Genomic DNA, 65,155 nt, shown 5'->3' on the forward strand with positions numbered 1-65,155 from the left:
CTCACTGGGCGTATTGCCACAGTTCTCACAAAATAATGAAGGTGGTGATATAGAAAAGGAGGAAGAGGAAAATACAATCATGAACAAGGCACAAAGAGAAGATGGGAACAAATCAATGAGGGAGTACTACAAGTAAAGAATTGGAATTTGATGAATTTTTCATGAAAATAATGCAACGGATGCAAAGGTTCCAGGGTTGAGAGAATGTTGACAGTTATGCGTCTTTGACATCTTCGGAGAGGGTAAGAGAGTTTAAGATATCGTTTGTAATTGCTTTCTTAAATGCAGAAGGAATTGCGATGGAGCGGACATCAGGCGGCAGGCAGTTCCAGTACACACTACCAATGAACTGAACAGTGGATCGACCGGAAGGACCCGGCAAAAACGTGACACGAACCAGACGTGAAGCCTGACCACGCGTGGCACGACCATTGACTAAATCAAAGAAAGTGCCGAAAAGACTACTGATCATTTCAGCACCAAGACATATGTGAACAAAAATAATAATTTCTGCTGATATATCTGAGTAAGAGTAAGAAGATCAAGTCGACAGAGAAGACCCACCCACACACTTCACGTACAAACTAGCACCCGGGGAGTCCCAAATCATGATAATAATAATAATAATAATAATGTGGAAGAGAAAAGGACATATGGATACGAGTTAAGAGTAACTCTCCATCACTGTAACATGATACTATATACAGTCAGAAAGTGCAATAACTAGGCACAAAACTGACAGAGTACTGAAACATTCGACGTCCTGACACCTAGCTTCAACACATCGTACGTCGTGTGAAACAACTTGTTTTGTAGTCAACTAGTCCATCACAATGTCATGCATGAGGAGTACTGTAGGAGTTTGGCTTTCGGCTTGTACAATTCGTTTTCGCAAAGCTTCCCTTTCTTTACTTATCTTTGATATTTATGACCCACCCAAGTTGGGTGGTGTGCTGCTTTGCTGCTTCGAATTGTAGTTAGACCGCTTTGTCAAATATCGTACTGGTCTCGTCATCGTCCAGTAACAATCGACATTCTTTGTTCCGTTGGGACTGTAGCTTTTGCTCGTTTTCGTTGCGCTTGCCTTCCCCTCTTTGGTCTTTTCCATAACCTTGAACCTTCCAAGTTGGAAGGCTGTCGGTTAGCGCTACGGAGATGTGTTGAAGCTAGGTGTCAGGACGTCGAATGTTTCAGTACTCTGTCAGTTTTGTGCCTAGTTATTGCACTTTCTGACTGTATATAGTATCATGTTACAGTGATGGAGAGTTACTCTTAACTCGTATCCATATGTCCTTTTCTCTTCCACATTTATTTATGGCTCAACATCCGAGTTTCAAATAATAATAATAATACTAATATTAACTGGTTTTGAGGGAAAGAGACAAACGGGAAAAGTCTGAAGAAAAAATTGACCGTCACCACCAGGACTCGAACCAGGGACCCTCGCTTGTAGCCAGCGATGCTCTAACCACTGAGCTATGGTGTAGTCGTCATCCAAGCAGAGACCGTTCAACGTTTTCTTCAGACTTCGTAACTCACACTTCCTGTGAATCCACACAGGCGGGTGGGACGCAGCCCTCACTGTACCCACACACTTCACGTACAAACTAGCACGCGGGGAGCCCCAAGTCATAAAATATTAACTGGTTTTGAGGGAAAGAGACAAACGGGAAAAGTCTGAAGAAAAATAATAATAATAATAATAATAATAATAATAATTTAACCCTTTGTGGACGGACTGTACGAGTTTCGATCTAATAAGATCGAAACTTCGTAACTTCGTAACTCCATCGTTTCTTGAGCAAATTTCACAATCGAAGGGTCTACGTGGTAGCGGGAACTCCAAGCTGTCCAATGCAACAATCGCCGAAGAGTTACAATGTCGGACGCCAGAGATATCGCACGCCGTATTCTTACCTCGGCAAATTCAAATTTTTGATCGATCATTTCGCCATTTTGGGGGAAAATCCCTTTTCGTGTGCTCTTTGAGCAACTGAGCACATGATAATGACGTAGCCGGCTGAAGTTTGAATCGTCTCAAACAAATTTGAGCGTTCTGCGATAAAGGAGAGTGGAATGGCGTTGATGGGACGAATTTGCTTGCATATCAGGCTTGGAGACGACTTTGTTGTGTTACCGCGCCTGATTTGTGGCGGCCGGATAATGGAGATTGGTACCCTGACGTAGCTCTCGCCAAGAGCTTTCCAATGAGCCCTTGATTGTGAAAATCAAGTGAAGGACACCAAAGTTATGACATGGAAAAGTTGAAAATTGTACTGACATTTTGTAATTCTGGTGGATACTGTGCTAGTAATCCGTCCATAAAGGGTTAAACAGTCGACGAGGAGACAATAGTCGTAAAATGGCAATAAATAAGATAAATTGTGCACTCATAACAACAGCAAAAATGAAGAAAGTCAAGTTCCATAACGTTTTCTTGTGACTGTCATCAGTGGAACGCCGTCACATAAAAATGTAATAACTAAAACACACACTTATATACATGTAGCTAATATGGTTTCAGGTAGAAATACAGCAGCTAACAAGTACAAAAAGCGAAGTTTGCACCTTTGCAATGTGTGAATATAGTGTATGTGAGAAAGGTAGTGGCAGATGAATGTGATACTGTGTGAATGCATGTAATGGTGCGTGTGTATTACTTGAAGAGTGTGAGTGATACAACGTTTTCTTTCTGTTTGCATAGCACAGGGTCACGAGTACGAATATACACAGCTTCCAACACCTGCAATTGCTTGAAGAAACGTGCGCACACATTGCAAAGGTGCAAACTTCGCTTTTTGTACTTGTTAGCTGCTGTATTTCTACCTGAAACCATATTAGCTACATGTATATAAGTGTGTGTTTTAGTTATTACATTTTTATGTGACGGCGTTCCACTGATGACAGTCACAAGAAAACGTTATGGAACTTGACTTTCTTCATTTTTGCTGTTGTTATGAGTGCACAATTTATCTTATTTATTGCCAATAATAATAATAATAATAATAATAATAATAATAATAATAATAATAATAATAATAATAATAATAATAATAATAATAATAATAATAATAATAATAATAATAATAATAATAATAATAATAATCTACGTGGAGATAAAAGTTTAATAATAGCAATGAAAAGTATGAATGCCGCAGACATCACCACGCAACATGACAATTTGTTCAAGGTTTGGTTTTGTGTGTTTCCAAAATCGATTTTCACGTTGCGATCATCAGTGGAAATACGCAACTAAAGAGATCAAGGGAAAACAAAGGTTAAAAATCCAAAGAAGTGTGACACATGACGGGTAACTTGTGGTAAGTATTACAAAAAGTGAGAACTAAAATAAAGAGTAAGTGTGACAAACGGGCATGAACAGTGCAGAAACAACTCATGAACACGGGGTGCAAACTCACGAAAATAACCTAAGTGCTAAAACATGTTCTTTTTGCTTACACAAATCGGGCTTATGCGTACGAATACAAACAGCTTCAAGGACCTTCAACCGCTGGACATAACGGGCACGACACTGTGGCCGGAGTTTTACGTTCGTTTTGTCGACGACTCGTTCACATATTTTGATTCAGTACAACAGTGTGACGCCTTCTTGGACCGATTGAATAACTTACATCCCTCTCTGAAATTCACGGTTGAGCATGAACAGAACAACACCTTGTCCTTTCTAGATGTGCGTGTGGAGAAGTCAAACGATGAAATTGTAACGTCAATATACAGGAAACCAACATTTACCGGACAATATATCGTGTTTGACTCGTATTGTTCGTACCTGTATAAGGTCAACCTGGTGAAGAATCTGGTGGATAGAGCGCGGCGAATCTGTTCCCCCTCTCGACTCAAGGATGAGCTAGGTTTTCTGAAATCTGTGTTTCTCAAAAATGGTTACCCGGAGGAACTGCTAAACAAGCTACTAAAATCAGCATCAAAACCAAAGGTCGTCATCATTGGTCCAAGTCGTTGCCCAGTCTACCTTTCCTTACCTTGGAAAGGAGAGGCATCACAGACATTGTGCCGCACAATCAAAACGCTAGTTACACAAACATACTTTGCGGCGCACTTCATCCCTGTGTTCACTACGATACGTGCGTTCACGGTGAGGAAGGATGTCCTACCATCCCACCTATTGAGCCACTTGGTCTACCAATTTGAGTGCCGGAATTGTGATAGCCGGTACGTTGGTAGGACCCTTCAACACCTGAGCGCACGTATCAAGCAGCATGTACCACTTCACATGCTGCAGGACGCAGCAAAAGCGAAGCGCCCGAAGCGGGGAAGACCACGCAAGAACCCGCTCCCTCTACCACCGACACAACCAGAGCAAGTCGAACACACGGTGCAGAGGAAGAGTGGTGGATCACTAAGCCAACCGAATGTGCCTTCTCCACCGTTGCCCTTGCCGCCACCGGAGCCACCACCAGTGCCGTTGGTGGCTGGGGTTGGGGAGGAGTCGGCAACAACAACAGTACCGCCAATCACAGAAATTGAGCCCATTTCTTTGACACAGTATCCGGTTGTGCGGACACCGCAGCACCCTCCGGCGATTGATCCGTGGGTCCAGAGACCACGGAGGTCGACCGCCAATTATTCAACCGAAATATATGCTAGGAATGGCCAAGGCCCACGCGGAGCATCGAAGGAGACCGGAAGCCGGGGGCAAAACGGAACACAATCTCGGGACGTAGATGAGGTAAGGACAGTGACACGGGACAGACGTAGGAAGGAGAACATGGATGGTATCAGACGACTGACTGGTGGTGAATATGAGTTGGGTGATGATGCGGCGGATGACGAGAATACAGATGACGACGAGGCGGATGACGGCGAGGATACAGATGACGACGAGGCGGGTGATGACGAGGCGGCGGATGAAGACGAGGCGGATGACGGAGAGACGGCTGGTGGTGATGGTGATAAAACGGACAAGGAGGAGTCAGGTGGCAGGGAAGGTGATGGAGCTGATGAGGGTGAAATTCGTAAGAAGTCAGCTGTGTATTTGCATTTGTTATCTCGTCCCGATTGTTTGAGTGTGTATGATGATTCCCACTTCTCTGTACTGTGTCGTGCCCGTTATGTCCAGCGGTTGAAGGTCCTTGAAGCTGTTTGTATTCGTACGCATAAGCCCGATTTGTGTAAGCAAAAAGAACATGTTTTAGCACTTAGGTTATTTTCGTGAGTTTGCACCCCGTGTTCATGAGTTGTTTCTGCACTGTTCATGCCCGTTTGTCACACTTACTCTTTATTTTAGTTCTCACTTTTTGTAATACTTACCACAAGTTACCCGTCATGTGTCACACTTCTTTGGATTTTTAACCTTTGTTTTCCCTTGATCTCTTTAGTTGCGTATTTCCACTGATGATCGCAACGTGAAAATCGATTTTGGAAACACACAAAACCAAACCTTGAACAAATTGTCATGTTGCGTGGTGATGTCTGCGGCATTCATACTTTTCATTGCTATTAATAATAATAATAATAATAATAATAATAATAATAATAATAATAATAATAATAATAATAATAATAATAATAATAATAATAAAAATAATAATAATAATAATAATAATAATAATAATAATAATAATAATAATAATAATAATAATAATAATAATAATAATAATAATAATAATAATAATAATAATAATAATAATAATAATAATAATACTGACTGGTTTGAGGGAAAGAGACAAACGGGAAAAGTCTGAAGAAAAAATTGACTGTCACCACCAGGACTCGAACCAGGGACCCTCGCTTGTAGCCAGCGATGATAATATATAATAATAATAATAATAATAATAATAATAATAATAATAATAATAATAATAATAATAATACAAAAAAAAGTATTGTCTACGCATGCATCTACGTAAGAGTCACCACCAGCCAATTAGGACATGTGTCAAAGTATTGAACGTTTTCGTTCCCTTCTTGTCAAAATACTACAGGGAATGATGGAAATAAGCTAAAAGACTACAACTATAAGGAAAGAAGTTCAGAAATATATCACTCCAATTATGTGTAGAAGTGACACGAAAAAAATAGATGTGAAGAATCAAGAAAACCGCATGCAAATCCAATAAGTGACAAAAACGTAGTGACAAGAAAAAGAGAGAAACATCAAGAGATCTATTTCGCACCTTCACGACGAACGGTACGAAATAGTACCGGAAATAGTACCGGAAACGGTACCTCGGCAATCAAGTGTCACCTGTCGGGCAGTGCTAGTTGTCGTGAGTGGTACTCCGATGATGTATTCTCTGTTTTGTCGCGTGGTAGGCCTTTGTTACATCTTGCCGTGTTGGAAGCTTTGTACATACGTAAGTTAGACCCTGAGCTTTGTGTTCAGAAGGAGAATGTGTTGTCTTTACAGTTGTTTGGCACTGTTCGTCGTGAAGGTGCGAAATAGATCTCTTGATGTTTCTCTCTTTTTCTTGTCACTACGTTTTTGTCACTTATTGGATTTGCATGCGGTTTTCTTGATTCTTCACATCTATTTTTTTCGTGTCACTTCTACACATAATTGGAGTGATATATTTCTGAACTTCTTTCCTTATAGTTGTAGTCTTTTAGCTTATTTCCATCATTCCCTGTAGTATTTTGACAAGAAGGGAACGAAAACGTTCAATACTTTGACACATGTCCTAATTGGCTGGTGGTGACTCTTACGTAGATGCATGCGTAGACAATACTTTTTTTGTAATATTTTCTGCCTCCGTCCTACTTTCAAATAATAATAATAATAATAATAATAATAATAATAATAATAATAATACCAGTCAATATTTTATGACTTGGGGCTCCCCGCGTGCTAGTTTGTACGTGAAGTGTGTGGGTTACAGTGAGGGCTGCGTCCCACCCGCCTGTGTGGATTCACAGGAAGTGCCCTCAGTATCACTACTTATCTGACTTGCTGAACAGCTATGCTCTGCATCACGGTGTCAACAAGTCTACGCGATTTAGCTCAACAGGACAAGACAGCACCCTCGATTTGATACTGAACAATTTTGATCCTTCCACTACAGCGAAGATCATCCCGGTCGCTTTCAGTGACCATGCTGCCGTGGCCAGTGACTTTCACCTCATTGTGCCTCGTGGATCTGACACCACACGTTTATATCGCAACTATCACCGGATAAACCACGATCACTTCCGGCGTGACTTAACCCAGAAGAACTTGTGTAGTATTACCGGCAACCCAAGCGCCATGTGGACCGAGTGGTCTAGCCGGTTTATTGAGGTTTTGGATGTCCATGCCCCACTTCAAAGTAATCACAGAACGAAGAAGCCTTCAGTGCCATGGATTGACCGGCAATTGTTGTACTTACTACACAAGCGGAATAGGTTGCACCGAAAGTGGCTCTCTGCTAAGACACAGGAGACTTATGATGAATTTAGTACAGCCAGACGTGCGGCAACTAGCTACAACAGGACCCGGAAACAGGAATTCTACAACTCCAAATTTCAGCAATGTACTGGAAATGCCAGAGAGACTTGGAAAATAATCAAGGAGTTGACAGGCAAACAGTCGACGTACAGGGATCCACAGTGCACGGTGGATGCGATTCGAGACACTTTTTCGAAAGTTGTGGAAGATCCAGCTCGCCCTGCACAGCTACGCCTACCCCTTGGGCCTCCACCTGCGGTGCACTTCTCGGAATTCTTGCCAGTCTCCATTGCAACTACTCGGAAAATGTTGGAACAGTTGGACACCAGAAAAGCCACTGGGAGTGATGATATTCCAGCAAGTCTCCTCCAGATGCATGCTGACATCCTGGCACCGTCACTCACGCTACTATTTAATAAGTCATTGAGAGAAGGACAGTTTCCTGCGGCAATGAAGGTGGGTAAGATACGGCCTCTGTTCAAGGCTGGAGACCCCAGCCAACCCAAGAATTACCGACCAGTCTCCCTATTGCCGATAGTGTCGAAAGTGCTTGAGCGTATTGTTCATAAGCAGCTTCTGCAGTACCTCAACACGAACAATTTCTTGCCTACTAGTCAGTTTGGTTACAGACACCAGCATTCCACAGCAGATGCCTTAGCGCTAGCTGTAGAGAACATCAATGAAGCACAAGCCGCTGGGCAGCACACAGGAGTAGCATTTGTCGACATGTCTAAAGCCTTCGACAAGGTAAAGCATAGCATTCTGGTTGAGGACCTCTTTGAACTGGGTCTCACTAGCACTGCTTTGCAATGGTTTTCAGACTACTTGATGTATCGCCGGCAATACGTGGAGACAGGAAAAACCAGAAGTACAACTTATGACAGCCAGTCAGGGGTTCCTCAAGGGTCAGTTCTCGGACCTTTGCTCTTCGTTCTGTATGTGAGGGATATTGCCGGCGACCTTGCCCCTCATGACGTCACCACTATTCAGTTTGCTGATGACATCTCGCTGCGTGCGAGCAGTCCACAGCCAGAAGTTGTCTCCCAGCGCCTCACTGCAGCAGTTCAGTACCTGGCCACTTGGTTGAAGAAACGTGGACTGATCCTTAACGAGACCAAGACGCAGATACTCGCCATACCACACCATAGAGCTGCAGCCCTCGACATCAATGTTGTATGCAATTCACAAGTCCTCCCAGTAGTCACATCTGCCAAATACCTTGGCCTGCATTTTGACTCGGACATGAGTTGGACCACAATGGTGGACCATGTTGCTCGTCGTGTTGCCGGCAAAATTGCTGTCCTGCTGCGACATGCTTCCTCGCTGCCGTATCCATGCCGACTCACCTACTTCAGATCTATCGTTTTGCCTGAATTTTTGTATGCTTCTATTAGTTACTACCCGTATTTGACAGTTGCCCAGGAACAACGGCTACATAGGCTGTTCAAACGTGCCGCTCGGGCAGTCTGCAAGTCGCCACCGTGGACCAGTACTGCTCCCCTGCTAAATCGAATGCGTGTATGTGATCTACAGGTTTCTGTGCACTTGAATATGTTTTGTTTCATCTGGCGATGTTTGCATGATGCATGTAGCACCCTGTTTGAGTCCTTTTTTGCTGTCGTGCCCTCAACTCGCACTCGGGGAGGCCAAAGCAACTTGCTTGTGGTCCCACCTGCTAGCACTGCTCGTTCTGCTAAGCGCCTAACGCACGCTGGAGCCATTATGTGGAATAGATTGCCACCAGCAGCAAAATGTTCAAATAGGTATTTGGATTTTAAATCTCAAGCCTTGCAGTATATATTATCAGCGACATAGGTTTTCCAATGCTTACTGGATTCATCTGTTCGTTGCAACCAACCTTCCGTCATTTTTCCTTTCTCTTTTTCTCTTGTATCTACTTTTTTTTTCCACAATATCCTTTAACATGTTATTCACAGTGGGTCCAATGTTATTAGGCATTTTGCCTGTTTTGATTTCCACTATAAATAAAGTATACAACAACAACAACAAGTGTGAGTTACGAAGTCTGAAGAAAATGTTGAACGGCCTCTGCTGGGATGACGACTACACCATAGCTCAGTGGTTAGAGCATCGCTGGCTACAAGCGAGGGTCCCTGGTTCGAGTCCTGGTGGTGACAGTCAATTTTTTCTCCAGACTTTTCCCGTTTGTCTCTTTCCCTCAAACCAGTCAATAATAATAATAATAATAATAATAATAATAATAATAATACGAAGTAGTGGTTGCGACTTCGGCGATGATTTTGTAAGAAAGGTTTGCTCCCCACACCGGAGCTCGCGCTATTCCGCCGACTTTACTTGACACTTGACTGACTCACGACTGCCATCCAGAGCACACGAGAAGTCCATCGAACCTTCGACTCGGCAAATAATAATAATAATAATAATAATTAACTGGTTTGAGGGAAAGAGACAAACGGGAAAAGTCTGAAGAAAAAATTGACTGTCACCACCAGGACTCGAACCAGGGACCCTCGCTTGTAGCCAGCGATGCTCTAACCACTGAGCTATGGTGTAGTCGTCATCCCAGCAGAGGCCCTTCAACATTTTCTTCATAATAATAATAATAATAATAATGGCTACAAGCGAGGGTCCCTGGTTCGAGTCCTGGTGGTGACAGTCAATTTTTTCTTCAGACTTTTCCCGTTTGTCTCTTTCCCTCAAACCAGTTAAAATAATAATAGTAATAATAATTTCCCCTAAACATCATTGTGTGAGCTATGTTCCATGACCATGGTCTTGAGGAACAAATCAAGTGCATGAACCCAGTACTGGAAGTATGACAGGGTTCCTTACCTTCAATTGGACAACACTCAGTCTCAGCACACGTCAATATCTAAAAGCGACAAAGTCCACTCGCCGTCTGCCAAACCTCCTATGGTATAAACGGAAGTGTCCACTCGCTGTCCGCTTCTTCCGCCTAGTACAACAGGCAGCAGCATTTGTTCCGCATCCACTAGGCTGTCGACTACAACTATTGTTCTTCCGTGTCTGTTCTACAACTATTGTTCTTCCGTGTCTGTTCAAGTCAATACTCTGAGTCGTCTTTCGACTTCAAATTCTAATACATTTGCCTTGGGACAGTTTCCAGTCGGCTGGAAGCTTGTCGCAGAATATGAGTTTGCGACATGCAAGATGCGCAATGCCGATATATACGGAAGGACTTGGGTCCCTACAACTGTAGTATCTACGAGACCACGGAGGTCTACGGTGTAACACCTGAAAACGAGCAGAACTCTGCTTCAAGAGATGCTTGGTATAAAGGTACAATCATGAGGATATGGCTGTTGCATGCACTTGCACGCTAACAGGCTATGAGCACAACAGGTGGCGATCTTTGCCACTACGTCTACGGTACGAGCCTCGTACGACTCGTGCCATGCTGCAAGTGTGTTCGTCGTCTACGAAGCTACAAAAGCAAGAGGACATTTCTGTCACATATGGCAGCAAATCCTAGCAGTTCATCGGGTGTGTGACCGTGTACAAGAGTTACAGAATGGCTCAGACCACGCAGTGGTCGCCAGCTATTCTGGATTATATGAAGAATGTGATGTCGAACATATCAACGTGTTTGGCCTAATTCTCTAACTTGACAGCTAGTTTGTAGTGTATTTTACATGTTTTATGTGAATTTTGTGTTTTATTTTGTGCGCATGCCCTTTGGCATCTTGGAAAGCGCACATTTTTTTGTTGTCGAAACTGTCCGTTCCACACTTGCTCTTCGGCCTTTGATAGCGAGCCTCTAACAAGTGCATTATCCCAATATCAACGTAGACGGGTGGGAGGGAAGGGACGTTGATATGTTCGACATCACATTCTTCATATAATCCAGAATAGCTGGCGACCACTGCGTGGTCTGAGCCATTCTGTAATTATATTTCAGAATGCTCTGTCTCCATATCAACGTGATTTTGTAGCTTGTCAGTGGTCGACAGCTTGGTAGACAGGACAGCCTTCCCGAAGGTGTTGTTCTTCTGAGGCTTGTAGTAGAACTTTTGGAAGATACTCTCACTGCTCCAATCTGCTGCAGAGAGGATATCGGTCGTTGTGACCCCAGCGTCTGCTGCAGCTGAAGTTGCAGCACTTCGCACCGAGTGCGCTTTGAAGATATCCGTATCGATTCCGGCCTTCGCCAGAACTGTTTTAATCCATCTGGCTACGGTCGATGATGACACCGCTTTGTAGGGTTGTATTGTAGCAATCAGGAGTTGAGCTTGCTTTTCATCATCAGCTCGATTCGCCAAGGTCCTACTTTCGTAGTCCTTCAATGTTTGCACAGGACACAGTAGTGCATTGTCCTTAAATGCTGGGAAGAAGAACTCTGTAATCTTCTTGTTCTGCCTGGACTGCTTTGCCAGTTTTGTCGGGTGAAATGTTACGCCCTCCGGGCTAAACTGCCTGAACCTTATATCAAGGTTCACAAGATCCACCGATCTCGATGGCCTAGTGAGGGCCAACAGCATCGTGATTTTGAACGTTATATCCTGGAGGGACATTTGCTCGTTCTGACCTAGTGAGACCAGGTATGTTGTGACCTTTGATACGTCCCACGTTGAGGAGTACCTAGGTTGGGGTGGTCTTTCATGGAAGACGCCCTTCAGTAGTCTGCTTACCATTGGGTGTGATCCCACTTCGTATCCATCAACTTTGTCGTGGATAGATGATATTGCAGATCGATAATTACACAAGGACCTATACTGGTACTTATTCTGATAAAGAGAAGCCAAGAAGTTAACCACGCCGGCTATATCTCCCGAAATGGGATCAATGTCCCTTTCGACACACCAGCATGCCCATTTCTTAAAGAGGGAATCATAAGTTTTTGCAGACTTCTGTCTCCAAGATGCGAGGAGAAGTTTTGAAGCCTCTCCCGAAAGGTTCTCTGCTGAGTATCTTGACCTGAGATATTCCACACGGCTAGGGGTGGGTTTATCTCCGGTTCGTTGACTGGGTGAGTTGGTTGGATCGGGCTTCTGGAGCTCGTTATGAGGCAAGGCTCTTGGATCAGCATGTCCAATAGCATTGGGTACCACACTTGGCCCGGCCATACCGGTGCCACAAGCACAATCTCTGCATTCTGTTGTTGGACTTGTTGCAGGACTTTGCCTATCAAGTTCCAAGGTGGGTTGGCATAGCCGTTCGAAACTTTCCAGTTCATTGTGAAGGCATCTGTGGCTATTGCTACTGGGTCGGGTCTCCAACTCACATACTGTGGGAGTTGATGGGACAGTCGAGAGGCAAAGAGGTCCACATCCAGTGGGCCGAATCTCGAGTTTATCCTTTGAAAGATTTTCGGGCATAGCATCCAGTCCGATCTGTCTTTCATCACTCGGGATTCCTCGTCGGCAATCACATTCAACGAACCCGCGAGATGAGAGGCTTTGAGAGTGATATTCCTCTGAAAGCACCACACCCAGAGCTCTTTCGTCAACCGGTTGAGTTCCGGTGATACGGTTCCTCCCAGTTTGTTGATGTAAGTCAGGGCAGTCGTGTTGTCCATCTTTAGATGGATCACAACATCTGTAGCATCCTTGGCATAGCTCTTGATCGCAAGGGATGCCGCCAGTAATTCCAGGCAGTTGATGTGCATGTGTCGTTCCTGTGGGGACCATGGTCCGCCTGTTCGAACATTGTTGAAAGATGCTCCCCAGCCTATTGTGGATGCATCTGTCTCTATCACCATGTCCGGCTTCGCCAACAGGAGTTGTTTCCCGTTCTTGTGAGACAGGTGATCCGTCCACCATGTCAGTTCCTCTCTGGCATCTGGTGACAGATGGCAAGGATGGGAGTACTCTTGATTCCCCTCCTCGAGAGACACTTGTAGACACCTCTGCAGGTGTCTGTAAAACAATGGTGCCGCAGCGATTGCTTGGGCCGCATGGTTCAGTTTGCCCAGAAATCTGGAAACTGCCAACGCCGTCAAGGCATCTGCTTGCAGTAGACTTTTCGCCTCGGACTTGATCTTCTTGATCTTGTCTGAGGGTAACTTCAGCTCCATCGTTGCGGAGTTCACTGTCAACCCGAGGAATTCTGTCTCCTGGGTTGGAATCACTTGGGATTTGGTTTGGTTTACTGTGAAACCCAAGTTTTCGAGTAGAAAGATCAGGCACATTGTGTGTTGACGAGCTTTCTCTTCGCTTTCTGCCAGAATCAGAATATCGTCTATGTAGATGATTACTCTCAGTCCGAGTGTCCTGAGAAAAACCATTATTGGCTTCGTGGTCTTGGTAAAGACCCATGGAGCCGACGACAGACCGAAAGGTAGGCAGTTGAACCGGTACGTCTTTCCCATCCACTGAAATTTCAGGTAGGATGTGTGTTCCGGCGTTATCGGGATCGCAAAGTAAGCGTCCTTTAGATCGACTTTCGTCATCCAGTCGCCCTGCTTTAGCAGGTCTTTGAGAGTGTGAATTCCTTCCATCTTGAAGGAAACTTTCCTCACAAAGGTGTTGAGACTCTTCAGATTTATTATTGGTCTCACACCCCCGTCCTTCTTCGGGACTGCAAACAACTGAGAAATGAATTCTTTCTCTTGCTTCTTCATCTGTACTTCCGTAACAGCATGTTTCTCTACCATCTTTTGCACTTCTAGTGAAAGACAGTTCATCTCTTCCCCGGAAAAGACTATTTCGTGGGGCGGTTTCACTTGATGGGGTTGAGCAATCCAATCTATTGCATACCCTTGCACACAATCCTGTACCCAACGGTCGGATGTGAGAACTTTCCAATTTTGAATGAAAAGTTGTATCTTCCCTGCAGGGGGAGGACTCTGTAAGGCTATGCTTTGAGCCATGTCCACAAAACCCAAGTCCTTCAGGCACACCATAAGCGGAGATTGAGACATATTTGGAAGAAATTTTATTTCTTTCAAATGATTCATGAGGAGGCACTTCTGGTCCCGCTGATGCTCGTGTGCTGGACTTGGACTTGTTGGAGCTGGATGTCACTTGGCAGAGTCCGAGGACTTCTTGCTGCTGCCGTGGCTGAAGCTCGAATTGCCTGCGTAAGGCTGGTACCGTCCTCGTCCCCTGAATCCTCCACGGGAATTGCGGGAGTCCCGGTGAAAAACCGGCTGGTGGCTCTTGAAACCGCTCGGTTTCTTGGCAGGAGCTGACTGGGTATGGGTCTTGCTGGCTGCAACGCTGTTCAGCACCCGCATCTCGTCATCACGCTCCTTCGCCTTCTTGTAAAAGCCGTCGCCAAACAAATGTTGACGGGCTTCGGTAAAAATGGAGTCATCCTCAGCCATATCCGCAATGCGGGGGTTCAGACTAGAGAGGGCAATTTGACGGCGTTCCCGATTACATTGGGCCGAAAAATTCCCGAGGAGTTTTACTGCTGACTGTACAGCCTCCAATATCTCGCAAGCAGAGATATCCCCACTCTCTGCTCCCTCCAACACTCGAGTTAGGGGACCAACGGCGTCCAGGCCCAAGCTTTGCAGGCGCGCCAATTGTTTGTCTCGAGACTTTGTCTCATTGGACATCCTGGACTTCATGACTTTGTCAAGTCCAGGACAAGCCGAGTGCGGACAGTTTGGGGCACCAAACTTGTCACGAATTTGTCGCCTGCTCGGATTCGGCAAGGCGGAACAAAAACTCGACTTCAACAAACCCATAGTTGAATCAGACACAGGAAAAAGTTTGACCCCTTTGGAGTCCAACTCTTCCGTCTCTTTCTCCATTTCCTCCATCACACTGCTATCATCCGGCCATGACTTGGAGCTTTGCTCCTTGTATGGTGTGGACGTGCCGAGGAATGAGACAGTCGAAGGATTTTGTCTTTGACTATCCTCGATTCTCGTTACACGATCAGCAATGCTTTGCATGCTGGCTTGGATATTTTCCAGGATTCCAACCATCTCGCTGGACGGTGTAGACGACGTCTCCATACCAGTATCCATAACTAGAAGAAGTACAAAGACTAAGAAATGTTTCAAAACTGAAAAGGTACAAGACGTACAAAAACGCAGCCGTCACTCAAGGCGAGCTAGAAAAAAGGCCGAAGAGCAAGTGTGGAACGGACAGTTTCGACAACAAAAAAATGTGCGCTTTCCAAGATGCCAAAGGGCATGCGCACAAAATAAAACACAAAATTCACATAAAACATGTAAAATACACTACAAACTAGCTGTCAAGTTAGAGAATTAGGCCAAACACGTTGATATGGAGACAGAGCATTCTGAAATATAATGCCATAAACCATGGACCATGATGGATTCTTGCAGTGATCGCGTGTGTGACTGTGGACAAGACTCAAGAGTACAGTCACAAACCTGTAAACCATGTGTACTCTTGCCAACTCTGCGGATCCGAGTCTTGCTGTGAACACCCCCCCCCCCCCCCCCGGCCCCCGAATTCAAGCATTCTCTCTATATATCAGCATTTTCGCCGATATATTCATTACACTGACGGTAGACCAACTCCTTAGTTACCAGATTTTGTATGCCTCGATCTATTTCCTTAGCCTATCCTCGATTAACTGCTCCCTCTACATAAAGTTGTCATTTCATTCTTCTTGCAAGTTGCAGGAGATCCCCTTGACAGGCCCAAAGCCTTTGGGAAATCCTTAAAATCATAAAATACAAATACAAAACAGTGTCAAGTTTGCTCCAGGACATGGTACTGTAAAAGCAGAAATTTTCAGTGGTGTTTTATTTTCGGTAACTTCGGTGCCGACAATTTTTACCGAAAATAAAACGCACCGAAGATTTCGGTACAACCGATACTGTATACATTTTAGTACTAGTACACTTACCTGGAGAACAGGTTTTACCGAAAATTTCCCTCCACCGAACCGCCGATTTTGGAGAATACCGAAAATATTACACCACCGAAAATTTCTGCTTTTACAGTATACGAGCAGACTTGCAAGGACGTCTGCAAGTCCAATAGTGGCGTCTACGACTAAAACCAAATAATATTGCTCCGAAATATCACAGCACTGCTTTTCATAACTGCTGCGGTAATAATAATTAAAATGCCTGCTACTGTTTTTAGTATAATATTGTAATAAACAGTATATTGAAAGGTGTTAGAAATAACATCAAGATACAAGTGCAATAAAACCACTAGAGGGAACGCAAAAAAGGTAACAAGATTACATAACCAAAGGCGAGAAGGCACTGAACGAAGTGTCAACCTACGAATACAACTTCAGTGCAACAACGTGCTCGTGTCGTAGGTTGACACTTCGTTCAGTGCCTTCTCGCCTTTGGTTATGCAATCTTGTTACCTTTTTTGCGTTTCCTCTAGTGGTTTTATTGCACTTGTATCTTGATGTTATTTCTAACACCTTTCAATATTCTGTTTATTGTAATAATAATTAATAATCTTTTTTTAAATACCAACAAAATTCCTCTCTTAACGTAGTGCGTGGATTTGCATCCACCTGCCACCATTTTACTGGATTATTCTCAAAACGGAGTCGACAATGCCCTTTATCCTGTGTCTGCGTCCTCTGTTCAATCTGAGCAATGCTGTCATGTGCCCCGTAGCAGGTACGTCTTGTATTGTATTTCTTTTTCTGTTGTCGTTGCTCTTTTTTTCATTTCCCAAGTCCATTCAGCACGTGCGAATTTGTGGGCGGTTTACCACCGCTGACATTGACGCGCGTAAGTGCATAATAATAACAATAATAATAATGACCATTTGTACTTTTTTTTGACCTTGTAAGGCCACACGTTTTTATTTCTATGTTTCTCGTCACCTGAAAATCTAAAAACGTATGCGAGAGGTGGAAAAAAATAAAAAATGACCGAAAAATAAAAAAAGTTCATTAGACCTTTGTTCACACTAAAATCTACCAATACACCATGCAAAACAGCATCCATAGTTAGCAACTACTAGTAGTACAGGTATGTGGTAGGAGCTTCTGTCACAATATGTGCATGTGCAGCTAGATTGCGCACAAAATGCCATCCTTGCATCAAGTGTCGCGCAGGCCAGGCCACATTATGTACATGTTCATGAGTGTGCTGGTCCCCACATGCACAGTCACTGCAGCACAGTTTTTTTTCTTTTTTTCTTCCAGACTCCTGACTCGTATGCGCGCGGGTGACGAGAAGCATAGAAATAAAAACGTGTGTCCTAATAATAATAATAGTAGACAGTATACGAAACGCGAAACCCTTGATCGAGCCAATCAGCGTGCAGCAGTCGTTGTGAGAGAGGATTGTACATGCGCTGAGCATGCCGTTGTGTTTTTGTTGTTGTTGGATACTAAGTCTTTATTATAATGACTACTCTATTGTTATAGTGGGAATCAAAACAGATAAAGGCCTAATAACAATGGACCCCCTTATTATTATTTAAATAATTATTTTAATGGCCTTTCCGCGTCAATGTCAGCAATTTCTACGGAATAAAAGCCCACAGATTCGAATATGCTGAATGGATACGGGAAGAGGACAGCCAACACGACAAGGGTCAAGAAAAACAGACCAATAGCTAGCACGAGGCACAACATCAAGGCCCGAGAGGCAGAGTACTGCTACAAACGACAGTTTTAAACAGACAAACAAATGCCAGGACCCGGGTACCTACTGGTATAGTCTACTGCACGAAACAAGTGAAATTTTCGAAATGTTGTTCAGGAGCCTGAAGGGCGTCCTTCTCCTCAGCGTTATCGCTTTCTTTGTCTCCGGGGAAACTATACTGCAAGGCTTGAGATTTGAAATCCAAATACATTACCTATTTGAACACTTTGCTTCTAAAATAATTGCACACATCGTGCTTGAGGCGCTTAGCAGAACAAGCTATGCTAGCAGGTGGGACAACAAGCCAGCTGCTTTGGCCACCACGAGTACTGTGGGCTGATGGCACTTTAGAAAAAAGGGGCTGAAATAGGGTGCTACATGCATCAATGTATTCCGCGCGTATGTGCAGTTGTCATGCACTTCTGAACTACATGTACATCTACCTGTACTTCCTGCTATCCATGGGCCCACTGAGTCTGATGCGGAACCAGTTACTGTAAAACCTTCAACTAAAGACCACCGTGACCAGCGACCAACCTGGTACTACAGACCACCGTGACCAGCGACCAGCCCGGTACTACAGCCCACTTCGCCATGCACGTAGATCTACGGTCTCACATCATGGTTGTGTGGTGCAAACCTCTAGCTGAGGACCACCTGCCACTAAAGACCGCTTTCCGCTCTGGCCCCAAGGGGTGGTCTTTAGTTACAGGTTGTACTGTACAGAGGTGGTCAAGATCTCCTGTTTCACAGAGCACAGCTGCCACACTGAGCATAGAGGATGCGGTGCTCAGCTTCTCTCACTGGTTGCCTTTGCCTCCACAAAGTGTTGTCCAGTGTCACTTCAGTTGTCCTCTTTCCCTGAGTATTAGCAGGGCTGTGTTTGCTAGTAAATAAAAAATATATAAAACCAAGTCAGATACGCAACCCCAGATACGCAATCTCAGATCGCCAATCCCAGATCATTCTACTCACTGTGGGTGGACATAGTCTTCATTCACACTGATGACAAACAAATCCACCATCATTTTATTCTGATGTTTGGACGGCCAATGCTATAACCCACGTTGCCAACCACGTACCACGCAGGACCTAGGCCCTGTCAAAGAAATGACTGGTACGGAGGTCTGCGGCAACAGTACTCCGTAGAACACCAAGACAACAAAAACCTAGTCATAATATTAGATCGGATGGTGAGCCAATTAAATTATTGTGAAAAAAAAGAAGGACAAAGTGTTACGAGTTATGATGGATGAACTGTCCACCAAAGTAACCAGATCTTATCCAGTCAGCGAGTGCGACAAAATGGCACAAAACTGACAAGGAGTACTGAGACATTCGGCGATCTGACACCAATATTAGGTACGACTATACGACTATTAGGTACGACCATATTCCTGAACTTAGAAGTTGAGACTTCGGCGGTATTAGTGGTGAAGTTGGTTGTTCCAACGAGGAACGCACGCTTCCTGCCGAACCCTGTGAGTAGACATATCAAAAGCATCCTCTTCCTAGCATGGAGGTGACAGGCTGTGCTGTGGACATGCGTTGCTGGTGTAATGGTTAGCATAGTTGCCTTCCAAGCAGTTGATCCGGGTTCGATTCCCGGGCGACGCACACTCCTTTTTTTTCTCCCCATTTTTTCTTCCCATTGTGAATTTCAGCACCACAGTACTACAGTACAGCTCAATGAGATCCGATCGAGTCACTCAAGTACGCGCCGGGCGTTGCGTGGCCCCAGACCTGGGAACACTGGGCTGCGAAATGAATGGTGCAATGCGCAAACTTGACTCACGCGATCGGATATCATTGAGCAGGACTGTACCACATTGTAGTATACCAGTGGTATACTTGGTATACGGAACACGCGTATTTTTGGGACAGAAGGATATAAAAAAATTGTTGCTTCCAACGTGGACTTGAAGTAAGTTTGGTGACTTAACTCTCGGCTTTTATTTCCTATATTGACCGCGTACTCAGTCAATATTACTGAGATACGTACCACTCTCACCTTCAACCATCTGCCGTTTGTTGTTGTTGTTGTTTTTGTTGTTGTGCTTATATTTATAGTCGTTCAACCAAACAGGCAAGAAATCGCATTCCTGCCTCCTTGCAACAAGGCTGACATCCCAAGATTCACTTTCTAAATTTCAGCACCAACTTCGCTTGCACGTGAAATTTTTTAAATTTGACTATAGTGGTATATATCCCTAGGCCCTGGACATTGAATATCGAATGGTTTTATTTCGAACAACGTAGCCCTGTTTTTATTGCTCATTAGAATCAACTCGTAAAAACTCCAAGTCAATCTCCCATTGACACAAACCTCGTTTATTGAACATAATCATATCCTATCCAATAAAAACAGTTCATAAAAACAGTTCATAAAAACAGCTTTTTAGGATCGGACCCAGTCCGCATAACCAAGAGAGCTAGCTCCCTTGGCTGCTGTTGGAATATGCAAGAATGGGCCTTCCAGATAAGGTCTAACAAGGAGCAGTGGCTATAGTTATGAAATGAACACCGGTAACCATGGAGACAGACCACACTCTCATTATAGATACTGGTTATAAATAGACCGAATAAGGAAAATGATCTGATAGCCTATGAAGACTAAAAGAAATTGAACCAATGACAACAAATACTCGTCCAGCACACGGGTTGTCATAGCAACACAAATAACAGCTGTCCGCTAATTTTGTTGTTGGAGATTGAGTAGGAGTTTTTACTGGTTGATTCTAAATACAATAAATGCTCCGGCCTTGGGTTTATGACCAATAGGGACCTCGGTTTTTATAATAGTTTTTATTGGTCATAAACCCTCGGCCTCCTCATTTATTGTATACTTATGATTATGTAGCATAATAACAAGAGTACGGGGGGTTATGTACTCTTGATAATAATTATACAGGGAGGTTTTTTTTTTTTTTTTTTACTGTGATAAAGCCTCTTGTACGGGCAAAAGCAACACAATGATGAGAAACCAGGGTATGATAGGAAGATAATATTAAAAATACTACACAGGTGTGGAAAATATGTCTCCGGAATGGCGAGAGTCACACTAAAACACAAATGGTTTTAGATCCGGCTTTCAACCACTGCCAGCTCCCTGAGCTCGTTAGCTGGACGATGGTATGCCGACCGAGACCCACGGACACACATGACAGCGGACCGGAGCAGCGCGAAAGACAGCCTGCAGCGCACATATGCAACATTATACAGGGAGTCGTCATGTACATGTAGATATACATGTACGGCAGGGAGTCGTCAAATACCGACTCCCTGCCGTACATGTACATGTACATGTACGGCAGGGAGTCGTCAAATGGAGTAATTATACTAAAAATGTTTGGCACCTATGATCAGGGGATGGCCCACGCCTGGTAAAAAAGTAAGTAATTAAAAAAAATTAAAAATAAGAGTCGTCAAATACCGACTCCCTGATGTACGGGTTAGTGATTTTGTTTTGTTTTTGTTTTTTTTGCTAGTACATGTAGTCAAAGAACTTTATTGAACACCCACGATAATGTGATCGGAAAGATGATTGAAGGAAAATCCAAAGTCAAACGCAGGCAATTATTAGCAGTCACTACTATCAAAGCAGATCATTATTTGCAATAGCGCAACTTTACGGGTTACTGAATGCCCCCCCCCCCCCCCGCCCCAGCTAACCAGGGGTCTCGCTTTTCATGTCCAGAAGGTTTTTTCGACTTGCTGTGCTGGAACACCAAGTACTTTTAAAAGTGTGAACTGTTACCTCCTTTTTAAAATATTTCACAGCGTGGTACTTCAGCGACTCGCTAGGATTTAAACATGATTGTAATAGGATGCTGCGATATCAGCGGTAATTAATTTTGTGACGACAGTGGCTGCTCCAACGTGCAACAGTCACGCCCGGCGTTTTTTTACGCACACCCTCCATATCATATTTAAAATGTTTTTCAAAAATAATCTTCGACCAGTATGTACATATATATGTATGACTACTTTTATTTAGTAAAATAAATAAAATAATAATAATACTAGTATAGAACAATTCACTTTGTCTTCGGGGTGAGACATGGGAAATATATTGCTGTGCCGGGTTGCGAGCCCGCTATCTTTTTTTTTTAAAGACCTTCACTCAGTTCTGGTAGGCCGGAAATCCGAGAACTGGGACTTGTTTCAGGTCAGTGTTGAAGGAAGCACGTGTGTGACGATGATAGTTCAAGACATGCACAGGCAGATGTCGCTGGTGTTTGGTTTTATTTAAATTCACAGTGACCGAACGAGCAGAGGCCGGCGCTCGATAACAAGGAAGAGAATGGAAGTGTCAAATAGTACTGGGAGGAAATCCAGCATACAATTCTAGAATAATGGGAGAAGAATAGGGGGGGGGGGGTCGAGTAGGATGGACGATGCGAGCTCCGATACAGAGGGGCATACGGGTACACTCAGTAGAAAAATACTTCAGAGATTTTGGAGGGAATCAGCTAGTCAAGTGCTCTGCAAAACAGCGGGTAGATCTACCATTTGGACAATGCGAGCTCTGATGCTACAGAGGGGCATAGATTAAGTAGAGAAAAGTATTTCAAAAGACTTTGAAGAAATAATCTAGTGGCATGCAAGACAGTTGGTAACATTTGTAGAAAAATCTGATAGAAAAGTCTGATAGAAAAGTCTGATAGAAAAGTCTGATAGAAAAGTCTGATAGAAAAGTCTGATAGAAAGGTCTGATAGAAAAGTCTGATAGAAAAGTCTGATAGAAAATCTGATAGAAAGGTCTGATAGAAAAATCTGATCGAAAGGTCTGATAGAAAAGTCTGATAGAAAACTCTGATAGAAAAATCTGATAGAAAAATCTGGTAGAAAGGTTTGATAGAAAAATCTGATAGAAAAGTCTGATAGAAAAGTCTGATAGAAAATCTGATAGAAAATCTGATAGAAAGGTCTGATAGAAAAGTCTGATAGAAAAGTCTGATAGAAAGGTCTGATAGAAAAATCTGATAGAAAGGTCTGATAGAAAAATCTGATAGAAAAGTCTGATAGAAAAGTCTGATGTAAATGTTCGCATAATAGACCCTTTGCATATGCGGCCAAAAAGGCTGCGTTTTGTACGCCACGCGTCATACCCATGACTCACCATTGTCACGTGCACGGTGTTTCTTCAAAATGGGACATGTCGTGAACATGGTGAAGGAGATTGAATGTTTGGCAATTGAGAATGCCACTTTGACGTCCATATTTTCACTTTCATCGTGCTCTACCACTGGTCTGTATTGATTGTTATGATGGACACGGAGCCTGTAGTCTCATCTGACCCACTGCAGCCAGTAGTTACCCCCAAGTTATCTGTGTATGCCGAGAAATTGGATTCCATTGGGAAGAAACGATATGAAGAGAAATTGTCTTTGCTTTCTGGATTCGACCCAATGCTGGGCATTCCTCGTGGTGCGAAACCTGTTGAGCCGTGTGTGGAAATGTCTGACCTTATGTCCTACTTGGTCCATGAAACGAGTTTCTGCTCCAAAAAGCAGTTTAAAGCAAAGAAGGGCCTTGACGCATATAACCAGTTCGTATCAGGTTGGGTGAAGGAAGTGAAGTCGTTCGAGTGCTGCGGGAAACATGTCACTGTAGCACGGGTAAGAGTTTTGTTCATCACAATAAATAATCACTCTTCATCGGTAACACTAGTATGGCAGAACTGACAAAACTGAATCTGCTGAGTTGGCTATTTACTCCTGATTAGTATGTGTGTATGAAAGTGGTTCAAATTTTGAACTTATAGGGGAATAATTGATAAACAAATTTCAGCACATGTACTAGATGCGCCACTTACTGTGCCATGAGATTGTGACTTGACGTAGTACTTACTATACCCTTCTTGCGGACATGTCCAGGGCTATATTTCTCAGTATGCATATGTACAAATTATTCCAAATTGTTGGTGAGTGATGAACGTGCATTCCATGTGTTCCATGTGCTCCATGTCTCTCACAGGTCCGTCACTCACAAAGGTTCAGCGAAACACCACTACACTGTTGGCTTATCACAGACCCCGATGGTGTTGTCTGCTGTGCGCACTGCAACTGTATGGCAGGCTTGGGAGAAACGTGCACACATGTTGCTGCTACTCTGTTTTTCCTGGAGGCTGTTCATGGGCATAAGGAACCCGCCGCGACCGTAACTGGAGTGCCATGCCAGTGGAAGGTCCCAACCTTTCAGAAGGAAATGGAGTATGCCAGGGTAGCAGACATTGATTTCTCGTCGCCTCAGCAGAGGCAGGAAGCACTTGATCGAGATGTGTCACCTCCCCCAAGCCCAAAGCGCCTCTGTGTGAAGCTACCCTCAGACGCCGAGAAGAAGTGCTTCTATAAGACCCTTGCGTCCCTGAAAACGAAGCCCGCCGTCCTGTCCGTCATCAAGCCTTTCCTATCAGGTTATGTACCAGCATCAACTTCACCCACCCTCCCGAAGCCACTGAATAGCCTTTATCAAGAGGAATGCCTCGCTATGAGCCATGAGCAGCTTCTTGATGTGTGTGCACAGAGTAATGTGGACATAAGCGAGAGGGAAGTGGCAGCTGTTGAGACAGCTACAAGGATGCAATCTGGCAGCAGAGTGTGGTTTGAACAAAGAGCCGGCCGTGTGACGGCTTCCCGAATGTATGATATATGTCACACATCTGCGCAGTCTCCATCCAGGAGCCTCATCCAGGCTATATGCTACCCCGATCCTCTGCCAAAGGGTGCTCCCTCTACACGCTGGGGACAAGAACACGAAGGCCCTGCACGGGAGCGGTACACTGCTATGATATCTGCCAATCACATGAATTTCGAGGTGTCTGATTCTGGTTTAGTCATCAGCAAGGAGCTGCCATTCATCGCTGCCTCACCGGATGGCATTGTCCAATGTGATTGTTGTGGATCCGGTCTGGTGGAGGTGAAGTGCCCTTATACTCATCGGGGGACTCCATTGGATTCGGCTTCCCAGGACAAGAAGTTTTGCCTGGAAATGGTTGGGAGCAAGTTACAGCTCAAGCGGACTCACGCTTATTATTTGCAAATCCAGACCCAGCTGTATGTTACGGGAGCAGATTTCTGTGATTTGTGTTTGTGCCTCTTCTCTGAGGATGGCAAGAATGATTTACATGTTGAACGCATCTACCCGGACTGTGATGCCTGGAAGGACTTCATTACAAAGGCGAAGAAGTTCTTCTTTGGGTGCATCTTGCCAGAGCTCGTTGGGAAATGGTATACGTCCAAGGGTGCTCGTCTTAGTATTGGCACTACCATGGGCCCTCAACAACCACCACCAATGTTGTCGCCTGCCAGAGAAGCCACATCTTCCTCGACAGTCCAAATGACGACGCAAAGCCTCTCTCTTCAGTCAGCTGCGAGCATCGCCCAAGTCCAGTATCCGATGGCGTCGAGTCTGGCACTTCATTCGCCGTCAATGGTGAAGGCCTGCTGCAAGAGTGGATGCTCCTATTCTTTAGATCTTCGTCCTTGCCGCTGTGGTCACCACTTTCATCATATATGTACGACTGATGAGGATGGAAAGCTGTGTGCTTGCTGTTATACAGCGTACCCCTTTTTATAGTCATTGACGTATTCGTCATTTTGTGTTATTTATGGTGGTAGTGCCACTCATTAACCACTATAGTTTCCCTTGCCACTGGAAATGACCTTAGCATATATAGCTCGCGTGTGTGTGTGTGTGTGTGCGCGCGCGCGCGTGTGTGTGTGTGTGTGTGCACATGTGTGTGTGTGTACGTGCGTGTGTGCCTGTACGCACAATGAACGAACAGCTTTTCGCTATCATTGCTGTTGCAATGGGCAAGTAACGGGTGTGTGTATGTGTTTATGAAGAAGGATTCCGGTTGTATACCCCAGTGACACAGTACTCTCTTGGCTCCCTGGCCCCTAACTACTGTACTGCGGGCATGACCATTACAAGTTAGTCTAGTAGGATGTTTTTGTTTATAACCTGAGAATGTGGAGAGCATGAACGCGAATGTTTTCTGATTTTCTGAATTTCTTTGCTAAATTTGATTTCTTCTTTGCCTGCCTGACGTACGAGTAGTAGTTTTGTACAAGTATCTCTCCACATCTGCTAATATTAGTCCGTAAAAGCGGCATCCTTCCTTGGCTGTTCCCCAGTCCAATACAATACCACTACCTCACAAAGCATTGTGTTTGCTTGTCTCAACCATGCAGGGAGTGAAAATATATCCCATGCTCTGCTTGCTGTATATTGAAGTCAAGCGAGAAGTAGGTATTGCTGCATGCTAAGAAGCCCCTGGTGTATTGTCACAAGCTAACAATACAGCGGATATAGGGACAAGATTTTGAGGCCCGGAGGCATGTCGTTGTAACCAATGTTGTCTGTACATGTATGTGGGACACAAGACGAGTAAATCGTTATAAATTTTTTCAAACTGTATCTACGGGACTGCATGGCAGCTCTCAGATTGCGGGATAAGATCAGAAGATACAAGCAACAGAGGAAAAAGCCCACAGCCAACATGTTCGGTGTCTCCGCTGTCACCGTGAACAAATCAAGTGAAGCGAAAAAAGATCATGATATGGCAGTGTCATTACAATAGAGGTAACTTGCAAATCTGGAAACTGTAAAAAGGACAACTGTGATTTCAGCAACAACAAAACACACACACACACTCTACAGCCATCACGTTCGGGCTCTCCACCGTCTCCGTGGACAAGTCAAGTGAAGTCGAAACGGGTCATCGGCGCAGGCAACAGGTGTAGTCACTCGAAAGGCACAACCGAATCACAGAGATTGGTCAGGGCACAACATACAGGAATGATACGGCAAATCAAAGGTCGGTCATCTCCAGAGCGACTACGCAGGAAATCAATCGGCAGTATTCCTCGCAAAATAGAATATTTCTTGCGGAGATTCCCAATAACTCGTTCGACGTGGATGCGCACGTTTGCGATGCTGCGGGTGGTATGCACATCATCGGCCGACAGTTGCTTCTTACCCCTTGTGAACGCTGGGATGTGGAGCTTGGCTCCCTGCACGGCAACTAGCTCCTGGATGTCAAAGCCACGGTCTGCAAGGACAATGTCTCCAGGTAAAAGGTTTGACAAGAACTGAGAGTGCTGGGTTAGATACTTGTCACTGACGCGCCCGCCCCACGGCTCGGAGATGAAGGAGATGACACCTTGCGGGGTGATCCCAATCAGCACTTTAATTGTGTTATGTTGTTTGTAGTTCGACCATGTCTGGGCACGGGTGTACAAGTTTGAAGGCCTGTCTATGAACACTTCGAAGCAGTCGATGATTGATGACACTTTCACGCCAAACGCCTCCCTGAAACAAACTGGTGTTGTCGCTTGTAGCTCCTCCCTCCCTGGCCAGACAACCAAATGTGATAGTCGACGGTCCATGGCTGTATACCATTTGGTAAGAATGCGGGAAATGGTGCCAGCCGATACACCCATCCGATGGCCCAGGGCTTGTAATGATGAGTCCAACCGTAACTTCACAAGGGCAACAACCATCTCTTGAAACGGGGACAAGGCACAGCCAAATGAGTCTGGCATTCCCTCACGCACATGCTCGTACACAGCCAGTAACATCTCGAAGGTTGGCAAACCCGTAAAGAACCGCACATCGCTATCATTTTGCAACTTGGCTTGCGTGAACGGCGCGTGACTGGCCAATTTGCCTTCAAGCACCTTGTATTCCGCTGTCAGCTTGGTCAGCCTATCTTGCAAGCCCTTGTTCTCTGTAGATAGCCTGGCCAGCTGCACCTGGACGTCCAAGTTGTTGGAGCTAGCCGTTGGAGCATGGAGGGAAGAAGGTGAGAAGGTGGCTTCCGTTAAAGATTGAAAGGCAAATGTTATATCATCACCAGATAACAACGTCCCCACGCATTTGTCATTGGTGTCCTTACTGCCTTCTTCAGAAAAGTCTAGCTCTTGAACCAGCTGGCCAGGTGGAAAATTGGATAAATCCATGCTCTCCTCCACAAGGACGTCACTCTCATCATCAACATCATGTGGCGGTGACAGATCCAAAGCAGCAGGCCCAGCATCAGGTGATGGTGGTGGTTGTAACGAGGCAACGCCAACATCACACAGATGTGGCGGATCATTGACATCCAATGAAGCTGCAGCCTCTGAATGGGCCTCCTCCACTCTCTGTCTGGCTTTGCGACAGGCATAACGCTCCACTACCTGCTCCTCACTCGCCTTCCTTTTGCCAGGACCAGGCAAATTCTTCGAAGGAACCCAATCTGGGTTTGTTTTGTCCCAGAGTTCAGAAGGGCGGCCGGAAATGAAATGATCGCTGCAAACACGAGCATCATCCAATGTCTTCCCAACTAGGTCTGCTCTGGCTATCGCTGCAATCCACAGCCGTCGCCTCTCCTTGACCAGTTCGATGTCAGCACTTTTCGTTTTCGAGTTCACATTGGGAAGAGAAAACCTCTTGATTTTATCTCGACCCGTCCGCTTCGTACAGCGGGCAATAGAACATATACCCATCACCACAATGGACACAGACTACAGAAATGCAAAAAGCGGACTGCTTGGCAAGGAACAAGCGCAAGAAGAAGGGGAAGAAAACTCTAATATCAATTTGAAAACAATAATAATTTATTATAATCGAGGATGGGACATGTCCCAAGTTGCTTCCAACCTAGCACGGGTCCCTGACGTCATGATAATGATGACATAATGCGTACGCTGTGCAAAGGGTCTATACATGTACTAGGGCAGCAAAATATGCTGCCCCAGTACATGCTGGCTTGACCTCGGAATTCCAGATACAGTAGCAGGCAAGCAGAGAGACCTGACAGGCCAGTTGAAAGCCATCACGGCGACATCTGGACGGACTAGGCAAAGTACAGATATGAGAGGAGTTTTGAGGTAGTAAGAGGCCGGGGAGAAAGACAAACAGTCGCAGACTGACTGGCGCAGACAGTCATACAGAGACACTGGCAAACAGATATATGCAGAATAGAATGGATAGATCCGGCAGCTATTTCCGAAATTGCAAAAGGAGATGTGACATTCGCGTCGCCGCGAGGGTCATCGTAACAACCCAATCGTGGACTGAGATGAGCAGAATCGAGGTTGAACATTCGAGGCAGCTAGGTATCCGATCTTCCAGAGCATGATGCCACTCATCGGGTCATGCAGGTCATCAGTCACGGATGTCAACACCTAGAGGTGGGCTTCCTCTTTGCTTTGCGGCGTTCCTGCGCTTGTACGTCTTCCACGCCATTACAGCACACGCGACAAGAATAAGGCACGCGCCCGCTACAACTCCGGCGACCAGCAATGCACCATTTCCACCACTGCTGCCTTTGTTCGCGCTCTTGCCGTTGTATTGGTTGAAGAAGTGGACGGCGCCGTTGTTGTTGTTGTTGTTGTTTCTGCTGTTGGCGGTGGTCATGTTGGCTGTGTCGTCTATGGCGGATGCGGCGAGTGTGTCATTGGGACTGCCAGAACCGCTAGCGCCGCTGGCGTCGTCTGCGCTAGCGGTTGCATTGGCGTTGCCGCTGCTGTTGCTGCTGCTGTTGGTGTTGTAGTTGTTGTTGCTGCTGCTGTTGCTGCCATGACCGATACTGCCGAAGCTGTTGGTGCTACTGCTGCCGCTACTACTGCTGGTGATGGTGGTGGTGGTGGTGGTGGTATGACCTCTGGTGCCAGTGGCGTGCACCGAGTCTTGAAAGGGGGGTTTCTAGAGTTGGTAAAAAAATTCTGGAGACCCACTGTATAATTATGTATTTTGTGCACATGAGCATCCCCCGAACATCCCGTCGGAGTTAACGGCGAGGGCTAGGGAGGAGGCTAGGGGGGGGGGGGGGGGACTCAAGATCAGGGGTGCAGGGAACCAATGAACACTGGTGCTGATGAGATGTGGGGCTCGTCCGACTGCTATCATCAGAATCATGCCGGCACAAACGCGTCTGAGAGGGCAACCAGGTACAGGCGTAGAAAGGACAGAAATAAGAGTAATGAGGAATGGAGGGAGGGGACGATGTTACATGGAAATGTTGGTACATGTATGACCGGTAGCAGGATAAAACGGGTTACCTTTTACATACCAGCACTTCAAAAAGTATTTGCAAAGAGGTTGCAAAGGTCAATGCACTCATTATACAATCACATGTTTGTCAAACCCGTAAAAGTTTGATAGGCCTAGCCGCCTAGGCTACATGTATACACTACAGTCTATAAGTATAACACTATGTCTATGGTACTTCACTAGTCCACTCCATGCAGGCATGTTTGTTACATCAAAACACTGCTTACATTCGACGTATTTTTCTTTCTGTTCTTATGACGAAGTTTTCGGCATGTATTGGCAATGTTCCACATGATTTCAATAAAGAGTTATGGACCTTGCTTCGATGGAAGCTCGCGGGAGAAAAGCGAAGCCCCGCGTCCTTGAGTCGCGGCCCGAGCAGCGCTTCGTTCTGAAGCAGCTCAAGTGGATCATGGACGCACATTTTTACGTCTTCCAGTCGACAACGTTTTTGACGAACATCTCTGCTGCGCACATGAGCGAGAACGAAAGGCTGTCATCTTGATTTGAGTCAACAGTTTGGAAGGAGATATCGTCAATCATATCCTTGAACTGACTTGCATCGCGCGTGCTTGACTCAAATTTCGAGGCAAAACGGATTTCTTGAACGTCATCGCCAATCCAGGAGCGAACCAGAGCTAGCCTAGAGATCGATCTCTCTGTGGCTACTCTCCACTGAAGAAAGAGAGAATAATGTATTTTGAACTGCATGCAAAGCAACTCTCTCTCTCTCACTTCGAAATAAGGACATAGTCACTGTACTGTAAACTGCCCGTCGATCGACGTGTATGCAGAATAACCAATCCAGTACGAGCGTAGGCACGCTTTTCCTTTGGCAAGATTGCCCGAAAAAAGGTGGTTTCCAGACACCAAAAAACTCATACGGTGCACGCGCCTGGGTGCTGCTGCTACTGCTGGTGGTGGTGGTGGTGGTGGTGGTGGTGGTGGTGGGACCTCTGGTGCTGCTGCTACTGCTACTGGTGGTGGTGAGACCTCTGGTGCTGCTGCTACTGCTGGTGCTGCTACTGCTGGTGGTGGTGCTGCTACTGCTGCTGCTGCCGCCGGGGCCTCTGGTGCTGCTGCTGGGGCCTCTGGTGCTGCTGCTGGGGCCTCTGGTGCTGCTGCTGCTGCCGCCGCCAACGTTCCTGTTGCTGCTGGTGCTGCTGCCACTGCCGGTGTTGCCACTGCTGGTGCTGCTGCCACTGCCGGTGTTGCCACTGCTGGTGCTGCTGCCACTGCCGGTGTTGCCACTGCTGGTGCTGCTGCTGGTGCTGCTGGCCGGCGAGACGTGAAATACCGGAGGCGCTGCGGGAGATGAAGCAGTTGAACATAGACATGCACAGACATGCACAGACACACACACACAAACACACACACACACACATACACACGCACACACGCACGCACACACACATACACACACACACACACACACACACACACACATACACACACACACACACGCACGCACGCACACACATACACACACAGACACACACACAAACACACACAAATACACACCTCAGACCTCAGACCTGCCCATCGCGGAAGTGATGATACAACAAAGTACATAGAATGGCTTGTTAGGACATGGCAAATAGTTCTCTGAAGGTTTCGGAACAATTGGACCAACCGTTAAGGAGTTAGAATTTCGGCCAGGTTTCCGGCCTTTTCCCATGGTTTTCAATTTGCCCAGGAAGCCAGTATCGATTTTTTATCAAAACCCACGATTTATCCTTTCCTTTTTGGCCTTGTGGTTATGAATGCTGTCTGCTGACCATGAAGTTGTGAGTTCAAATCCCAACCTATCCTCAAGTCAAACTTTTTTTTCATTGTTTTGGTGATCAAGCTGGTACATACAAGACAAAGAAGATGGCTGCACCAAACGACTTGTTGTTGGAGCTCGCGCTTCCTGCCGAACTGACTGACACTTGACTGGCTCACGCCATGTGAACACACCCACAACACTGCAATGGTGTGAGTGAATTATAATGGAAGTCATCACGCTGTAGCTTTTTGAGATTTATTTTAGTATTTCAAGATCGCCAATTTATTTGAATTTAGCAGTCAACGCCGTCTTCTATCAGCGTTCACAAGCGTCTGCTTTTCTCAAAATGTCGTTGAAGTCACACGGATAGCTTTGCCAAGTCATGGCCTTGGGAATATGTCCGTGTCGATGTCGTTTTCGTCACACGATGAGTAAATTGCATCGCAGCTCAAAGAAACTATTTTGGTCACAAAACGAATTGGGACCCATGCAGCTCGCCAACATTTACAACACTTTCGTTTCGACATGTCCTCTCTGACTCCATTATCGATACAAGGAAGAACTCGTTTGTTGTAAACCAGACGTACATGACAGTATCAACGTGAGTGAGTTGTCATTTTTCCTACTTTCGCGCGGAATATTTCTTCGAGTTCACAGTGAGTTTTTCCAGGCAGCGCTCGAGTGCTCATACGGTAAGACGCCAAACTCCGCGGGCGATCGCCAGGATTGTAAATCTTTTTGAAACGGACTGTAGTTAGTCAGTCTTGTTTTGGCAGTCTATCGAACTTCTGAGATTCTCTTCCCTTGTCGTTGTCGACTGGAAACTGTTGATCCGCTCGTCCTATTGTGACTGTGCCTGAACTTAACAGTTTTAATAAGGCAATAAATATAACTAAATGCGCACTCATATCACAACCATGGGGACGAATAATGTATTCCAGAACGTTTTCTTGTCACAATTATCCATGGAATCCGTGACTAAGGAGAATGATGAAACTACAATAGGATTTATACACTTGGAGTGAAACGACGAGGATACAAGAATAGTAAGAAAAATAGCACAAACTTAGGAAAATTTTGCACAGGTAATAAAAACTATACAGGTGAGAAATGATAGGAAATTCAGCAAGTGCAGTGTGACAATGGACATGCATGTGCAAGTGTGTGTGTATTGGTTTTTTTCCAAATTACACTAATAATCAGTGAGAATGTTGACCAGAAAAAAACGAGTACGGAAAACGCTGAAAAATTCCGCAAAATGGCGCTGGGCAATACGGATGGGGTAGAGGGCACTTGGTAACACTGAGACAGATATACAGACAGACAGACAGACAGACAGATAGACAGGCAGGCAACCAGGCAGGCAACCAGGCAGGCAACCAGGCAGGCAGGCAACCAGGCAGGCAACCAGGCAGGCAACCAGGCAGGCAACCAGGCAGGCAGGCAACCAGGCAGGCAACCAGGCAGGCAAACAGACAGACAGACAGACAGACAGACCGACAGTCCGACAGACAGACAGGCAGACAGGCAGGCAGGCAGGCAACCAGGCAACCAGGCAGACAGAGAACCAGGCGGCAGGCAGACAGGCAGACAGACAGACAGACAGACAGACAGAAAGACAAACAGACAGACAGACAGACAGACAGACAGAAAGGCACTGCAAGCAGATAAATCACACGAATAACAGAAAGAAAGTGAAGGGCAAATTAATTAACACATACCCCGAATACCGATGGTGAATGCAACACTATCAGTCCCTGCATCATTTTTCACCAGCACAGTGTACACTCCCCTGTCTGAGGGTAACAAATCGATCAGTGCCAAGCGCAAGCCATTGCTCGACAATTGCATCCTGTCTGAGCTTGTGTTGATTGTAGATCCATTGTGCATCCATTCTATATTGGCCAGTGGATACGGTGTGTGTTTCAGAGTGACGTGAAGCGTGATGTTTTCACCGAGCAGTCTGGTGGTGTTGAAGGCTGAGAATGTATCCACAGTTGGCGGTACTGGGAAGCAATGCAAGTAGAGAGGAAACAGAACAATACCAAGGTGTCACTCATACAGCACTCAGTCGATTGCAAGGTTAAGACAGCAAACAGGAGGAGGATTTGTCTTGGACTGACCCCCTAATGTTACTATTTATTGTCCTGAACCCCGAGCGGCAACACTCTTTGGACAAACTAACAAACAACTGGAGATGAAGGATTCCAGGGTGCACAGTAGAGGAGTGTGGGGGGGGGGGGGTGCTCATTATATCCATTCAGAGCAGCATTTCCAATGCCCTGCGGCCATGACTGAGTGGATCAACGTGCAATGAGATTGCACACGATGGTCTCTTTCAATGTGCACATCTCACATGAGACAACTTTAAATATTTCTCCATCTGCTGTTTCATCCCAGTGTAGACTGTACAGTGCATGGCCTGAACTGCATACTCGCCTACTGGACTGCCAGGATACCATGATGCACAGGTTCACTGGCCTAAGTTGTAAAATAACCACTCCAATGGGTTATTCACATCACAATACTTACCGTAGGCCAGTCTCGAAGTTGTAAAATAACCACTCCAAAGTGCTGTTCAGTGTAGAAAACTTACCGTATGCCAGTACGGTGACAGTCCGAGTGATTAGCGTGGGGAAACACGGCTGCACGCTGTGGCGGTTGCCAGGAATGTTACACAGAGCATTGCTGTACACTTTACACGTGTACGTCCCCACCGTGTAGCCGAAAAACTCGTGGATAATGGCTTTCCACGTCTTTCTCCTTGATGTGGGCACTGGCGGATTGATGAACCAGAATCCTCCAGGACTTTCCCAGGTTATGGAAACGTGCTCGCCATACGCGTAGCACGTCAATATGAGAGACGTCTGAGTCTGAGTCTTGGTTACGTGCAACATCCGTGGAGCCTCTAAAAACGAAGCACAACAAAGGAAAAAAAGTCGTTTCGGAGAAAGAAGTTGTTACATTTCTTCGAGACTGACACAAGATTGCTATATACTATACTCATGGAGTGGGTATCTCTGTTACATGACATGTTTATTTCTCGTTGGCTGAGCGAAGCGAAAGAAACGAGAAATCTAGTTCTCTGTTAATATTTTTTGCACGTGCGTGCGGAACGGGTACGAGGGCAGTGTGCTGTGGTTGAAAGTGCTGTTGCTGTGATTCTGCAGGTCATTGTTTTTCTTCTTGCCAAGTGTGCAGCTGCCCAAAATATTTTCTCCGTCGTGTAGATCGGCCTGGTGCTGTTCTTTTCTGTTGCCAACATGAGTGGTCGGAAGGCAAAAACTGTGAACTCTGGTCGTGGTAGAGGTAGAGGCAAGAGAGGAGGCGCTCGTGCCTCAGCCGTATTTGAGTTTCCCGACTCCGATAGGGTCGGAACCACGTCGTCGTCGTCCGAGTACGAAACGGCAGTGGAACACCAGCCCTCGGCACCCCCAACTGCAGCTCCTCAACAGGCTGGTGCTGCTGCGTCCAAGGCAGCCACAGAGTTCGAGAGCGAGCAAGAGCTCTTGGGCATGAAGATCCGAATGCTGGAAAGAGGCATGGAAAGGTTGGCAGAACGAGGCAGGTCGCTGAAAAGAAGACGAGGGGGAAATTCCCCTGATGCAAGATCATCGTCGTCCTCGTCCTCGTCCTCCTCAGAGTCGAGATCAAGATCCCGCTCGCCGAGGCAAAAAAGGAAGTCCGGAGCACCCACGGAGCTGAACTGGAAAACGACCAGCTATGCAAAACAGTTTGCATTGAACGAGGAATTGCTGGACATCATTGCCTCAATGAAGTCGAAGTCGAAGAGAAAAAGGAGAAGAGCAGCGAAAAAAGGTGAGCGTGTACTTAGAGAGAGGCAGGAGTGGCTTGTTGTCGCTGAAAACCATGGCCACCAGGTGGCGACTGCATTCCAAGGAGGCAACCTGCTCATGGACCTGGTGACAGGCTCCAAAAAGCAGAAGCGGCTGCAGGCCGCAATCCAAGCAGAAGGGGTGAAAAAGAAAGCGGCCGGAGGTGTGCGTAGCCTAGGTTCGGTCGATGCTAATGTTCAGGCAGGGCAGGGGATGGGGATCCCACCTCGTCCACATCCAGATCCCATTCAGCATATGCCAGGTAACTTTCGGCCCCTCCGGTGTGCCACAAATGTGGGCAGCCAGGGCATTTCGTCAGAGTGTGCACGCAGCAGCCGACGGCCGCTGGCCAGCAAAATCGGCGGCCAATGTAAGAAGGATACGAACACGTCGAGGAGTGCAGCAATATTTGACATAGCTATGTTGTATAGTTCATACTCTGATTGATATAATAATTCAGTGTGGCTAGTTCTAGACCGATGTCATATTGTGCGTCTGATTTCATAAATTGTGAATACAATACAACCATCAAAAGTTTATATAAGAACATTTACTGCGGAAGTGCTGCGTGTCTTTGTGTGCTGTATGTTATATCTGCAGGTAGCACCGGGTGCTACGCTAAGCTGCTGGGATCCTGGATCCGAAGTGCCGGGCACCAGGTGCCATGTTGTTGATGCTGCTGTGGCTGCTGGTGAGGGATAGTGATCTGCCCGTTGAGACGCGAACTGCCACCGGGTAGACGGGGACAGCGCACATCGTGACTAGCCAAAGTATTCGGCGACCTCTACCGAGTCTCCTGCTCCTATCATGGATAGGGTACTAAACCCGGCTATGCTTTGTGCGTCTTGTGCAGCAGGTCTGCATTCACCGCATGTTCAAATGGCTGCTGTGTGTGATAGAGCTGGGTGTGCATGCTGATGCTCGTGCAAACAAATTTGGAGCAGAGAAATGTTTATTTCTCGTTGGCTGAGCGAAGCGAAAGAAACGAGAAATCTAGTTCTCTGTTAATATTTTTTGCACGTGCGTGCGGAACGGGTACGAGGGCAGTGTGCTGTGGTTGAAAGTGCTGTTGCTGTGATTCTGCAGGTCATTGTTTTTCTTCTTGCCAAGTGTGCAGCTGCCCACCCACCCACCCACCCTGGTCAACTATCTTCTTAGTGTGCGCTGCCGTTATCCGCTGTAGTGTGTGCTGCAGACTGTAGTCGTGTGACTCATGATGCTCTGGTCTATATGCCTATAACTCTTCGCTTGGCGAGTTTTTCGTACTTCAAAAACGAAGTAGTAAAGCATGGTTCCTGAAGCCTAGCAAATGCTGAAGCTGCCGATGCCTTAGTTTTCTGCCTTATTCTGATGTATTGCTGACAATAAGTTCGGGCTACAGCGCTGGCTCTCTTCCAAGGCGCATAGCGCCATTATCTAGCTATGGCAAGAAGTCTTGTGCAGCAGGTCTGCATTCACCGCATGTTCAAATGGCTGCTGTGTGTGATAGAGCTGGGTGTGCATGCTGATGCTCGTGCAAACAAATTTGGAGCAGAGAATGAAAATTTAAAATGGTTTTGTAGCTATACACTGTTGTGTGTTCCGTTGTTGTACCCGATCCGTTCCGGGATCGGTTACCCCTATGCATTCCCGTACTGTGTACATATATGGATCCTGGTTGTGCATCTTTATCTTTCCTTGTTCTATGTAAATAAACTTTAGTTGTTGTCTGGGGCTTGTGGAGTGAAGTTGATCTATGGAGTGCAGGAACTAACTTGATGTTCACGCAGGAACATTACATGGTGTCAGAAGTAGCAGTTAGTCATGTCGTCTGCCAAATTTCCTGTACCTGCCCTGTTCGATTTCTCCACGCCAGAAGCATGGCCACTCTTGAAGACCTGTTTTGAACGCTTTAGTTCTTTGTCCAAATTGGACGAGGCCGATGCGAGCAGCTATGGATTTGGTGCTGCACTGCTACAGTTCCACGACAATGAGTGGAAGCCGGTTGCGTACGCCTCACGCACCATGACAGAAGCAGAGAAACGGTATGCCCAGATTGAGAAAGAGCTCCTGGCCTCGGTCTGGGGATGTGAGCACTTCCATCAATACCTCTACGGAGCGCCCCGATTTACCATTCAGACAGACCACAAGCCGCTGGTCCCACTAATGAACATGCGTGACCTCGACCGAGTACCTCTACGCTGCCAACGTCTACTGATCACACTCATGCGCTACGATGTACAGGCGGAGTATGTGCCTGGCAAGAACATGGTTCTTGCCGACACGCTGTCCAGAGCTCCTCTTCCTGACACGCCAGCAACCGAATCCGACCTACACAGTGACTCGGAAGCCACCGTCGCCGCTGTCCTGTCGTCTCTATGCAGTCCTACCAAGCAACACGCTCTCGCTACAGCCACTGCTGACGATCCAGTCCTGCAACAAGTAATCCAGCATACCCTCCATAGCTGGCCGACCAAGGTCAACGCAGACCTGGAAGCCCACCGCAACGAACGTGGCTCGCTCTCAGTTCACGATGGTCTGCTGTATCACGGATTTCGGATCGAGTCCCGACATCCGAGCTCAAAGCTACACTTGCCACTTTGCATGACGGTCACCAAGGCATAACCAAGTGCCTGGCCCGTGCAAAGTCCTCCGTCTGGTGGCCAGGTATCACACGTGCCATTTCAGAATGCGTGCAGAACTGCCTGACCTGCACCAAGCATCGTTTTCAGCTGCCAGAGCCTCTGTCTCCAACTGCGTGTCCCTCTTTGCCATGGGAGAGTATAGCAGTCGACCTCTGCCAACATGACGGTCAGGAGTACCTCATTGCTGTTGACTACTTCACCAGGTACATTCACGCCATCCCGCTACGGAAGACTACCTCTGGAGCCGTCATCAAGGAACTCCACGAGCTGTTCGCCATCCATGGCATCCCTCAAGTCCTTGTGTCGGACAATGGTCCACAGTTCGCAAGTGCTGAATTCGCCGCATTCACAGCCCAAATGCAGCTCACCCACCGCACCAGTAGCCCGCACTACCCACAGAGCAACGGTGAAGCTGAGCAAGCGGTTCGAACCTTCAAGCGTCTCCTGAAGACCAACAACAGCCTCAACGATGCCTTACTCAGTTACAGGTCAACACCCCTCGCAAATGGCTACTCGCCAGCCGAGCTCCTGTTTGGTCGTCGTCTACGCATACACCTCCCATGTACAGCGGAATCCCTCGCTCCAAGTTGGCCTGATATTGCCAAGCTAAGGAAGTTCGAGGTGAGGCAGAAAGACAGATAGAGTGAGACGTACGACTCATCACACCGAGCACAATCTCTGCCAAAATTGACCAAAGGCGACCGAGTCTGGGTGCAAGATCTCGCTTCCGAAGCCGTGATTGCAGACCGCGTCTCCGACAGGTCCTATAATGTCAAGACTGACAACCTGTCCGAGTACCGCCGCAACCGTCGCCACCTCAAGTTGCTACCTGATGTGCAACCAACACCAACACCGCAGTTGAATGTCACTACACCTGCAGAGCCTCCATCCGCTGATGTCGAGTTCCAGCCTACCTTGCGCCGATCAGCACGTCCATCCCGGCCGCTGAACAGACTCGCCCTGTAAACGCATTAGTCATTACTCATGCTATGATCACTCCAGTCGCTGACACTGATGATCGTGAACTGCATGTAGTATTTGTCTGTCTCTACCCTATCTCCTCTGTATGTACATGACTAAGTATTCTTCGAGCTGTTACCTCTGTAACCTCTCTCCCTTCGAACATAAAAAGGGAGATTATTATTATTTAAACAATCGACGAGGAGACAATAGTCGTAAAATGGCAATAAATAAGATAAATTGTGCACTCATAACAGCAAAAATGAAAAAAAGTAATACACACGCACCATTACATTCATTCAAACAGTATCACATTCATCTGCCACTACCTTTCTCACATACACTATATTCACACATTGCAAAGGTGCAAACTTCGCTTTTTGTACTTGTTAGCTGCTGTATTTCTACCTGAAACCATATTAGCTACATGTATATAAGTGTGTGTTTTAGTTATTACATTTTTATGTGACGGCGTTCCACTGATGACAGTCACAAGAAAACGTTATGGAACTTGACTTTTTTCATTTTTGCTGTTGTTATGAGTGCACAATTTATCTTATTTATTGCCATTTTACGGTTATTATTATTATTATTCTCAATTCATGGATGACAGATGTTGTGTGTTCCGTTGTTGTACCCGATCCGTTCCGGGATCGGTTACCCCTACGCATTCCCGTACTGTGTACATATATGGATCCTGGTTGTGCATCTTTATCTTTCCTTGTTCTATGTAAACGAGAGTGCTTGGAAGCTCAGTGCCCTATCCTATGCTTTTATGCTTTTTTGCCTAGCTCATCGTACATGTTATTAGAACTAATGGAAATGTTTTTTTTCCGTTGGTTGGCCACATCATTGTATAGGTGGCTATATAGTTCAGGGATGAATTTACTGCCATGTTCTTGTAGAGCAGTTTTTCCTATGCAAAATCTCGTAAGCTACAAAAAGCATGAATAGCCTGTACATGTACATGTATGTATCGCAGTTTTCTGCGTGTCACTGTCATTTTTTGAGAAGCAGTAGATCTATTTTGCGTAGCAAACTGCGATGCGATACCGGATAAATTCATCCCTGTAGTTGGCTTTACTGCTGGCACTCTTTACGCGTCAAAGAGGACACCATTGCATGATTTTTTCCTCTACCTTAGATCGCACAGTTTCCATGTGCGCAGCTGCAGTAGCATGACGCGAATCAGCACGATTAAGTCTCCTATGCTCATTTCTTGCATTTGTGTCGTCCGACGTTTCCTGGGACCGGTGCTGACTCTGCCGATCACGGGCGTTCTGGACTCGACGGGATGTCTGTCCTGACGTTTCCTGTGACCGGCGCTGACTCTGCCGATCACGGGCGTTCTGGACTCGACGGGATGTCGGTCCTGACGTTTCCTGTGACCGGCGCTGACTCTGCCGATCACGGGCGATCTGGACTCGACGGGATATCTGTCCTGACGTTTCCTGTGACCGGCGCTGACTCTGCCGATCAAGGGCGTTCTGGAGTCGACGGGATGTCTGTCCTGACGTTTCCTGTGATCGGCGCTGACTCTGCCGATCACGGGCGATCTGGAGTCGACGGGATGTCTGTCCTGACGTTTCCTGTGACCGGCGCTGACTCTGCCGATCACGGGCGTTCTGGAGTCGACGGGATCTCTCTTCGACGTTTCCTGTGACCGGCGCTGAATCGCCCGTTCACGCTTATTTTGGAGACGACGGGATCTCTCTTCCAGAGTAAGTTTTTGCTGACGCATCCTATCACCTATTCAGCGTCTATTCTAATTTAATTTCCTCCCCGTCTCCCTATTTCTTTCCAAATCTCCGCCTACATCAGGGAGTCGTATACATAATACCACGAATATTGGTACGGTACGGGACAGATACGGAAGCCAGCAAATATTGTGGACAGCTGTTATGTACAAGCCTGTAGAGCCTTTGTAGTCACAGATACGGGACAGATACGGGATAGATACGGGATAGCTCCAGGCGTGACACAAAAACACAAACAAACAAACACCAAATTAAAGCTGTGTGGACCCTGGCTAGCGCCAGACGTTACTGAAGTAACGTCTTCTGCATAGCTACGGGAATACACTTTAGTTGTTGTCTGGGACTTGTGGAGTGAAGTTGATCTATGGAGTGCAGGAACTAACTTGATGTTCACTCAGGAACATTACGTACACATGTTACTTGGTTGTGCACACGAAGGTGCTGAATTCCATATCAGAAGGCAGAAAGGCCTGGGTGTCTAATGAGGCACCCACACACAGGCAGCAATTTCAGAACATACCCTGAACATCCAGGAAGAACATCACTTTCTTTTTAATGACAAGATATCGGTAGACAATTATTTTCCTGCTTGTGCTAGTTTTGATCGCCAATCCGTTGTGAAGCCACATCATACTGTGGTGGACATGGAAATCCAGTCGATTAACTTGGGCCGGCGCCCTCAGCGCGCTCAGAACGCTGTGTGCAGTGCACATGTTGAACCCAATGCTACCAGCACGCTGCAGCACATAAATGCATATGTGTCCCGCTTATCCACGGCTTCATGGCCAGCGCCCTGGGGCCGCTAGATGTGTGACCGGATTTCCATGTCAGCGACAGTAGTTGGCGGTGGATTGGGTACGTGTTTCAGGGTAACGTAAAATGAGATATTCAAGTTCAAGAGAGCTGTTGTACTGTTCAGGGTTGAGAACGTGTCCACAATTGGAGGAACTGTGGAGAAAAGAAAGGTGAAAATGGAAATTGTGATTAAAAAAGAAAGGTGCGATGCCTACATACCTACTTACAGACCGACGGACAGAAGGACGGACAGACAAACAGACAACCAGGTAGACAGACAGACAGATAATGTAGACACTGCAAGCAGATAAACCACACGACTGACAGGAAGAAAGAAAAGGGCAAAATAATCGGCATATACCCTGAATATCGATGGCGAACGCCACACTATCAGTCCCTGCATCATTTTTCACCAGGATGGTGTACACTCCCCTGTCTGAGGGTTACAAATCGATCAGTGAAGATATTTTCGTCTGACGATCAATTCAGTTCGTGAAACTCGGAGTTACGAAACCGCAACTGCTCGTTCTTCTGTCTGTGTATTCCGCTGTTTGCCTTCCGCAAATTGATCCCTCTACGGACCGTGGATGAACCGCACATGGTCAACCTTGGGCGTATATTTTTCCGACTAGTCCAGACTGGGATCAGAGACTGGGCGTCATATACAGAGACTGGGCTTATAATCTTTCATTCATTTGGTGCATGTGCAATGGTTAGTATTTTTTGTTGTACCAGTAGCAGAGCATTTCCCACCAGACACAGTGCAGCTTTGTGCTCCCTGCTGTACTGAATCAGTACTTCGTATCATGGGGACCACGGATTTGCGCCACAAACGTGTGTAACTTAATTTGACATCAAAAATGCATGGACATGATCCATATAGTTATCGATTATACGCCCTGCGCTAATACTGGAGATTGGGCTTGTATATCTTCGAAGCCCTCTTGGAGTGCGCTTATAATAAAGACTGGGCTTCTACAAGAGACTGGGCTTGTAATAGAGACAATACTGTACAAAAATACAAAAAATCAAAAAAAATCATCACCATCGCAAGTTTCATTGGACTCACCCGACACATGTAACTCCACCGTTTGCCATCCCTGAATGGTGATATTCTGTGTATACGCCGGTGGAATGGAATAGGTCACTGCACACCGGTACATGCCTCTATCAGCAGGTGTGAGGGCACCGCCACTTGGCCAGGTCAATGGTAGGGACAGGCTGCCGTTGTGCGTCTCGCCGAACACCAAGAGGTTCGTCTCGTGGGACCATTGTAGCCTGTACATTTTGTATGGTGCTGTCATGGCAACATAGCAAGTTTCGGTGATGCTGTTACGCGCTGTGCCCTCCGCGTATGTAAATACTCCACCGTTATGAAGCAACGATGGGAGAAGCCAATAATCTTGACGCGGGCAAAGCCAACAAAGAAAGCAAACCGGGTTTTCTGAAATATAATTGAATGCAAACCACTGACGCTACCGGTTATACCGGTTTCCATGGTAATCATTCACGGCAACAACAAACAGTTTTAGTGTGTTGGCTGTATTACATTTTCATGTTTGGCGCAGCATAATTTTTGACTTGGGCCCGTTTTCCATAATAAATAATGGAAAACGGCAAACGAGCCCAAGTCAAATGATTATTTGCAAAATTTGTTAGCAAGCTTTCGTGCGAGGACTGCACAGGGAAAATGGGGAAAAAGAAACGGGAAAGAGACAGGTATGTCAGCTAAGAGAAGCAGGCCTTCAACTCACCGTCCTGTGCCCCGACCGGGAGCAGTGTGCAGGTGATGATGAAGGCAATGCACACACGCATCTGGAATGCCGACGCCATAGCCATGTCAACACCACTGCCACTGCTGTCACCTGCCAACAACACAACAACAACACGTTAACACCACGGCCATTACTCCCACCTGCCAACAACACAACAAGGGGACAGGACAACAGAGCACAACACAACGAATCCAAAAAAGCGCCATCTCTCACTTTTGTAGCAGCTATCATTTTAATAACATGCAACATCAAACAGCCGCGGTCATAAAGTTGTTTGTCTCCTCACAGTCTCACATTAGTTCTCTCAATCATTCTCCACCCCCACCCACCCCCACCCCCCTCTCTTTCCCTCTCTTTCCCTCTCTCTCTCTCTCTCTCTCTCTCTCTCTCTCTCTCTCTCTCTCTCTCTCTCTCTCTCTCTCTCTCTCTCTCTCTCTCTCTCTCTCTCTCTCTCTCTCTCTCTCTCTCTCTCTCTCTCTCTCTCTCTCTCTCTCTCTCTCTCTCTCTCTCTCTCTCTCTCTCTCTCTCTCTCTCTCTCTCTCTCTCTCTCTCTCTCTCCTTATTCCTCAGTCCCTACTTCACTTCATTACTCTCACTTGAAAAGAATATTTTTGGAGAGATTTGGGGAGGTATCTATATTTTATTCCCGTAGCTATGCAGAAGACGTTACTTCAGTAACGTCTGGCGCAAGCCAGGGTCCATACAGCCTTAATTTGGTGTTTGTTTGTTTGTTTGTCTGTGTGTTTGTGTCACGCCTGGAGCTACCGTATCTGTCCCGTATCTGTGATTTGGTGTTTGTTTGTTTGTTTGTGTGTTTGTGTCATGCCTGGAGCTACCGTATCTGTCCCGTATCTGTGATTTGGTGTTTGTTTGTTTGTGTGTTTGTGTCACGCCTGGAGCTACCGTATCTGTCCCGTATCTGTGACTACAAAGGTTCTACAGGATTGTACATAACAGCTGGCCACAAACAGCTGCCCACAATATTCGTCGTATTATGTATACGACTCCCTGATGGAGAGGGAGATTTGGAAAGAAATAGGGAGATGAGGAGGAAATAAAATTAGAATGGACGATAGTTGCGGAATAGGTGATAGGATGCGTCAGCAAAAACATACTTTGGAAGAGAGATCCCGTCGTCTCCAAAATAAGCGTGAACGGGCGTTTCAGCGCCGGTCACAGGAAACGTCGGAAGAGAGATCCTGTCGACTCCAGAACGCCCGTGATCGGCAGAGTCAGCGCCGGTCCCAGGAAACGTCAGGACAGACGGAGAATCGACTCCAAAATAAGCGTGAACGGGCGATTCAGTGCCGGTCACAGGAAACGTCGAAGAGAGATCCCGTCGAGTCCAGAACGCCCGTGATCGGCAGAGTCAGCGCCGGTCACAGGAAACGTCAGGACAGACATCTCCTCGACTCCAAAATAAGCGTGATTGGGCGATTCAGCGCTGGTCACAGGAAACGTCGGAAGAGAGATCCCGTCGAGTCCAGAACGCCCTTGATCGGCAGAATCAGCGCCGGTCACAAGAAACGTCAGGACAGACATCAGGACATTTTTTGACTAGCTCATCGTACATGTTACTAGAACTGACCTAAATGTTTTTTTTCCGTTGATTGGCTACATCATTGTATTGCGAAAACGTTTCAATCAGTTTGAATATGAGTTAGGCAAAAGTATTTGAAGAATTTATTGCGGATTGTTATTTTCTCTCAATTCATCCGCTTTTGGTTTGCTCCTTCTTTTCCTTTTATCTCCTTATAATCGGATTTTCTGGCCTTTTTACATTGACCTGTTGAGCCAATGAGGTAAAATTATATTACATACAATACAATATCGCGATAAAATTAAATTTCACGGTTCGCGTGAGACGCATCCTGTCCGACGGCAAAAGAGGCTGCAGATTTAGTTTTTCTGCGCGTTATCAGCAATGACTACTGGTCTTCAGCAACTTGGGTCTCCTGTAACACGCATCCTGTCTATGCTTTCGTAATGCTAACATAATGCTCGGGATAGCACTCGCTACTGATATATTAAGTGGTCGTTGGTTGCTCCGACAATTTCATGTCTGGCGCTAGCTCTGTGGCAGACGGACCTCCGACTGGCGCTATCCCGTACTTGTCCCTATTACCGTAAATACACAAGGCGACAGAGTTAGCGCCAGACATCGATACGGTGTTGTACGGTGGAAGGATGTCGTATAGCATATCGTGCAACAGTACAATGAAATTGTCGGAGCAACCAACGACCACTTAGTATATCAGTAGCGAGTGCTATCCCGAGCATTATGTTAGCATTACAAAAGCATAGACAGGATGCGTGTTACAGGAGACCCAAGTTGCTGAAGACCAGTAGTCATTGCTGATAACGCGCAGAAAAACTAAATCTGCAGCCTCTTTTGCCGTGGGACAGGATGCGTATTACAGGAGACTGTAAAGTTATGTAATGTGCTCCACAGGCAACCATGCATTCGGCCGCCAGCAACAGTTAAAAGCGCAAGCACACTAAGGACGTTTAGCAATGCGAAAGTTCGAAAGAAAATTCGAGTCTGGGAACGAGTACAGAAAAAAAGCTCGAAACTTCGAAAACTTGGGCGCGAAGTTGCAGTGATTTGCGAAAGTAACTTTCTCTTTTCTCGGTACGCATTTGGCTACAGGGAGTAGTAATTTCAGGGCTAGTACTTGTACAGAAACACGTGGGCGCCATCTTGGTTCACGTGACATGTGTCACACCATGCTGTGTACAGGGAATCTTGCCGTACTTCGCGTCGACTCTGGCCTGTTCAAATCCACGCAAGTGAGCCACAGTTCTCTCTAGCAGGCTGAGATTTTGCAGGCACCGAGTTCAGATGTGGGCAAAGGGATTCACCGAAGGATTTTTTGATTTTCGCAATTTAGACTTCAAATAACACCCTCAAACTCAGTAAACGTGTCCCACCTCTAGGATCGTTTTGGCGAAATTCGCTTCGGTGAAAGTATGGAGCATCTTCTACTGAAAATTTTGAGCCATCGATTGTCAAAATCGGCTGATGTGGAGCTCACTTGTGTCGTTTTGAAGGACGCCGCGCCACGCGACTTGCGCTGGTTCTTTCACAAACGGAAGACACCAGTCAGAACTGCAGACTGTGACAGTGCAGTGCGCACGGCAAGGAAAAGAAGGAGACGTGCATTTTCCATTTGTTGCACTGTGTCCTTTGCTCTTATTGTTCACTGATACCATGTTCGCAAAATCTTGAGCTAGAGAGAAGACTGACTTACAATCTTATTCATCTAGGCTTCAGCGTGATGCACGTATTCCAGACCATAGGAAATATTGGGAAAGGAACCGGGAACCACGAGAATAATTTTTCTGGAGCGAATCCAATTATTACCATGGTTCCTTGTTCTTGAACACCGCGCTCCACCACATCGTCAATGTTTCTGCGAGGTAAGGATTTCAGGACTACTGTCGATTTGTTCGACCTCGGGGCGATCTGATCTACGTCCAGCTGGCCATGATACTGAGCCGAACTGGCCACTAGTTCGCTTCTTTCTCGACTCGGGATAATCAAGCCGGTCAGAGTGCGATTTCCTACCCTGGATGCGATCCATGGTGCGGACTGAAAATAACTACTGAACACCTCCTTGTACAAGCACTGACATACAAGACCGGTGGTGGATACAAACTGACCACAGGAAACCCTAACAGCACCCGCTCTGTCAAAGAAAGTCGAAGGGAAGCAGTTCGAACTAGTTCAAGCACCACCAAAAAATAAAAACTAGCACTTGCTCTTGCAGCTAGGTCAAAGATCTGTACTTGCAAGTACACTTTTGCGCAGTCGCGACCTCGCGGCCCCGCATCACGTGCGGGTATCTGATGACGTAGCGTGATTCAAGATGGCCTCTGACGTGTTCCCGTTTTGTGATCCCAAATACCAGCCCTGAATTTTACAGCCCCCTGCTTGAGACTGAGCTGCATATACGGTACGGTACTGTTAAGTTCAGCCACAATCACAATCACAATAGGACCAGGATCGAGTAGGTTCAAGTTAATAATGACAAAGGAAGTGAGTCTCAGAAGTTCGATATCGGAAGACAGACTGACAAGATACGACTGACTAGCTGACAAGACAAGGGAAGAGAAAATGTTCCAGCCAGAGCTTATCTAGGGCCTGGGTAGCTATGGAGATAAATGTGCTAAAGCGCGAGTCCAGCTACCCAGGCCAAAGGAAGAAAAGGTTAGGAAAAGCAACAAGGGCGAGTACGAGGCTGTGAAGGTTAGTACGTCGAGTGCGCGCCTGAAAAGGTGAGTACGAGGTGAATTGCTATTTCTGGACATTGTACATTTCTGGACATTTCGAGTAAAATAATTTTTCGTCGCGTGTAGAGTCAAGTCAGTCAGGTTGATGAAGTTTTTTCTTGTTGTAGTTGACAGCTGGGCTGTTGTAGTTTCTCCTCGTGTCGGTGCCTTGTTGATAGCCTTTTCTTGGGAGGCATTTCAACGAGTTTTGTGGTACTATGTCGCATGAGAATTTTGAATTTTGAGTAAAATAAGAAGTAATGGACGAATTGTTGGCTTCCCCATGTGCACTCCACTTCAGACGCTGTATAGTCTTGGACCTGTTAGCTGGAAGTGTGAAGAGGCCAACTGCAGTCCACCAATAGAAAAAATAACAAAAATGGTGCAGTATAGGATGCCTATTGACGCTATTTTACTTTCATGTCCAGAATTCGATACACTGAAATTTAGGCCAAAAAAATGGCCTGTCGAAAACATCCTGCTATAAAGTCTCTGGGATCACAGCATGAGCAATTGTCACATATTTGGAAAGATGAAGGATTAAGCCATACAATAGATACAAAAAGATATGAAAAATGTAAAACACACAGCCAGTGGGCCTCTATTTTATTTTCATGTCCAGAAATTGCTATTCACCTCGTACGAGAGTGAATGTGAGTGCGCGCCTGAAAAGGTGAGTTCGCGCCTGAAAAGGTGAGTACGAGCCTGTGCGCCTGAAAAGGTGAGTACGAGAGTGAAAGTGAGTGCGCGCCTGAAAAGGTTAGTACGAGCCTGTGCGCCGGAAAAGGTGAGTACGAGAGTGAAGTGAGTGCTCGCCTGAAAAGGTGAGTTCGCGCCTGTAAAGGTGAGTACGAGAGTAAAGGTAAGTTCGCGACTGTAAAGGTGAGTACGAGAGTGAAAGTGAGTGCGCGCCTGTAAAGGTGAGTTCGAGTGTGCGAGTGCGTACGAGTGTGCGAATGCGTGCATATGTGAAATCGTGAACAGTACTATAAGATTCAAATAGCTTCGAGAAAAAGTCATTTCGCATTGCTAAACCTCACAAGTTTTCTTTTTCGAACCAGATTTTCGCGAAATATCACCACCACCAAAAGTTCGAATTTTCGCATTGCTAAAACGTCCTTCCTATCAAGGTAAGGACATTTTCGTATTATTGTATTTTATCGTATTGCATGGAATATAATTTTACCTCATTGGCTCAACAGGTCAATGTAAAAAGGCCAGAAAATCCGATTATAAGGAGATAAAAAGGAAAAGAAGGAGAAAACTAAAAGCGGATGAAGCGAGAGAAAATAACAATCCGCAATAAATTCTGCAAATACTTTTGCCTAACTCTTATTCAAACTGATTGAAACGTTTTTGCAATACAATGATGTAGCCAATCAACGGAAAAAACATTTCCATCAGTTCTAGCAACATGTACGATGAGCTAGGCAAAAAAAGCATAACGTAGGGCCCTGGCTTCCAAGCTCTCTCGTTTTGTGTAGTCAAGGAATTGGTGCAGCTGTGTGCAGTAGAAGTTCAAAAAAATAATCATTATGAGGAGTTACGCCATCTTTATTTTATTTATTTATTTTTTACTATGTACACATAACCAGCTCGAAAAGAATAATCTTTATTTTAATAAAACATTAATGATACTATTTTGAAGCTTCATCATTCTTTTGAGAGGTAAACTGGTTTCAGGGCAGACCTGCTCTCTTCCCATTCACTCTGCAATTCGAACTCGTCTATTGAGAGGTGTACTCTTACTAAAGATTGTACTTGGTCCGGCTCAATGCAATTGTCGCTTATCTATCACCACTAAGAACAGGAGTTTTGTTGCCGCTCTGCGAAATTTTCAGTAGGCATAGTGAGGAAGCATGATACATGAATACTCTCCGCCACAAGAAAAAAATTCAGCCATGGAATCAGGCGAATCGAGTCATAGAAGGGAAGCAAGGTAAGCAAAATGCACGAAATAAATCAGCGAAGGAGTGCGTTCTTGAACTCACACTCTTACAGGTCCAGAGTTCATTCAACTCTCCATCACTCGAGCTGCCGCCATTACATGAGCTGACATTAAAAATAATTGCTGGTGTCTAGCTGCTGGCATAGACTGGTAGAGTATCTCTTGCTTTCTCAGCCTATCGTATGGCAGCAATGGGAAAGGAACAGTTGTGGCTGTCACTTGGATGCTTGAAGGAACCGTTGTGGGCAGTGTGACCTGTGTGTCACCACAGTGTGTTTCAACAGAGCCTTCGAATGAGGCATACAGGCCTCTCCAGAGAGCTGTCATACGCTCCGCTGGATACGCTGACCATGACTATTGTAATGCTGCTGCCAGGTCCACGAAGGAACAAAAGGAACAACCAAAACGTCCCTCGCATGCGCGCATCGCACATCGAAAACACCTTTCTTCTTCAGCATGACGCTCATACTCCCGCGTGCCTGTCACACTCTCCAGGCTAGGCTGTCAGTTGCCCCTGCTACAGTTCCGGTCTTCGGGGGGGGGGGGGGGGGGGGGGGGGCTGCGCTTGGCTTTTGGCAATACAGACAGTGAATGGCCAGATTTCCACTTCCCAAAAAAGTCGAACACATCGCGATTCAAAGCGCTAGTCGCGATCATTTTTCTTTGGTGCCTCATTTGATCTTGCCATCACAACCTCACAAGCAAAAGTAAGTTAGATATCGTGATTGGACTGGGTTTTACCTGTCAAAAGTGCGTGGGAGATCAGCGACAATTGCGATGAGCCGGACCAAGTAGTTTTGCTCTATTTACAACCAGGTCCCCTAGCAAGTGGAAGCCTGGAATCTGACATAGGCAGAAAGAGCAACATACAAATCGAGAAGCATTTGCGCAAGCCTTACGAAGAAACCGCCGTCAAATGGTCTTGCTGCGGCTTGTACTGGGCAATGAAATAATGTCCAACACAACTTCCGCCCTCCCAACTGTTGAAACGACCTGAGTGGGTAACTGACAACCAATAATAGCAAGAGTACATAACCCCAAGAGTGTGCAACTGCCTGCACAACCTCTATGCTGTGCTGCGACGGCAGAACTTCACATCACGTGCATGGTTCAAAAGGTTATGCTGGCAGACGTGCAAAGTGACCACAAGAGAGTTGTACCCAAAGCAGGGCTGCGTACAACCCAGTATCTATCATGCACAGAGTGCAAATAATGTGTACGGGTTCATCACGTGATGTGAAGTTCTGCCGTCGCAGACCCCATAGCTGGAGTTGCACACTCTTGGGTTATGTACTCTTGATACTAGAGAGGTTCTGCAAAACGAAAATGTGTACGAACTTTCGCTCTACGTCGCGAAGTGAGAAACTTCGCACGAACTTTCGCAACTTTGGACGCGAAGCTTGCAGGGAACGCGAAATGAACTTTCGTAGGAAGTTTCATGAGATTGGGTCATGTTGTACGTGCACTTGGCGCGTGCAAACTACGAAAATGTGCAGAACACAAAGTTCGTGCGAAAATTCGTACACACTTTCGCAAGGCCTGTCGCGAAACTTCGTTCGAACTTTCGTTGTGCAGAACCTCTCTACTATCAAGAGCATGACCGCAGGAGCGTGCAACTGCCTGCAGTACCTCTATCTGTTTGTTTGTTTGTTTGTTTAGCTTTATTTTACTTCACCAGAAGCACAGGCTAAATCTGCCTTCTCACTGGGCGTATTGCCACAGTTCTCACAAAATAATGAAGGTGGTGATATAGAAAAGGAGGAAGAGGAAAATACAATCATGAACAAGGCACAAAGAGAAGATGGGAACAAATCAATGAGGGAGTACTACAAGTAAAGAATTGGAATTTGATGAATTTTTCATGAAAATAATGCAACGGATGCAAGGGTTCCAGGGTTGAGAGAATGTTGACAGTTATGCGTCTTTGACATCTTAGGAGAGGGTAAGAGAGTTTAAGATATCGTTTGTAATTGCTTTCTTAAATGCAGAAGGAATTGCGATGGAGCGGACATCAGGCGGCAGCCAGTTCCAGTACACACTACCAATGAACTGAACAGTGGATCGACCGGAAGGACCCGGCAAAAACGGGACACGAACCAGACGTGAAGCCTGACCACGCGTGGCACGACCATTGACTAAATCAAAGAAAGTGCCGAAAAGACTACTGATCATTTCAGCACCAAGACATATGTGAACAAAAAATAATAATTTCTGCTGATATATCTGAGTAAGAGTAAGAAGATCAAGTCGACAGAGAAGACCCACCCACACACTTCACGTACAAACTAGCACCCGGGGAGTCCCAAATCATGATAATAATAATAATAATAATAATAATAATTTGGAAAGGATTGGGAGAACTTCATATTCAAAGGATCAGTCGGGGAAGTGAACTGCCTGAAAAGAGAAAAAAACGCCAGACCCACCAGGACTCGAACCTGGGACCCTGCTTGTCATGAGCAATGCTCTAACCACTGAGCTATGGGACCAGGCTGAACCCAGAAGGCGCTGACAAGTTTTTCACTCCAAAGGCAGCTCACAACACGTGCCACACATACTGATGGCACTTGGGTCTTTTTCCCTCCCCCAGGGGACCAACCACGGTCAGTTTCTGGAAACTACCAGAGGTGAAAGAAAGTGATTAAATTTGGAAAGGATTGGGAGAACTTCATATGCAAAGGATCAGTCGGGGAAGTGAACTGCCTGAAAAGAGAAAAAAACGCCAGACCCACCAGGACTCGAACCTGGGACCCTGCTTGTCATGAGCAATGCTCTAACCACTGAGCTATGGGACCAGGCTGAACCCAGAAGGCGCTGACAAGTTTTTCACTCCAAAGGCAGCTCACAACACGTGCCACACATACTGATGGCACTTGGGTCTTTTTCCCTCCCCCAGGGGACCAACCACGGTCAGTTTCTGGAAACTACCAGAGGTGAAAGAAAGTGATTAAATTTGGAAAGGATTGGGAGAACTTCATATTCAAAGGATCAGTCGGGGAAGTGAACTGCCTGAAAAGAGAAAAAAACGCCAGACCCACCAGGACTCGAACCTGGGACCCTGCTTGTCATGAGCAATGCTCTAACCACTGAGCTATGGGACCAGGCTGAACCCAGAAGGCGCTGACAAGTTTTTCACTCCAAAGGCAGCTCACAACACGTGCCACACATACTGATGGCACTTGGGTCTTTTTCCCTCCCCCAGGGGACCAACCACGGTCAGTTTCTGGAAACTACCAGAGGTGAAAGAAAGTGATTAAATTTGGAAATGATTGGGAGAACTTCATATTCAAAGGATCAGTTTTTAATCACTTTCTTTCACCTCTGGTAGTTTCCAGAAACTGACCGTGGTTGGTCCCCTGGGGGAGGGAAAAAGACCCAAGTGCCATCAGTATGTGTGGCACGTGTTGTGAGCTGCCTTTGGAGTGAAAAACTTGTCAGCGCCTTCTGGGTTCAGCCTGGTCCCATAGCTCAGTGGTTAGAGCATTGCTCATGACAAGCAGGGTCCCAGGTTCGAGTCCTGGTGGATCTGGCGTTTTTTCTCTTTTCAGGCAGTTCACTTCCCCGACTGATCCTTTGAATATGAAGTTCTCCCAATCCTTTCCAAATTTAATCACTTTCTTTCACCTCTGGTAGTTTCCAGAAACTGACCGTGGTTGGTCCCCTGGGGGAGGGAAAAAGACCCAAGTGCCATCAGTATGTGTGGCACGTGTTGTGAGCTGCCTTTGGAGTGAAAAACTTGTCAGCGCCTTCTGGGTTCAGCCTGGTCCCATAGCTCAGTGGTTAGAGCATTGCTCATGACAAGCAGGGTCCCAGGTTCGAGTCCTGGTGGGTCTGGCGTTTTTTTCTCTTTTCAGGCAGTTCACTTCCCCGACTGATCCTTTGAATATGAAGTTCTCCCAATCCTTTCCAAATTTAATCACTTTCTTTCACCTCTGGTAATAATAATAATAATAATAATAATAATAATAATAATAATAATAATACCAGTCAATATTTTATGACTTGGGGCTCCCCGCGTGCTAGTTTGTACGTGAAGTGTGTGGGTTACAGTGAGGGCTGCGTCCCACCCGCCTGTGTGGATTCACAGGAAGTGTGAGTTACGAAGTCTGAAGAAAATGTTGAACGGCCTCTGCTGGGATGACGACTACACCATAGCTCAGTGGTTAGAGCATCGCTGGCTACAAGCGAGGGTCCCTGGTTCGAGTCCTGGTGGTGACAGTCAATTTTTTCTCCAGACTTTTCCCGTTTGTCTCTTTCCCTCAAACCAGTCAATAATAATAATAATAATAATAATAATAATACGAAGTAGTGGTTGCGACTTCGGCGATGATTTTGTAAGAAAGGTTTGCTCCCCACACCGGAGCTCGCGCTATTCCGCCGACTTTACTTGACACTTGACTGACTCACGACTGCCATCCAGAGCACACGAGAAGTCCATCGAACCTTCGACTCGGCAAATAATAATAATAATAATAATAATAATTAACTGGTTTGAGGGAAAGAGACAAACGGGAAAAGTCTGAAGAAAAAATTGACTGTCACCACCAGGACTCGAACCAGGGACCCTCGCTTGTAGCCAGCGATGCTCTAACCACTGAGCTATGGTGTAGTCGTCATCCCAGCAGAGGCCCTTCAACATTTTCTTCATAATAATAATAATAATAATAATGGCTACAAGCGAGGGTCCCTGGTTCGAGTCCTGGTGGTGACAGTCAATTTTTTCTTCAGACTTTTCCCGTTTGTCTCTTTCCCTCAAACCAGTTAAAATAATAATAGTAATAATAATTTCCCCTAAACATCATTGTGTGAGCTATGTTCCATGACCATGGTCTTGAGGAACAAATCAAGTGCATGAACCCAGTACTGGAAGTATGACAGGGTTCCTTACCCTCAATTGGACAACACTCAGTCTCAGCACACGTCAATATCTAAAAGCGACAAAGTCCACTCGCCGTCTGCCAAACCTCCTATGGTATAAACGGAAGTGTCCACTCGCTGTCCGCTTCTTCCGCCTAGTACAAAAGGCAGCAGCATTTGTTCCGCATCCACTGGGCTGTCGACTACAACTATTGTTCTTCCGTGTCTGTTCTACAACTATTGTTCTTCCGTGTCTGTTCAAGTCAATACTCTGAGTCGTCTTTCGACTTCAAATTCTAATACATTTGCCTTGGGACAGTTTCCAGTCGGCTGGAAGCTTGTCGCAGAATATGAGTTTGCGACATGCAAGATGCGCAATGCCGATATATACGGAAGGACTTGGGTCCCTACAACTGTAGTATCTACGAGACCACGGAGGTCTACGGTGTAACACCCGAAAACGAGCAGAACTCTGCTTCAAGAGATGCTTGGTATAAAGGTACAATCATCAGGATATGGCTGCTGCATGCACGCTAACAGGCTATGAGCACAACAGGTGGCGATCTTTGCCACTACGTCTACGGTACGAGCCTCGTACGACTCGTGCCAAGCTGCAAGTGTGTTCGTCGTCTACGAAGCTACAAAAGCAAGAGGACATTTCTGTCACATATGGCAGCAGTTCATCGGGTGTGTGACCGTGTACAAGAGTGCCATAAACCATGGACCATGATGGACTCTTGCAGTGATCGCGTGTGTGACTGTGGACAAGACTCAAGAGTACAGTCACAAACCTGTAAACCATGTGTACTCTTGCCAACTCTGCGGATCCGAGTCTTGCTGTGAACACCCCCCCCCCCCCCGGCCCCCGAATTCAAGCATTCTCTCTATCAGCATTCTGTTTGCCCGTAAAAGAGGCCTTTCATCAGCATTTTCGCCGATATATTCATTACACTGACGGTACACCAACTCCTTAATTACCAGATTTTGTATGCCTCGATCTATTTCCTTAGCCTATCCTCGATTAACTGCTCCCTCTACATAAAGTTGTCATTTCATTCTTCTTGCAGGTAGGCACCGGCGGATTATGCCGGCATAATTATTATTGGCATAATTGGGTGGTTGAAAATTTGGAGCATAATTTGGCATCCTTTCGGAGGTAGGAGCATAACAACATGATTGTACCACAGTTCTAGTATGTAGGCTACAGAATTGTGTACAATGCACCCGATCAGCGCTAGTGATCTGTTTGGTAAAGGGTTTGGAGGTCATGCAGATAATTATTATAGTTTTCAGTGAAAAGCAGGGGCCGAGGTGGACGAGATAGTGATGGGTAGTCCGCAAACGGACTCTGCGTACATGTACATTATTCATGATACGAAGTCGTGACCTGCTCGGGATTTTAGCAGCCGTGGCTTTGCAGCCTATCGGGACATTGCTCTAATAATTAGAAAATATCAAGTGAGGTATTGTTGATGTTTGATCCTGATGGAGAGGTGGAGCTACGAGAGAGATGAGCTGATTATTCGCAGGGTGAGATTGACATCGGTTGGACGAGCACCGGTATGACGATTACGAAGCCAGTCAGTTGAACATGATAATTTTGAAAGGTAACTCAGACAAAATTTAGCAATGAAAAATCTTTTTTACAAAAGAAGTTGTAGTGAATAGAAGATGCAATGTTTCTCTTTTCTTTGTTGATCTCTAGCATGCAAGGACACCTTGGCATGGGATACTCATGACATTGTATTTTGTTGTACTTATGGCCACTTGCAAGTACATGTACAATGTACAAAAAACGCACAATTTTCCAAACTTTGAGGCTCCATAAGTACAACAAAGTGAATGCGTATTCCTGCGTGCCAAGGCATAATATGAGGATTTTGCGAGCATAATGCGAGAATCCATGAAAGCATAATTCCACGATTTCGCGAGCATAATCCGCCGGAGCCTACAGTTGCAGGAGATCCCCTCGACAGGCCCAAAGCCTTTGGGAAATCCTTAAAATCATAAAATACAAATACAAAACAGTGTCAAGTTTGCTCCAGGACATGGTACTGTAAAAGCAGAAATTTTCAGTGGTGTTTTATTTTCGGTAACTTCGGTGCCGACAATTTTTACCGAAAATAAAACGCACCGAAAGTTTCCGTACTACCGGTACTGTATACATGTAGTACTAGTACACTTACCTGGAAAACGGGTTTTACCGAAAATTTCCCTCCACCGAACCGCCGATTTTGGAGAATACCGAAAATATTACACCACCGGAAATTTCTGCTTTTACAGTATACGAGCAGACTTGCAAGGACGCCTGCAAGTCCAATAGTGGCGTCTACGACTAAAACCAAAATAATATTGCTCCGAAATATCACAGCACTGCTTTTCATAACTGCTGCAGTAATAATAATTATTGCATGTCACGTGAGGGTTGCCTGTACTACAGCCAATGAGCGCTCTTGCTCAGCGGTCTGTATTTCTCGGTATTGCCCGGCAAGTTATTGCCCGCTCAGTTACATGTACGCGCATGCGGACTGTCATTCTTGTACTTTGTGGTTCGTGATCAGATGAAGTTGCTACAGTTCGGAGTTTCAAATTTGAAACACAAAACAGCAACTAACTTGATCTGGCTACAAACTACAAAGCACGAGAATGACAGACCACACGCGCGCGCATGTAACTGAGCTGACAATAACTTACTTGTTCCAGCCACATGAACCAGCCGCCTCAGCAGGTGAATGCAACCTTGACATCGATATCGATGCGTTGGTGAGCAGCCGACGAACTTGACGAACTGAATGCGTTCGAGACGAAGTTGTGGAGCCCATCCCAGTTTCAGTTCCTGTTCCAGGACTTCCTACACGCAGTGCTCAATCACGAACAACAACACCATCGATATCGTAAAGAAATAGAGAATTTCAAAACCACAAACGATGTTTACCACTGAACAAGTGTGTCGGGAGACTGAGAAAGTCGGAAAGGTATTATAATAGTTTGGATCTGCCAGCAGCTGGACCAGCTTTACCCAATAAGCATACCATTAAACAAGCGTGCGCTGAGCGAAAATCCAAAACACTTTCCACTATGCCGCTGCATGGGAGATATTGGAGCCGATTGGAGGAGAATCACCTAGATAAGGAGCTTACCTTCATGTGGTTGAAATCAAGGACACTGAAACCTTCAACGGAAGGCATGATTATGGCAGCACAAGACCAATCCCTCAAAACGAAAAATTACCAATACGCCATAATGAAGTCAATTGCTCGAACTGATGCCAATTGCAGGCTTTGCAAGGGCAGCTTAGAAACAATTGACCACATTGTCAGTGCCTGCCCAGTTCTTGCTCGGACCAGTTACATTGAACGACATAACCGGATAGTAAAGTATGTGCACTTCGAAAATGTGTAAAGCACGAGATCTACCTACTGGTGCTTCACGATTCGACCACCAGCTCAAGGCATTGGTCAAGAGTGATCAGTATCGCCTCTATTGGGAGTATTCGGTCCCAACTGACCTGAAACTATCAGCAAACAGGCCCGATCTGCTCCTTGTTGATGACAAGGAGCGCATCGCCTACATTATAGACATCAGCGTTCCTGGTGAGAACAACATCAATAAGAAAATGGCTGAAAAGCGCTCGAAATATTATGATTTGAAGCGGGAGATTTCGAGGATTTGGTCCCTCAACCAGGTTGACGTGGTCCCTGTGGTTGTCGGTGCCCTGGGAGGCTTGGTGGGGGAGACTCCTCAATGCCTTCGGACTGTGCAGGGAGGAGACCTGGCTATTGTGCAACAGGAGGCTATACAAGGTTCGATTAAAATACTGAGAACTATCCTTAACATGTAGATGCACCTCTGCTGCGTTTGCATGTTCAATAGCTAAGAGACTTGAATAACGACTGATATTTCCTTTGTTACTACTCCCTTCATTGGTTGATGTATTTTGCCTGTCGCTGCAAATTCTTTATTATTGTTTTGATGTTGGAGTTCGGATTGAGTTTCTTTCCTTTCTTCCTCTTCCTTCAACTAGTTCTTGTCCCTTTGATTTTTAGGTTTTATTTATTTATTTGTTTTTGTTTTTTCACTTTCTTTTTTGCTGTCCCACCCATGGAAATATTTCCCGGTGGGTCTGGCTTATCGCCTTCGAAAGAAGTGAATAAAGGAGAAATAATAGACAGTATACGAAACGCGAAACCCTTGATCAAGCCAATCAGCGTGCAGCAGTCGTTGTGAGAGAGGATTGTACATGCGCTGAGCATGCCGTTGTGTTTTTGTTGTTGTTGGATACTAAGTCTTTATTATAATGACTACTTTATTGTTATAGTGGGAATCAAAACAGATAAAGGCCTAATAACAATGGACCCCCTTATTATTATTATTTTAATAATTATTTTAATGGCCTTTCCGCGTCAATGTCAGCAATTTCTACGTAATAAAAGCCCACAGATTCGAATATGCTGAATGGATACGGGAAGAGGACAGCCAACACGACAAGGGTCAAGAAAAACAGACCAATAGCTAGCACGAGGCACAACATCAAGGCCCGAGAGGCAGAGTACTGCTACAAACGACAGTTTTAAACAGACAAACAAATGCCAGGACCCGGGTACCTACTGGTATAGTCTACTGCACGAAACAAGTGAAATTTTCGAAATGTTGTTCAGGAGCCTGAAGGGCGTCCTTCTCCTCAGCGTTATCGCTTTCTTGTCTCCGAGGAAACTATACTGCAAGGCTTGAGATTTGAAATCCAAATACATGTACCTATTTGAACACTTTGCTTCTAAAATAATTGCACGAATCGTGCTTTAGGTGCTTAGCAGAACAAGCTATGCTAGCAGGTGGGACAACAAGCCAGCTGCTTTGGCCACCACGAGTACTGTGGGTTGATGGCACTTTAGAAAAAAAGGGGCTGAAATAGGGTGCTCCATGCATCAATGTATTCCGCGCGTATGTGCAGTTGTCATGTACTTCTGAACTACATGTACATCTACCTGTACTTCCTGCTATCCATGGGCCCACTGAGTCTGATGCGGAACCAGTTACTGTAAAACCTTCAACTAAAGACCACCATGACCAGCGACCAGCCTGGTACTACAGCCCACTTCGCCAGGCACGTAGATCCACGGTCTCACATCATGGTTGTGTGGTGCAAACCTCTAGCTGAGGACCACCTGCCACTAAAGACCGCTTTCCGCTCTGGCCCCAAGGGGTGGTCTTTAGTTACAGGTTGTACTGTACAGAGGTGGTCAAGATCTCCTGTTTCACAGAGCACAGCTGCCACACTGAGCATAGCGGATGCGGTGCTCAGCTTCTCTCACTGGTTGCCTTTGCCTCCACAAAGTGTTGTCCAGTGTCACTTCAGTTGTCCTCTTTCCCTGAGTATTAGCAGGGCTGTGTTTGCTAGTAAATAAAAAATATAAAAAACCAAGTCAGATACGCAACCCCAGATACGCAATCTCAGATCGCCAATCCCAGATCATTCTACTCACTGTGGGTGGACATAGTCTTCATTCACACTGATGACAAACAAATCCACCATCATTTTATTCTGATGTTTGGACGGCCAATGCTATAACCCACGTTGCCAACCACGTACCACGCAGGACCTAGGCCCTGTCAAAGAAATGACTGGTACGGAGGTCTGCGGCAACAGTACTCCGTAGAACACCAAGACAACAAAAACCTAGTCATAATATTAGATCGGATGGTGAGCCAATTAAATTATTGTGAAAAAAAAGAAGGACAAAGTGTTACGAGTTATGATGGATGAACTGTCCACCAAAGTAACCAGATCTTATCCAGTCAGCGAGTGCGACAAAATGGCACAAAACTGACAAGGAGTACTGAGACATTCGGCGATCTGACACCAATATTAGGTACGACTATACGACTATTAGGTACGACCATATTCCTGAACTTAGAAGTTGAGACTTCGGCGGTATTAGTGGTGAAGTTGGTTGTTCCAACGAGGAACGCACGCTTCCTGCCGAACCCTGTGAGTAGACATATCAAAAGCATCCTCTTCCTAGCATGGAGGTGACAGGCTGTGCTGTGGACATGCGTTGCTGGTGTAATGGTTAGCATAGTTGCCTTCCAAGCAGTTGATCCGGGTTCGATTCCCGGGCGACGCACACTCCTTTTTTTTCTCCCCATTTTTTCTTCCCATTGTGAATTTCAGCACCACAGTACTACAGTACAGCTCAATGAGATCCGATCGAGTCACTCAAGTACGCGCCGGGCGTTGCGTGGCCCCAGACCTGGGAACACTGGGCTGCGAAATGAATGGTGCAATGCGCAAACTTGACTCACGCGATCGGCATATCGGATATCATTGAGCAGGACTGTACTACATTGTAGTAAATCAGTGGTATACGGAACACGCGTATTTTTGGGACAGAAGGATATAAAAAAATTGTTGCTTCCAACGTGGACTTGAAGTAAGTTTGGTGACTTGACTCTCGGCTTTTATTTCCTATATTGACCGCGTACTCAGTCAATATTACTGAGATACGTACCACTCTAGCTCTCACCTTCAACCATCTGCCGTTTGTTGTTGTTGTTGTTGTTGTGCTGTTATTTATAGTCGTTCAACCAAACAGGCAAGAATTCGCATTCCTGCCTCCTTGCCCCAATTGCTGACATCCCAAGATTCACTTTCTAAATTTCAGCACCACTTGAACTTCGCTTGCACGTGAAATTTTTTAAATTTGACTATAGTGGTATATATCCCTAGGCCCTGGACATTGAATATCGAATGGTTTTATTTCGAACAACGTAGCCCTGTTTTTATTGCTCATTATGATTATGTAGCATAATAATTATACAGGGAGTCGTCATGTACATGTACATATACATGTACGGCAGGGAGTCGTCAAATACCGACTCCCTGCCGTACATGTACATGTACATGTACGGCAGGGAGTCGTCAAATACCGACTCCCTGATGTACGGGTTAGTGATTTTGTTTTGTTTTTGTTTTTTTTTGCTAGTACATGTACTCAAAGAACTTTATTGAACACCCACGATAATGTGATCGGAAAGATGATTGAAGGAAAATCCAAAGTCAAACGCAGGCAATTATTAGCAGTCACTACTATCAAAGCAGATCATTATTTGCAATAGCGCAACTTTACGGGTTACTGAATGCCCCCCCCCCCCCGCCCCAGCTAACCAGGGGTCTCGCTTTTCATGTCCAGAAGGTTTTTTCGACTTGCTGTGCTGGAACACCAAGTACTTTTAAAAGTGTGAACTGTTACCTCCTTTTTAAAATATTTCACAGCGTGGTACTTCAGCGACTCGCTAGGATTTAAACATGATTGTAATAGGATGCTGCGATATCAGCGGTAATTAATTTTGTGACGACAGTGGCTGCTCCAACGTGCAACAGTCACGCCCGGCGTTTTTTTACGCACACCCTCCATATCATATTTAAAATGTTTTTCAAAAATAATCTTCGACCAGTATGTACATATATATGTATGACTACTTTTATTTAGTAAAATAAATAAAATAATAATAATACTAGTATAGAACAATTCACTTTGTCTTCGGGGTGAGACATGGGAAATATATTGCTGTGCCGGGTTGCGAGCCCGCTATCTTTTTTTTTTAAAGACCTTCACTCAGTTCTGGTAGGCCGGAAATCCGAGAACTGGGACTTGTTTCAGGTCAGTGTTGAAGGAAGCACGTGTGTGACGATGATAGTTCAAGACATGCACAGGCAGATGTCGCTGGTGTTTGGTTTTATTTAAATTCACAGTGACCGAACGAGCAGAGGCCGGCGCTCGATAACAAGGAAGAGAATGGAAGTGTCAAATAGTACTGGGAGGAAATCCAGCATACAATTCTAGAATAATGGGAGAAGAATAGAGGGGGGGGGGGGGTCGAGTAGGATGGACGATGCGAGGGGCATACGGGTACACTCAGTAGAAAAAAAATACTTCAGAGATTTCGGAGGGAATCATCCAGTCAAGTGCTCTGCAATACAGCTGGTAGATCTACCATTTGGACAATGCGAGCTCTGATGCTGCAGAGGGGCATAGATTAAGTAGAGAAAAATATTTCAAGAAACTTTGCAGAAATAATCTAGTGGCATGCAAGACAGTTGGTAACATTTGTAGAAAAGTCTGATAGAAAAGTCTGATAGAAAACTCTGATAGAAAAATCTGATAGAAAAGTCTGATAGAAAAGTCTGATAGAAAAGTCTGATAGAAAAATCTGATAGAAAAATCTGATAGAAAAGTCTGATAGAAAAGTCTGATAGAAAAGTCTGATGTAAATCGCATAATACATGTACTAGGACAGCAAAAGATGCTGCCAACACATGCTGGCTTGACCTCGGAATTCCAGATATAGTAGCAGGCAAGCAGAGAGACCGGACAGGCCAGTTGAAAGCCATCACAGCGACATCTTGACGGACTAGGCAAAGTACAGATATGAGAGGAGTTTTGAGGTAGTAAGAGGCCGGGGAGAAAGACAAACAGTCGCAGACTGACTGACGCAGACAGTCATACAGAGACACTGGCAAACAGATATATGCAGAATAGAATGGATAGATCCGGCAGCTATTTCCGAAATTGCAAAAGGAGATGTGACATTCGCGTCGCCGCGGGGGTCATCGTAACAACCCAATCGTGGACTGAGATGAGCAGAGTCGAGGTTGAACATTCGAGGCAGCTAGGTATCCGATCTTCCAGAGCATGATGCCACTCATCGGGTCATGCAGGTCATCAGTCACGGATGTCAACACCTAGAGGTGGGCTTCCTCTTTGCTTTGCGGCGTTCCTGCGCTTGTACGTCTTCCACGCCATTACAGCACACGCGACAAGAATAAGGCACGCGCCCGCTACAACTCCGGCGACCAGCAATGCACCATTTCCGCCACTGCTGCCTGTGTTCGCGCTCTTGCCGTTATATTGGTTGAAGAAGTGGACGGCGCCGTTGTTGTTGTTGTTTCTGCTGTTGGCGGTGGTCATGTTGGCTGTGTCGTCTATGGCGAATGCGGCGAGTGTGTCATTGGGACTGCCAGAACCGCTAGCGCCGCTGGCGTCGTCTGCGCTAGCGGTGGCATTGGCGTTGCCGCTGCTGTTGCTGCTGCTGTTGGTGTTGTAGTTGTTGTTGCTGCTGCTGTTGCTGCCATGACCGACACTGCCACCACTGTTGGTGCTACTGCTGCTGCTGCTACTACTGCTGGTGGTGGTGGTGGTGGTGGCGGTGGTGGGACCTCTGGTGCTGCTGCTTCTGCTGGTGGTGGCGGTGGTGGTGATGGTGGTGGTGGTGGTGGTGGGACCTCTGGTGCTGCTGCTACTGCTGGTGGTGGTGGTGGTGGGACCTCTGGTGCTGCTGCTACTGCTGGTGGTGGTGGTGGGACCTCTGGTGCTGCTGCTACTGCTGGTGCTGCTGCTACTGCTGGTGGTGGTGCTGCTGCTACTGCCGCTGGGGCCTCTGGTGCTGCTGCTGGGGCCTCTGGTGCTGCTGCTGCTGCCACCACCATTCCTGTTGCTGCTGGTGCTGCTGCCACTGCCGGTGTTGCCACTGCTGATGCTGCTGCTGGTGCTGCTGGCCGGCGAGACGTGAAATACCGGAGGCGCTGCGGGAGATGAAGCAGTTGAATATAGACATGCACAGACATGCACAGACACACACACAAACACACACACACACATACACACACACGCACGCACGCACGCACACACACACACACACACACACACACACACACACACACACACAAACGCACACACACACATACACACACACGCGCACGCATGCACGCACGCACGCACGCACACACACACACACACACACACACACACACACACAAACACACAACAACACACACACATTATAATATGCACACAAGTATGTATACACATGCATAGACACATACACACAAGTGATGCACAAAGGAAAGGAGAGTCTTATTTTGTTGCAACTCGCAGCGTCATGGTTCAGCCACCAATCACCAGACACCAGTGACGTAGATAGGAGGCAGTGTAGGCTTATCACTAAGGCTGTCATCACACCACGGTACAAAGCGCTGGGTCGATGTCCACGTAAGGAGTTTTTGGTCGGTTGTCAGGATGATCCGTATACGGGGTGAAACGGGAGCAGAGGAAACGGGAGATGCAGACGTGGTATGGAGAGGGGGTATAATGGAGGGGGTATACGACTTTTTGTATGAACGTGCGTATTTCCCCTAGCCTTTTTCCAAGCGACCTCGTACTTGTGCGTGAATCTTCAAATTTCTTCAAAAACGTGACTCCGTGTACGCGTCAAGAACTGTGCCTGTCTGATGACATGACCACCCGTTTTGGATTTTCACTGTCGACTTAGACGTAAATGGGAGTCGGAGAAAGTACAGTGTGATGACGGCCTAAGCTGAAGAGGTACCGCAGGAAAACCGGTCCTATCTGGACGACCTCGGTACAATGAAGGTCCTGCCTTTAGTTCCAGGTTCACTGCAAGGAATTCGAAGGATACTTTCTGCACAAGTAGTCTACCCAAGCAGACGGTGATGCCGGTCTCTCATACACACTGTAGTGTCGGTTATACCGTAATAGCTGGTTTAAGCGGCCACCCCACGGTGCAAGCAAAAGCGATCATTAAAGCCAGGCGGTCTTTAGAA

The 65,155-nt window shown here is 46.1% G+C and overlaps 4 protein-coding genes and 2 non-coding genes across 6 annotated transcripts in view; 3 read left to right on the forward strand and 3 right to left on the reverse strand.

Annotated features, from left to right (window-relative positions):
- Nucleotides 1-10,631, reverse strand: part of LOC135827154 (hemicentin-1-like) — a 54,565-nt gene extending 43,934 nt beyond the window's left edge. Inside the window, exon 1 of the mRNA XM_065339680.1 lies at nucleotides 10,217-10,631. The gene's annotated coding sequence lies outside the window, so the exon portion shown is untranslated. The remainder of the gene's footprint in view (nucleotides 1-10,216) is intronic.
- Nucleotides 10,632-19,442: 8,811 nt separating this feature from the next.
- On the forward strand, nucleotides 19,443-19,514 carry Trnag-ucc (transfer RNA glycine (anticodon UCC)). Its single transcript has one exon. It is a non-coding gene; the product is annotated as a tRNA-Gly (tRNA).
- Nucleotides 19,515-22,965: 3,451 nt separating this feature from the next.
- LOC135827737 (uncharacterized) lies at nucleotides 22,966-25,584 on the forward strand. Its single transcript, XM_065340187.1, has 2 exons — nucleotides 22,966-23,518; nucleotides 23,877-25,584. The coding sequence occupies exons 1-2, from the start codon at nucleotides 23,165-23,167 to the stop codon at nucleotides 25,476-25,478; spliced, it is 1,956 nt and encodes a 651-aa protein (XP_065196259.1). The 5' UTR covers nucleotides 22,966-23,164; the 3' UTR covers nucleotides 25,479-25,584.
- A 1,063-nt stretch (nucleotides 25,585-26,647) lies between these two features.
- On the reverse strand, nucleotides 26,648-28,393 carry LOC135827155 (uncharacterized). Its single transcript, XM_065339682.1, has one exon. It carries the CDS (start codon nucleotides 28,391-28,393, stop codon nucleotides 26,648-26,650), a length of 1,746 nt encoding a protein of 581 aa, XP_065195754.1.
- Nucleotides 28,394-32,649: 4,256 nt separating this feature from the next.
- LOC135827559 (uncharacterized) lies at nucleotides 32,650-50,510 on the reverse strand. Its single transcript, XM_065340032.1, has 5 exons — nucleotides 50,419-50,510; nucleotides 43,437-43,547; nucleotides 42,752-43,084; nucleotides 34,307-34,618; nucleotides 32,650-33,716 (listed from the first exon to the last, which is right to left on the reverse strand). Exons 2-5 carry the CDS (start codon nucleotides 43,519-43,521, stop codon nucleotides 33,421-33,423), a joined length of 1,026 nt encoding a protein of 341 aa, XP_065196104.1. The 5' UTR covers nucleotides 43,522-43,547; nucleotides 50,419-50,510; the 3' UTR covers nucleotides 32,650-33,420.
- Nucleotides 50,511-60,587: 10,077 nt separating this feature from the next.
- On the forward strand, nucleotides 60,588-60,659 carry Trnag-ucc (transfer RNA glycine (anticodon UCC)). Its single transcript has one exon. It is a non-coding gene; the product is annotated as a tRNA-Gly (tRNA).
- Nucleotides 60,660-65,155: the final 4,496 nt, after the last annotated feature.

The sequence above is a fragment of the Sycon ciliatum genome, chromosome 11 (assembly GCF_964019385.1).
Source record: "Sycon ciliatum chromosome 11, ocSycCili1.1, whole genome shotgun sequence".
NCBI lineage: Eukaryota > Metazoa > Porifera > Calcarea > Leucosolenida > Sycettidae > Sycon > Sycon ciliatum.

What these genes read in the sequence shown, in the direction of transcription:
- LOC135827737 (XM_065340187.1), top strand. Translation starts at nt 23,165, where the DNA reads ATGATGGACACGGAGCCTGTAGTCTCATCTGACCCACTGCAGCCAGTA. An exon ending in AACATGTCACTGTAGCACGG is followed by an intron (nt 23,519 to 23,876) that starts GTAAGAGTTTTG and finishes TGTCTCTCACAG; the next exon opens with GTCCGTCACTCACAAAGGTT.
- LOC135827155 (XM_065339682.1), bottom strand. Translation starts at nt 28,393, where the DNA reads ATGGGTATATGTTCTATTGCCCGCTGTACGAAGCGGACGGGTCGAGAT.
- LOC135827559 (XM_065340032.1), bottom strand. Translation starts at nt 43,521, where the DNA reads ATGGCTATGGCGTCGGCATTCCAGATGCGTGTGTGCATTGCCTTCATC. An exon ending in CCCGGTCGGGGCACAGGACG is followed by an intron (nt 43,085 to 43,436) that starts GTGAGTTGAAGG and finishes GCCCGCGTCAAG; the next exon opens with ATTATTGGCTTCTCCCATCG. An exon ending in GGTGGAGTTACATGTGTCGG is followed by an intron (nt 34,619 to 42,751) that starts GTGAGTCCAATG and finishes CTTCGTTTTTAG; the next exon opens with AGGCTCCACGGATGTTGCAC.